This window comes from Varanus komodoensis, unplaced genomic scaffold (assembly GCF_004798865.1).
Source record: "Varanus komodoensis strain SLA01 unplaced genomic scaffold, ASM479886v1 scaffold6_4, whole genome shotgun sequence".
Lineage (NCBI taxonomy): Eukaryota > Metazoa > Chordata > Lepidosauria > Squamata > Varanidae > Varanus > Varanus komodoensis.
The window spans coordinates 21,265,549-21,335,399 of record NW_025336347.1 but is presented as its reverse complement, the minus strand read 5'-3'; the positions used below and the strand labels follow the sequence as shown (position 1 = coordinate 21,335,399).

Genomic DNA, 69,851 nt, shown 5'->3' with positions numbered 1-69,851 from the left:
GCCTTATATGCTGCTATTTTTACAGATGGTTGCATAAAAGAACTGCATTACTGTTGTCTGAGTTTCATTTTGTATTTTGCTTTACCGACTGGAAGCCACTTTGTGAGGGCATGGCTCCAAAAGGTGACCAAGGAGTCTCTTCAAGCAATTCATACATCTAAGTGACTGCTTGAAATAATAAGAAGAATGTCGGTGTGAACCAGTCGTGCATGGCTGCAAGTGACCGAAAGGGCTTCACTCGTACTATTTGTACGGCTCTCACATTGCTTCTTTCAGGTCTCCCTCGCAGGAACTTCTGCACGGTGAAATAGGAAGCTGCCCTTAAGCCCCGCTGTGGTTGTATTTTCTGTGTAACTCACTTGGACTGGTGTCAGTCGGCACCTGCCTTCCTTCCGATTCCTGAAGGTCTGGCACCCAGGGATCCTCTCCACGGTCCATCCAGGAAAGCAGGTCAGGCTTTGCAAGTGGAAATCCTGCCGATGGGAATAAGAAAGGCTGCACTTTGTTCCCATGAGCAGCGCCTGGTCCCTCTTCCAACCTGTGCTGCTCTCCTGTGCTTTGCTTGCACAAGGGACACTGCACGATCCTGCACCCAGGGTGCCGAAACCTCTTTCCGCCCAATGCCCAAATTCCACATCACGGACGCTCCAAGAGAGCTGCAGTGGTGAGCAAGGCAGAAGAGAAAGCAGTGGGGCCAGAAGAGCGGCCTTTTCCAGCCTAACGCTCTTGCTGCCAGTAGCCGAGTCTCAGGAGAGGCATTTCAAGCAGGGGGGTGGCCTTCTGTGGAACCCTGAAGGGCCAGATGTGGACACCACGAGGGCCGGATTTGGCCCCCAGGCCTGCGATTCGGCAGTGCTGCTCTATGGAGCCACGCAGAAGTCAGCCCCACTGGGATTACAGCTCAGCATAGAATTCACTAGATGGCCACCGACTTAAATGGCTTTACAGGGCAATTGGACACATTCGTGGAGAAGGCCATCCACGGCTACTGGCCATGATGGGCACCAAGCAACCTCCAGGGCGAGAGGCAGTGCGCTCCAATACACTAGTTACTGGGGAACATGAGCAGAAGGGGCTGTGGTGCTCCTATCTTGCTTGTAAGCATCTTTTTGACCACTGTGGGAAACAGGATGCTGGACTAGAACAGCCTCTGATCAGACCCAGCAGGGCTCTCCTTGTTCTGAGTCTGCGACCCTACAGAATTTCTCAACAGTATCACTGATGAATGCCGCTTATCTGGGATTTAAATAGAAACTCAGCGGGTTTTCAGTTAAATAGGCTTTCCCACCTATTTCCAACAGGGATTCCCTGTTTTAGTTACAGAGTTAAGACAACCAAATGCCTGCATCACTAAGCTGCCCTCTGCCTTCACGGTACCCCTTTTTTTTCTGCTTCTGCCAAAATATTCCCAAATATATGTGTAAGCAAATCTCTGATCTGCATTACCGGATGCCGGTTTGCAGATTTTATCCAGAGTGCAGAACAGGGGCTTCTTGGGCACAGCAAACAGGCCGAGAGGGGCAGCAGCCATTCTTCCCGTGTTTTGAGCAAATGACTCACCCGCTGCCAGTCCTCTCCGGTGGGAATCAGCCAGTGCGGTGATCCGAGGCAGGCTGATGGCCATCTCTTCTGCTAACGGAAAGGATTAAGGGGCAACACTGGCACACACACAGGGCGGGCGGGCTGGCTGGCTGGCTTGCTCAGTGGTGTGGCAAGGCCAGCTTTCTGTCACCACCCTGAGGTGCAATTCTGAGGTCTCCAACAGGGTGCCCCTGGACCCCAAGGCACCTGCAGGCACCTCTCATTTCCCACCAGGCTCCTCCCCCTTTCAGATCTTTATTTGCTCTCCTAAGCATCTTTCGAAGTAAAGCTTTTGTTTTTAGAAGATGGTGGTGGTGTGCTCCAGAGCAAAAGCCCTGCCTTTGCTTTGTGCTTACTCGGGCAAATTACTTTTTATTTTTACTCTGAGCCATTTGTATCTGGGCCCAAAGCAGAAATATCTCAGGACCATAGAATATAGGACTTGAGATACCTTTGGTTTAATCCAAGAAGGCGGTTCATAGGGTTAGCCCCTTTTTGCAGGCGAGATGGCTCCTTACCCAAAGAAATTAGCGTCTCATAATTCTCCTGCATGATATTCCAGCGCAGGCCGCTCCAGCAGGTCTCCCCAGCTCTTGCATGAAACACAGTTTTGACCTTGGAGGCCTCTGGCATCTGAAACAACAAAGCATCCTTTTGCCAAAATTGCCCTGGAGTGCCTTTAATGAAAGCGCATTTTCTTTAAAACATTTTTTCCTGATTCTAGCCATGTTTGTTTGTACATACAACAATCCCACATATGAATAGTAGTGGATTTAGATAAGTATAGAAGAAAAGAATATAAAAATACTGGATTTGACAAATGTGATATGCTTGGCTTAACCTTTTCATAACTTAAGTGTGTGTGTTGTAAGTCAAAAAGAGGTTGCCAAGCCAGAAGCAAAGCAGAAGTGTGAAGGGAGTGCCTCAAACAACAAGGCTTGCCAGACAACATGGTCTTGGCTCTTTCCCACTAATGCAGAGTAGCCCTCGAGGAAAGGAAATGCTGATCTTTTCCTGTATAAGATCACTAACAAGGCCTGAACTTGCCTGTTATAGCAATAGGAAACAGGGGAGGCAGAATCCATTTTCTTTCATTCCTGTTCATTATTCTTTCTTATTTGCAATCTGTAAATAAGTGTTCAGAAGTGAAACACGCTATTTCAATTGGCCTTGCTCCCAGGTAAGCGGGTACAGCACTGCTGCTTGAACTGCCTGACAGGAGGGGCACATGCTTGAATTTACTGGTTTTCCAAGGCCAGTAGGCAGCTAGGGAGGCAGTAAGACACCCTTTCCCAGCCCAGCATCCCCAGCTTCCCCTCCCCCTCCAGCTGTGCTGCACTAAGAATATGTGCTAGTTGGGGATGGTGGGAGTTGTATTCTGACACATCTGGGCACTGGCTGTACCTCTTTGAACCCTCAACCAACATCACTTACCTGAGTAGCAGGAAGTGGTTCTTTGTGGTACCTGGAGAAGCAGAGAGAGAGAGAGATTTGCCTGCAATTTACCGGGGCTGAAAAAATTGGAATTGGGGAACTGTAACAGAGATTGCATCTGCATCCCATACAGATGTGAAATCTTAATTCATCTTCTTTTCCTGCCTTTGTTGTCACCCTTTGTCAAATTTTAACCGAATGCTCCTCGAGGCAGGCACCCATCTCCACCCAGCACCATACACAACGAGGAATGACGATGACGATGATGACAATCAGGACTGCCATCAGTAACAATAGCTAAATTTATGCAAGAAAAACAAGGCACAGGGTGGCTGGAGCTGGCCTTGGAATGAGTGGAGCTGACCCGGTGTCGTCAGCAAAGCAGGACTTAATATTATTTATTTACTTACTTATTTATTAAAACATTTCTATGCCGCCCCTTGCCGAAGCCTCGGGGTTGCTCACAGCATAAAATAAAATACAATAAAATACAAAAATAACAATATAAAATTAACAATATAAAATAAATAACAATATAAAAGAAGTCACCCTGGCCAGATAAATAAGCAAATATTGTTAACAATTAAAATGACGTTTAAATAAAAAGGTCTTCGCTTGGCGCTGAAAAACAAATATTAATCAGTGCTCAAGTCTAGGACTCATTTCCAGTGCCAAGGGGCAGTCCTCTGCACCATACGTTCCCCCATCAAAGAAGCCCAGCCTATCATCCACTGTTCTAGGACAATGGGAAGTGTTTCATGGCCTGTGTGTGTGTCTTTCTGGCCAGCGTGAGCCACCAAACCTGCATTTCAGAATGAAGGACTGCTCCAGAGTTAGCTGGCCCCTCACACACCTCTTCCTAGCCTTAGTTAGGCTTACTAAAATTGTATGTTGAAACAGAGATTCCTGCACCCAATATTAACTTCAGAAGGTATAGTCTTTGCTCCTAATATCAGAAGTCTTTTCCGATTCTTTCAAGAGATGATATTTCACCACACTGCTTCAGTCTCACATATGCTAACCTGGGACATGAGCAGGCCCCACTGAACAGGCTGAGATTTACTTCTGAGGAGACACAGCTAAGACCGTGCCTTTAAATTGCCATCCTAGGCACTGAAGAGCACCTGCTGCAGTCACCTGTGGCGCTTTAAGCCTCTCCCACACATTGCCCACTCTCTCTGCTCCTTGCCCAGAAACTGCTTCTCGTAACGGTTGTGCTTTTCCCAACATAGCAGGTGGTGAAGAAAAGACAATCTGTGTCGGTATTGCTAGGATGTGTATGTGTTCCCCAACATCACATTGGCCCTGAAAAGCTTACGTATTGCATGAACCTCCCTGTCAGCAATGCAACCACTTTTGGGGAGTAAACATGCTAAGACCTGATTAGGATGCTCAGAGCTGGTAGCCAGCGATAATCTCCTAGTTCTACATTTGTGGACATGAGCAGCAATTGCTGCCAAAGCAAAAATAAACATCTGCTAGTCTGTGACAGCAAAAATAAGCATTGTGTGGCACCTGAAAAACTAACACAGAGATGCTGGCATCAGCTTGTGTGGACACTGTCTGCCCTTGGACTGGCAGGTTTGTGGGCAGAGGGAGAGAGATGTAAGCTGTGCTGTCTGAGCGCACTAAGGCCCAAAAAGTACAGACTGTGATGATAAATGCACAGTGCCTTTCACAAACAATTATTGGGTGGAAACACAGATATCAGTACAATGCTGAGCCAATTCATCTTCCCTTTGCCCATAAGTGTGCTTTGAAAGGATGGTAAAGATCCCCTTTTAAAAACTACCCTGCTTGGAAATCTAACATGGTGGTTAAAAGATATTAAGGCAAAGACTTGCAAGGATCTTCCTTAACTGCTTTATTCTGACTCGATCCCTCCATCAGAGTGCCACATTGGGCAGGGCCTTTTCAGCAGTGGCACCATCAAAGTCAAGGGGCTTCCTTCCTAGCAGACTCACTTCCTTTGGTACTGAGATGCCAGGTGAAAGAGATTCTCTTCCAGAGAGCCTGTGAAGCTTTGAACTGTTTATTTGGAACATTCATAAATTGTCTTTCATTTTACCTGTATGTTTAGTTATGGGATGGGCAATGTCAGGAGTCTGGGAACTATTTTTGTCCCCCCACCCGACATGCACACACACAGAGGGCCACACCTCCCCACCCCAAAACGTTTTTCTTTAATGGTATCCAGAGCAACAATGGAGCACCAGAGTGGTCAAAATTCGGTCAACTTTTTAGAATGGTGAAAAACTGGGACATCATTGATGGGGTAAAGAGGGTGGAGGTGGAAGAAGGGAGCGTGGCTTTCTGGGGAGCCCTAGAAGGCCAAGTTGAAATGTCTAGAAGTCAGGATTGAGGACCCAGACCTGGGGCTTCACATCCTCGGCCTCTGGCTTCCCTAAAATGTGGCACCCAGAACTGAACACAGCTCTGAAGCTAAGGACTGAGTAGTATACAACAAAGAGGAATTTCCATGACTTGGAAAGCAGCGTAAGATCACATTTGCCTTTTTTTGCACTTCTGCTGCTGCCTCATGTCCAATTTATGATTGACTACAGTCCCAAAATCCAAATATAATCTTCTTGGTGAGCTGTCTTACCCGTAGATTGAAAGACACTAGGTATTTTGAATGACAATAAAAATAAAGGAATAAAACCATACTTTTTGTTCTGGTAGTTAAGACAGGTTAAATAAGACTCGGAACCACACCTTGCAATCCCGAGGTCACTCAGAAATTTGTTTACCCTGGTTTTGCCAAGAGAAACCATGCAGTGTGCTCCTGGGCACTGCGAGTCTAAAGCAAGCAGCAGTGTAAAGATAGCCAGGTGGGGGGGGGGCACTCATTCATTACCCAAAAGGAGGACATGCCTCACCTAATAGACAAGGAAAGAGGGTTTGCAGGTGGGTTTGCAGAAAATTTGTAGGTGCTAATGCACTCAGAGAGATGCAAATTAAGAAATGGCCATCTAAGTAGGAATGCCCTACATCTCACCATAGGGTGGAAGGTGGCGAACAGGTGGCCTGCCTGCCTGCCTGCCTGCGATGGGCCACACGGCTTCCAGTTCTTTAAACCCGACTTCCTATTGAAGGTGGTCCTCTGGCAGCCCTCGAAAGAGAGGGCGGTCCTCCGTAAAGGGACACCTGGCCACGTACTGTCAGACACCCCCTGCCCATCCTTCCCCACAGCCAACCTTTGCCTTTAAATCTCCAGGCATCCCCCGCCAGGGACGCAGACCACGAATCCTCCTCGGGAGCGCCGCTCGCAAGCCGCAGGGCTCCTTCGCAAAGCCCGTCCGCGGGAAGGGCCCCCCGCACCCCCACCCCGGCGGGCACTGCGGGCGGGCCGGTCGCGGCGGCGGAGCAGGATTTGGCCCGAGTCTCTCTGCCGCTGCATCCGAGTCACCCAGGAAGCTCAAAGCACGACGCCCCGGGCGGAGGAAGCGCCGAGCCGAGAGGAGGGAAGCGCCGCGCTCCTCTTTCCCGAAGCGATAGCCGGAGCCCTCTGGTGGCTGCGAGGGACGCAGCCTCCTCTCCGGGCCTGGCGAGGCGGCCGGGAAGCGGCCGGGCGGGGGCCGAGCAGCGCCGCGTTCCTGCTCCCTCGTTCCGAGCGCGGGTAGCGGCAAGAACCAAGGATGCCTCGAGGGTCCGTGAGAGAAAAAGAGGGAAAAGCATGCACGTTGTTCTCATTAATTCCCATGCGTCCCGACTTTCCTCTTCTTCGGAGGAACCCCGGGCAGTTTGCACGGCCCTTTTATCCAGCGAGGCTGAGCATCAGCGGCTGGCCCAAGCAGCTCCGTGGCCCAGCGGGGACAAGAACTCGGCCCTCCCGCATCTTAGTCCGGTGCTCTAACCACTGGGCTGGCATCTGCATGGATGCTCTCTTCCCCCTGTTTCCCTCCGTGCATCCGCGTTTGGACAGGCCCAGGTTCCCGAGCGGAAGGGCCGAGGGTGAGCCCAAGGTGACAGCAGGAAGCGAGCGGAGAGAGCGTCAGGATGGCCGAGTGGTCGAAGGCGCCAGACTCAAGGCACTGACTTCCCTTTGGGGTGTTCTGGTCTCCGAATGGAGGCGTGGGTTCAAATCCCACTCCTGACACATCTGATTTTTGAAAGCCAGTGTGGTTCCCTGTAGGATTAGCCACCTGCTGCCCTCCAGATCTTGTTGGATTTTAGTTTATAATGTCCCTGGCCACTGGCCATACTGGCAGGAGTTGATGGGAGCTGAAGTCCAAAGTGCTGTGGTTACTGGGCAATATGGAAATTAATTAAAGATACAAAATCCAACATCTGGAAAGCACCTTCCCCTGAGAATATGGTGAAAAATCAGAGCAGCATTTTCACCACTGTTACTTATGTTTGTGTCTGTTTGCTTACTACATATCCTGTTTTTCCTCCAAAGATCTCAGGGGTCATCCCCCTCCATTTGATCTTCTCAAGTATCGTATGAGGGAGATCAAGCCCAGAATGGTGCAGATGCTCACTTAGCTGCAAAGCCAGACACATTGCCTGGACCCATCTATTTGCTTCTTCCCCAGGCAACTGCATTACTTCCCTAAGAAGCTAATTGGGAGTCAAATGATAACCAGAGTTGTGGCATTGTGGTGGATATCAACATGTAGTCACTCATCATGACTGTTCCCACAGAGATGCCCTTGAGGAGAGCACAAGATTCAGGTAGCCATACCACAAGCCAGTTGCAGTCGCGTACACCTCCATGTAGCAAGCCTGTTATTAATCAGATGGGGGCAGAATTCAAGATGAAGCCACCCCAAAATAATCTGCATTACAGCAGCTAACAATGCTAATGTTGCTGGAAAAATTCATTCCCCTAACCCTCCCCTCTCCAGTACTGTGTGCACTGCAGCTAAAGCCAGAGGGAACATGGAAGCATTTCATAAACAACATACACACATATATAAAGAGAGAGGGTCTGCATCCCTAATAGACTGACCTCTGCCTCACCATAGGTGTAGAGAGAAGGAAACACTCCCTTGCCCGATCAGTGCCCTACACAAGCCATTCCTGGGTTTTAAATGTCTGGATCTTTAATTCCCATATTAACTCTGCTTGAAATCTGACAAATTTCGGAACAAGCATGCAGGTTCTTGCAATTCCATACTTTGGCCACTAGGTGGCTCTTTCTGCCCACAGGCATGTCTCCTCTCCGGTGGCGCAGGAAGAGTGAGCCGGTCTACCTCCATGCTCAGAGTGCTGCCTTTGGAGATGATGTCCTGGTTGGAAAAGAATTACACCTACGTGTTTGTTGAGCCAAAACATTTTAACAAAATACATCACTATTTCAGTGTGTGTGTGAGAAAGAGAAAGAAAGAGAGAGACCATAGCTTTCTGGAATATAAGGTATGCCAGTTGTAATAACACCACTTTATAAAGTAAAATCTTTATTTTTGAAATGCTGTTCAAGAAGTTCTACTAAATATTAGTTCCCACATACATGTACAACCATTAACCTATTCAATGAGCTGAATGACTCTCAGTTCTGTGTGTGAAATAATCGAAAATTATTTTGCGTCATATGCAACCTTTGTTGGCATTAAATTGTAACAGTAAATAATAGTAATATAATAGTAAATGGTAATAGTTAATAATAATATTTATGATTTCCTTTCTATACTGCCCAATACTGAAGCTCTCTGGGCAGTTCACAACAATTCATAAAACAATGAAAATGACTCATTCACGCATACAAGGAACTGCTTGATGTGTCTCCTCATAGTTTCGTATATGTATGAACCTCACCCAAAGAAAGCCACATTTAAATTGAAAGTATATTCTCTGCCATGTAAGTTTGTAGCATATGCTGGAGACATGGAAAATAGAGAAAAAAATAATTCCTGAAGACGTCCTTCTGTTGGGCAGAAATCCCACAGGATCACACCCTAAGTCATGCAGTAGATAAAGCTTAACCTATAACATAGTTTTTATCAACAGGGTCAAGGACCATCAGCTTCCTCCCCTAGTGAGGTCTGCTTGGTACCAATATTGTCATCCTTTTGGTGCATGGTAAGACTTTTTGATATAAATGCAAGCTACATAAACTCTGATCGTCCCCACACCCCAAAAAAATTGGGTGTACTGCTGGCAGGAAGAGGTTAACAACACCTGTGGAGCAATTCACTGGCATAGTGGAGCCTCTGGGATTGAGGCAAGACTCCCACCTGTGCCATTCCTCTCTTTTGGTGCCTCCACCATCTCACCTGTTGCTATTAATTACAGTATTGGTTTTAATATGCGTATACATCTTGCTTTCTTTGAAAGATAAAAGTGTAATACAAATTGGCCTTTTCATGGATACTTTTTAGGTGGGCAAGTAATTCTTATTATTCTGCCATGCTTTCTTATTATTCTGCTTTAATACTCTAGTTTTATAGCTTTTAAAAAATATTATGTATATCTCAGAGAGGTAGAATTCAATCCTGTGAGATTTACTCTGGGTTTGTTTTTACTAGAAACCCAATTTCATGAAAGACAGACCCTTAGAAAGAGCTCACAATTCTTCCACCCCAAAATCTTATCCTGAGTCTTCTGTATTTCAGCAGCAGAAGCAAAGGGGTGTGAAGAAATACTTCCATTGCTTCTTTTGTTTGGGAGTCTAAAATCATTGCCTGCCTGTTGGAACGCTAGAGCAAGATCTCACTCATAGATAAAAACTATCCTTTGCTCATCCCTGTTACATCAATTTGGGAGCCTAAAGCTTGTATACCTATTAATTTACCAAACAAACCCAACAAATAATTGGAAAGTAAATGCACATAATAGAGAAGCAATAATTTCAGTACTCAGATATTGTGAAGGGTGGGATAACATGCATTTTTAAACTTACATTATGCTGCATCAGCCCAAGGGACCTCTAAGAGATCATAAATCCTAATAATGTAATAAACATTGGTCGAAATAAGAATCAGCATCATGCAGTTTGCACAGAGCAGTGGAAAATCATGTTAATTAGCCTTTGCACCACTACATGCAAACAGTCAGTGGAGAACTTCAGTAGCCAACTTTTTTTTACTGTATGCCATTAAGAGTTACAAAAGCCCTTCGCAACACCACGTGACTTCTTTGCTCACATTTTGCTCACACTTCCTGTATTCACTTATCCATTAGACCCAGTGGAAATCGATTCTGAATATACATCGATAGGATTGCAATTGTGGTTGCCTGCCTTGCCTTTTATAGAGGGCGGTCCTCTTTGGAAGGGCCTCCAGAGAACTGTCCTCTTCGTCGAATGCGCCCCTATTTAAAGGGCAGTCTAGTTTAAAGACAAGTCCTGTGAGGGCCTTCAAGTTGCCCCTCAAGAGCTCTCAGACAATGGGCCGTGCAAAGCAAAACTGTCAGTCACCTGTTGAAATCTTAATTATTTCTAAATGCTCACCTATACGCATAAATTAGCAGGTGCAGATATTACGCAAACTGATATCCGCTTTAATCCTCTTATATTACCTAAGTGGCCACCCTAATTCTACGACTAATACCCTTGTCGTGCCCCTCTGAGTTATTGCCTTCCTCGCTGTCTCGCCTGATTGTAAGCCCCCGAGTCAGACACCTCGCTTCCTGACGTTACTCTACCACGTGTCTACGTGTCTGGCACTTTATCAATAATAGACGCCAAAGGTGACAGTACCTAAAAACACAGAGCCGCGGCATCCCCTAATTTGGGAAGTCAGACGAGGGAGGGGAGAGCGCTTTTCCGCCAAGTTTAAAAAGAAAGGAAGCATTGCATACTGGGGCTTGTAGTCCTAAGAAAAATACGTCGAAAATATGCCGTGCTGAAGTTAGTTCTTTAGCTTAGTGGCGCTTTCGCTTGCTGGGAATTGTAGTCCTTGGTTTCTTAGGAAGCGGAAGATTCTCTCTTCTCCAGCTCCCTGGTCCTTAATCTTAAGGTGAGCGCTTGGAGGAGTAAATGTTGGGAGTAAGTCACAGGTAGAGTTTCTGCGCATGCTAATTTTGGACGGGCGCGCAAAATACGTGGCAGGGCGCTTACGCAGCTTCCATGCCTAGAACCCTAAAAAGGGCTGAGGTTTCAGTTCTGTTGGCAAAAGAGGTTGCAGGCACGCCTTCATGATTAGCTTCTTTTTTAAGAGGTAGACGAAAGACCCTTGAACCGCGAGGACAGCACTTCGGGCTGCTGTCGTTTGCGTGTTCAGACAGGGGAAAACCCCTACAGCTCCCAGTTTAAACGTGCATAGGATGCGCCTTTAGGCTCTTAGGAGTGGAGTATGCAACTCGGACTGAGGTTGCATGAAGAAGAGCAAAAGGGTAGCAGATTCTCTTTCCCAGCAGGTGCATGAGGAGGAAATGAAAGATTCCTGAGCATTTTAATAAGGGCAAGGACTCAGGAGATGTCATGTCACCAACTCCTCAGTCTGGGGTCGCTGTTGTTGTTTAGTTGCGAAGTCGCGTCCGACCCATCGCAACCCCATGGACAACACTCCTCCAGGCCTTCCTGTCCTCCACCATCCCCTGGAGTCCACTTAAGCTCACACTGACTGCTTCAGTGACTCCATCCAGCCACCTCATCCTCTGCCGTCCCCTTCATCTTTTGCCCTCACGGTCTTGGGTATGCCTATGCAAAAGAAAGCCCCACTGAGTTCAAATGGGACAGTACTCTCAGGAAATTGCGCATAGGGCATTTACCTGGGGAGCAAGTTGTCTTGAACTACATGGGACTTCTGAGTAAACTGTTAGGCTGCAAAGCGTCTACTTGTGAGTAAGCTTCATTGACTACAATAGCGTTCCCTTCTAAGCAATTATGCACAGGAAGCATTGAGTTGAAAGTAACCCCCCCCCACACACACACGCACACTGTCTTGCTTTGCTTTTTGGGGGGCGGGGATTGCATTTGTGACTGAAATGTAATACTGGCTAGTAGGCATATATATTAGAGTTTTCAAAAGTCTCTTCTCTGTCTGTTAGCTCATAATCTAAAAGTGGAATTCCATGTTTACATAGTTATAATGAACAGAATTTACTGCCAGCCCAGGGAAGTATGCATTGGTATTGTTGCTGAAGGAATTAACATCATAATAACTTGGTAAATAGAACTTGCTGAGGCCTGTCTCAACCCAGCTTAGCCCTAGAAGTCTGCCTCTGGCCACTTCCAAGCAGTGAATAAGGCATAAAAGAAGGGCATGAGGCAGAGCGGCTTCCCTGGCTGTTTGCCCCTAACATAATGATAGTCTGTCTGTCTGTCTGTCTATTTAAAGTTTTTATATCTCAGCCTTTACAGTGTCTCATGGTGGTGATAACATAAATAAGGCTGGGCATCTCCTTCCATTGGGTCCAACTATCGTAGCCAATTGGTTTCCTAGCTTGCAAGCACCTGCCTTCCCCAGTCTGGTGCCCCGGAGAATGTGGTTCTGATCATCCCCAAAAAACTAGTCCGGCACCTGGGAGGGGGGCACCAGGTTGGGGAAAATCCTTGCAAATTTCTGCCTGCTGCTTGCCTGTGCTTATACAGCAGTGGAAACATTTGTTAAAGGGCAAGTGATCCACTTCAAGAGATGTCTTAGGTGTTGGTTTGCATCTCCAATGTGCCAAGTACGAAACCTGCTTTCCCAAACATCTGTGGCAGGGGTCGGCAACCTTTAACACTCAAAGAGCCTTTTGGACCTGTTTCCCACACAAAAGAAAACACCGGGATCCACAAAACCCTTTTGACATCTAAAATGAAGATAACACTGCATATATCGTTTTAACCTTAATGCTATGTATAGCTTCATTATGATTTAGCTGCAGCTCTTGTTCAGTCACTAAAAACTGTTATTTTTAATCTTACATTATAAACTAGTAGGACTCCTTTCCTGTGTTTTGAATAGGAGAACAGCTCCCTGAAGAGTCAAAGTCAGTGCTAAAGGGCTGCATGCATTAAACAGCAAACCCCATAAGTTCGTCAGCAGTAAAAGCAAATGAATCTACCCAAGTATCATTAAACGTTTGATTTTCTTCAGAAACTTTTCTTCAATTTATCCAAGCGCTGTGCCGGCACGGGCTGTGGATCGGCGGCGGCTGTGACGCGAGTGACGGAGCCGCAGCAGAGGTATTCAAGAGCCACGTGCGGCTCCGGAGCCGCGGGTTGCCGACCCCTGGTCTACGGCAAGCTGGCTCTTATCCATTAAAACAGGGGTGGGCAACTCGCTGGACCACCAGATGTTTCAGCCCACAACTCCCACCATCCATTAGCACTGGCTATGCTAACTAGGGCAGATGGGATTTGTAGACCAAAACATGGAGGGCCACAGGTTGCCCATCCCTGCATTGATCAGAACAGACCCATAAAGTTTAGGACTGCTGATCCAATGAGTCGCCTTCTTTTGAGATTGGGTGGGGGAGGGGGATAACTTACAAGCTGCTGTTTCTCATATTACAATGCTATAGTGGCAAGATAAGTGTCATCCAGCCAAATTATCCCTTTTTGATACAGAAGTCCTATTTGGGTCTGAACCTGGCAGCTTTACAAATGTGTACTGTTATTTATAATTCATTTGCATGTACCTATGTTAGCTATTGTCATAATCAACTAACCACTGATTCAGTATGTCCTATACGACCACATTTAAGTGATATAAGCAGTTCTTTTCTATATTAATATTACATCATTATTAAAATTATTATAGTGAGAGCTGATGTAGGGTAGGATAAAAAACTGAGCCATGGATCCAGAAGGGCTTGCTTGGTTCAGACTGTCTCTGCGATGAACTAGGTAAAATTCAGTCCTCTGCACTTCCACACAGAAAAGGCCATGCAATTTGCAGCAAGCATTTTTCTGTCTGACCTTTCTCCTATTTCAACATGCGTAGGATTAGGCCCACAGTGGCCTTGTCTTTGTAACTTGAATCAATTAATAACTTTTTTTTAAACAGTGATTTTGTGACTGACTCCTGAGGACCGTAAGCGCTTAAGAGCCCTGCTAGAGCAAATGTTCACTAGCGTCTTCTCCCTGCCTCCGCGGCTGCTGTCTTACATAAGTACACAGCTTTTTTCCCAGCGTTGGAATAATGAGGATAAACCTCAGTAATTCACCTGCTCTCTTCCCAGGACTTATTGATCTTTATCCCCCCTTTTTCCTGATCTTATGCTTTTTGTTTGTCCGCAGAGTCCAGATGCGCAGGGCCATGTGATGTTTTCCATAGGCCAAAAGGCAACAGCAGTGAAAACAAGCGAACCTTTTGGCACCTGCCAATGAAAGCGAGGGTGTTGTGAGTCTCCGCCACACCTCTTGCATCTAGCAGGGCTCCAGCCGTGGGACCATGGCCAAGCCCAGTAAGTGTGCACAGTGGTAAAGCCTCAACAACTGATTTTGTGTAGTTTATAAGAAAAAAGCAAGTAAGGAGAGACACAATAGAGGTGTTCGAAATCATGCACAGTGTGGAGAAAGTGGAGAGGGAGACATTTTCCCCCAAACACTCAAATCCATGGTCTTCCCATGAGGCTGACTGGTAGGAGGTTTAGGATAGATAAAACATATAGCATAGTTACACCATGGAATTCACTGCCATAAGAAGTAGTGGTGGCCACCCATTTGGATGGCTTGAAAGGGGACTGGATGAATTCATGGAGGAGGAGGCTCTCCATGGCAACTCGCTTTGCTGGCTGCATCCTACCCTCGTTTCCAGAGGCAGCAGTCCTTCTGCACCAGTTTCTGGGGAGCTTGGGCAGGGGGAGGTTTCACGGCTCTCCTGCCTGAGGGATCCCACGGATAGCCGCTTTGCCGACACGTGAATGAAGCGCCGGATCGGATGGACCATTGATCTGATCCAGTGTGGTTTTTCTTACGCTCTTTGGAGACCACTTGCCACTTTTGGTGTCTGGCCAGCTTGCACAAGTGAAGGTGGAGGTGGCTTGGCAGATCTTAATTTTTGGAACTCTAGCCTGCCCTGTCATCGCAAGTAATTAAACTAGTTCCGTGCTGGCTTGGAGGATCCATTCTGGGGGCGTTTTGGTGGAACGGAGGGGCATTTGATCCATGGACTGTCCAACAGGATTGGGACTGCACTATGAAATATTTATTTTCATCAACAGGGGCTGAGCCTTAATTAAAGAACAAAATCCTTTTGGCAGCTTTTGGAAGGGGAGAGGCATAGATGAGAAAATAATGACCTTTGAGTATAGTCCAGCAAAATGCCGAGTGTGTTTGAGCTCCATTGATTTCTGTGACCCCAAATATGCTGAGGCCGAAGAGTACTGGGTAATATTTACAGAGGTTAATTAGGTTAGAATGGAGCTTACATTCTCATTAGATGTTCATGTGATAGGTCAGTTTAATTGCAGACTCATTCCAGAGCATCGCACGTGAAAATGCCTCCACTGAGCAATTTGTTCAAATGTTCTGGCAAAAAAAAAATCTGTCCTTCGAGCCGGAATCGAACCAGCGACCTAAGGATGACTTTGGTAGTGCTCTACAGTCCTCCGCTCTACCAGCTGAGCTATCGAAGGGACATGTCTGAGCTGCTGGGTTGCTCCTTCTAACTTTGGGTGTGGCACCTTTAGGTGTTGAACTGGATTTTCAGTTGGCAGTTTTGCTGGCCAGCAAATCTAAAAGCTAAATGGGGTGGGGCAGGGTAGGGTATCGGAGCACCTCATTTCCAAGCATGTGGGTAAGAGAGATCTGGTAGATGTTGGGCTGGATTCAAACGTCATGATATTTCAAGTTGGCCCATTAAAAGCACTGGATGGGTGACGGGTCTTCTCGAGAATCTGAATCCAGCCCATTAGGTGCCGTGGCTTTTGAAATGTTCCTCGGGCAAAGCTCAGCAGCTATGGAAAGGGACACTGGCGCATGTATGAATTAGCCACTAGCTTTTTTTCCAACAAAACCCCATGCATGGATATGAACTGGGTGGTGTTGCTCTTCCCCCATGGAGAGAAATACAGCATGGTGCCTTTAAAAAATGTGATGGGTTGTATAAGGCTGCATTTGCTTTTCAGCATCCTTTGGGTGTTTTGCTTTTACAAAGTCCTGGTCAAATGGTCCCCAACCTTTTTGGACCTGTGGACACATTTAGGGACCATGTATACCGACATAGAAGGCAACTTGCATATAAGATAAAGTCAACATTTTGGACTGTTTTTCTGGTGTTTCTCCTATGTTGAGCGTGTAAGATGACACCCAATTTTTGTGTTGCTATTTTTGGTTTCAAGGGTCATCTTATACACCGGGATATATGTCAGCCAGAAGCTTCTAGGGTCTCACGATGTAATCAAAGAGCACCTCAGTTTAGAAGACTAAGCAAATTATCCCGCATGGTTGGTCACTTTGGTGCTAGTCTATACCAGTAAGAAGTTTTTTTATGAGTATTAATAAAACAAGTTTGTCTTATTATCTATCTGATCTTTTTAAATGATGGATATAAAATGATGACAATTGTTCATCTGGCATATAAGACGACCTCCCCTCCCCGCAATTTTTGCTTCCTTGCTCTCAGTTCCAAGGGTCAACTTACATGCTGGGTGTATCTGGTATTCGAGAAACCACCACAAATTGGCCTCTCCCCGTTGCGCTCTCTCTCAGTCCCCACTCCCCATTCCAGCCTGGAGCCTCATTATGTCCTTTCCTCAACCCATTTCCTCACTATTTCTCTCCCTTCCCAGCCCCTGGCTTTGTTTTTCCTCTCCTTTCCCTTATTGCCTTCCTCTTCTTATCCACCATCTTTTCCTTTGATTTTGCTTCCTTCTGACTGAACAGTTTATCAGTGGCAGATTCAGGAACAGAAAAGGGACATGGGCTCCCCAACATTTCCCAGTATGTTCAATAAACAGCTTTTTAACAGAGCAAGGAGTGAAGAGCTCTGCAGGCGCCATCCCCGTGCCTGTCGGCTGCTCGCTGGAGTCCCTTTCCTAGATTGTATGGTATTGTATTGCTTGTAATTGACATTTTTATCCATTTGCTTTTCTTTTAACATGATTTGAATTTGATTAATACAAATTAATGATTTCCTTTATCGTCTCATGGTCCCTTGGCTGTATGTTTCTCCCGTTTCAGTGCAGGATATTACATTAAGGTCTGACAAATGCATCATCTGACGGTGGTCCGTAGCTCCGTGGAAGCACTTCTGCCTTGCATGCAGAAGGTTCTAAGTTCAGTCCCTGGTGTTTCCTGGGAGGGCTAGCAGAACTCTTAGCTGGGGACCCGCTGCAAGTCAGGTTCAAGGATCCTGACGTGGACGGACCTGTGGTTTGGATCAGTGTGTGGTAGTTTCCTGTGTCCCATTTTCTACTGAAATCCTAGACATTCATTTGCTTACTGTAGTCAGATATAACCAATCCTGCAACTCCAGCAGACGGAGGCAGTGGCTTCAGGCTGCAGATTTTGGAGATTGTGAAAGAACAGCAGATTCTTCTCCGTTTGCTGTAAATTTACTGCCTGGGATGGGAAAAGTGTTGGGGTGGGGTTGTTTTGGTGCTTGTCTGCCTGGCCGTGGGGCTGGGAGAGGATTGTTGGTCTGGCTTGAGCAGCAAAGTGCCACAAGGCAGATTTTACAGAATGAGAATGCACAAGCCCCCTGCAGATGTGTTGCTTCTGTTTGTCGGTTTTTGATTGTGAAATTGTTACCTTATGAAAAGCTTGTGTCCGCTTTTGAAACAGGTGCAGCTTCAATGCATGCACTTTCCTTTTGAGAACGAGGGGCGCAATTTGTATGCTAAGGTTGCCAGCTCTGCCCTGGCTGCAGCTGAAAGCATCTGAGAGCCAGTGTGGCCTAGTGGTTAAGACTGCGGACTGGGACGCGGGTGATCTTGGGTTTTAGTCCCTGCTCTTTGGGCCAGCCACAGACTCTCAGCCTAGCCTACCTCACAGGCTTGTTGTTGCAGGGGTAGGACTGAGAGCGGGAGGAGGAGAATGATGTGCTCTGAAAAGAAAAGGGCAGGATGGAACTCAAAGCAAGCGCCCAAGCTGAATGGGAGCGTCAGCTCCTCTACACGAGGCTTTTAATGTGCCATTTTCCCAGGAATCTTCTTCAGGATTCTTTCCCGAATTAAGATCAGCTCTTTATATGTGGTTTTCTCCTGGGGTTTTCCCATCTCTGCCTTTCTATATGTTCCGTTACACAACCATAAGACAGCACTGTGGTATAGCACAACTACAGAAATCTGTGAGTTTCCCATAGCATGGTTTCCAATTAATAGTGTACTTTGCTATTTTTAAAAAGCCACGGAAATGGCTGCAAAGCACAGGCGAGGCCTGGGGAAGAATGACCTCATGCCACACACCTGCCAACTGCCATGTGTGAGAGATCACAAACGCACAACCCATGTCTTGTGAAGGAAAGTATTCTGGCAAAGGTACGATAATGGCAATGTCTAGAACGTGATGCAAGACTTCTGAATAAAGACGTGGAAACTCAAACTGAAATTCCAGTCCTGCATCCTGGAGGCAAATGCTTACCTTACTTTAAAGGGACTCCAGATCCAACATGTAAAAAAACAGGACAAAGATTTGGATGTGTCCCTTCGATAGCTCAGCTGGTAGAGCGGAGGACTGTAGAGTGCTGCCAAGTCATCCTTAGGTCGCTGGTTCGATTCCGGCTCGAAGGACAGATGTTTTGCTTGAGAAAAATGGTCCAGGTTTCCCTACAAGCCACAAATTGTGGTTTCTCTTGTTACTGTAAAGCATATGGAGAAACCTGATGAGTCATGGTGAAGTTTCCAAAAACCTGACGAAATTTCTCAGGTCATTTTTTCAGCCAGGTATGCTTTCCGTACTTGGTCTTGAGGCTGCTGAGTTTCATCCTCTTTCTGTTGCCTGTTTCTGGACTGACTGCCGGCGTGGCAATGCAAGGGGGAAGCACTGTGTCCATTGGTCACTTTGCCAGCATCCCTTGCAAGAGCCACGGGCTCCTGCCGGGTGGGAGAAAGCACTTCCTCGACCCCCACGTCCGACTAGTGGAGTGCATGGAAAATGTCAACTCCTCAAAGACAAAATGCTCCTTGGGGGAACGTAACCGGCATCCTGCACGGTAGTTCTTGCCCTGTGAACATCTACAAGGCTTCTGCAAATGGGGAATGAAGGGTACTAGGATAGGGAAAGCTGATATATAAGATTTAGAAATATACCTGTTGAGCAGGTAAGCATCCAAGCAGACGATATTAAACTTTAAAGCACCAGCAGATCCCCCAAAGCTGGCAGGATCACTTCCTCTCAGCCAGCTGCAAGAAAGCCACCAATGTCTTGCCACCAGTGGTCCCTTTTCCAAATGGCAGACCTGTCTTTGCAGCTGTGACCCTGCTGGTGAGTTGTCAGCTGCATTCCTAGCTCTAGGAATGTCAGCTGCCTGTATCCGTCTCTGGGTAAGCAGTATCCCTTGGGCTAGCTGTCCACAGAAGTGCCAAAAGATATGCCGGTCACCTCACTGAACGCATCTTGACACTAAAGCTATCACCTTCATAGCAGCCGCTGACAGGGAGTTGCAGGTGCCATGTAAAAACTTCCATTTGGGGCATTACTGTGTATTTTTCATCAGATAAGCCTGAGGGTTCTTTGCATCTCTGTAATAGGAAGGACAGATCTTGTGTCTCCATTTTATCTGGGTAGTCCACATTCCATTTTTTAAAGCACCTTTGTACATTGATTTATTTAAGAATCCCTCTCATCTTCATCATCATAATCCAGCTGCTGTGTTGCAGATAAATCTTTGGCTATTTCAAGACTGACAGAACTCCCAGTAACTAACCTTGCTCAGTTCATAGTGTGGGAGAAGAGAAAGGTGAACTAGATACCTCTGAGCAATTATGCCACCATCTTTCACTGCTGAAAAAGCCCACCAGAGGGCAGCAAAGAGTGCAGTTTTCAGTGCGCACACATGCAGGTGTTCTTACTCTCTTGGATCCTGGCTGGTGGTTCTAGAAAGATCTTCAAAGGTGTCATGAGCTGAAGGCTCCCAAAGAGGCCAGTCTGTCCCCATCTTAAAAATCTGTCTGGATGGTCAAACACAAAAGAGATATAGCAAAAGAAGTATATGGGACTGATCTGCTTCTCGGGGTCTCTCTAGGACTGGTGTGCTATAGTGGTTAAAAGTGCCGAATGGGGACGTGGAAGATCCAAGTTGCTTGTCTTCCCTGTACGGCTGTGTCTTTCCAGTGCTTCTGGGCCTTGCTGCCCTGCTTGTCATGCAGAGCAGTCCTCGCCCCTTGGAGAGCTGCTTCGAAGACCCGGAGTACGGCCAGCTGCTGGAGATCGCTAAGGATGGGCTTGGGAAGGCTGAAAAGCCGAAACGGATTGTGATCGTAGGAGCCGGGATTGCTGGTCTTACAGCTGGGAAAGTGCTGCTGGATGCTGGACACCAGGTGAGGAGAGGAGAGGAGAGGAGAGGAGAGGGCGCATTGGCAGGGCTGGCTGGAAGTTGCTGCGAGTGGAGGAAGGCTGCCTTGCTGTGTAGCAGGGACTCCAGACCTTTGGTCTGGGGCCCAAATCCAACCTTCCTGCAGTCTCCTGGTGGCTTCGTCCCCTTTCTCCAGCTATGAATTGTTTGGTGGTTGTACAAAAAAATGTACAGGCCCTCCCGCCCCATTCTAAATGGTTGAAATCCCTCTCCTGTGGCCCTTACTGGCTCCTATGGCAGTAGGAGCTTTCCGCTGCCATGAGCGCCTTTGGGAAGGAGGGTCGCCCTCGTGCTGGAAGAGCTCTGCACTCCTGTTTCCTGCCAGATCCTTGCACATTTGGGAAAGCCAAAGGCTGGCAAAGCAGGTGTCAGTCTTGCTCTCTGCAAACCACAGCTTGCAATCTTGGGAATGTATTGGGTTATCCCAAGAGCTTATGCAGTGTCTGTACCGTGCTAACCCGTGGTTAGGGCCAAAAGCAGGATTCCTGCTAGAGACAAAGAGAGAAGAGGTTGACTTCTGATGTACAACCCTAATTTGAAAGAAGCCCCTTTGCATTTCAAGTAGCCAAGCCCAGCATCCACGCCCCTGTGGCAGGACTATCACTTATGCCAGCCCTGGGCCCCATTTAAAGAAATGCTTGTTCCAGGTGGCTGAGCCTGAGAGTCACCAAGGTCACTTCCCACCCTGCCTCTGACCTCACATCACTCCAGGGCCTCGTGGGAACTATGAACAGCTGCCCCAGATGCCAGTTCCACGAACACGGCTCCTGTTGCTATCACTGCCACCCCAGGTGAAGCCACCAGGGGGTGCTCTGATGTGGGGATGGCGCCACCTAGGTGGTGGAAGCTGGAGGCTCCGGAAACTAGCCCTCCCTGGTTGGGGGGTCGCATGTGGGCACAGCAGATGCAGCGCTGCGGAGGCAGCCAGCTGTTGACGACGTCACCTTGTGCAGCACAGATGGGCAGGTGGGGTTGGGTGGGTTACATAGCAGGAGGTGGGGCCCTTCTCTTCTTGGGCATGCTGGCTCCCGTTTACAGCCAGGTGCGGATAGAAAGGAGCCGCTCAGCAAAGGCCCCGTTCCCCGTCCCCTTCCCCCTGCAGGCCTGTCTTGGACCAGCGTGTTTGCTGTATTTCTGTCTCTTGTCAGCTGAACCAATCGGCATGACTTAAATGGGTGCTTCCTACAGCCAGGCAAGCCCCTGTAAACGACGTAGAAAGTTGGGCAAGCCATACAGTGTGGAGTCGTACACACTGACAGGCAGTGAAATATGTGAATTGCTCACATGTTCCCTTTCAGGTTTTGCAAATGTTGGTGAGCCTTGAATTATTTGTGACCTGGAGGCCATGGTGCAGAAGAGGACACAGAGTCTGGAAAATAGTTGGAGGGGACTTAAGAGGGCATCTAGTCCAACTCTTGGCTGAAAGTGGGATCTGGAATGTAATGAGGAAGGGAAGGATCCTGTCCTGCACCTGCTTAAATGCCTCCATGGAAAAGGAGGCTATTTATGAAGCAACTCAGTCCATGAGGCAGAATCACCTCCTATTTCGCTGAAAGCAGCTGTCCTGCAATTTCTGCCTAGCCATTCTAGTCCTGACTTTGGGAACGGCAGAGAGAGAAACATATTTAGGGAGGTCAAAGCAAAAAGCAACTTCAAAAGGATCTTTCCAAACTTGGGAATGAGCACTAAATGGCCAATGTGACTCTCTTTAAGCAACTGTAAAGTGATATATGTTGGGGTGGGAAAAATCCCAACTTCATCTCTATGTTGAAGGAGTCACCCATCACAAAAGATTCTGGGGTTGTGCTGAACAGCTCAATGAAAAAATTGACCCAGTGTTTGCCTGCTGTGAATAAGCACTTTCTGTGTTTGGGGATCGTTACAAAAGGAAGTTTCCTTTAAAAATGCCAGTATCCGTTGACTTTCTAAAAATACGTGGCGCAACCAAACTTGCAACACTTGCTAGGCTGCTAAATGTGTTAGGGTTCATGAGGACTGGCATGGTGTTGGCGTGTGCGTGGAAATGGGTGCTTCATGGTAAGAAGGGCACCCACAATCCTCAAGGCAGATAGGGGAAGCTTTTGGGGTACCTCTGCCAGCACTCCTTGCCATTGGAGAGAGCTGATGGGAGTTGCATCCAATAATATTCCTGGCTTGATGCTTACGTTTTATCAAGAGGTCAGAATTATCTGTACGGCAGGAGAATTTGGAGGAAGGACAGAATGGATTTGGCCTGCAGCCTCTGGGTCACATGGGTAACTTGTACCACAGCCATCCTTTCAGCCAGTGCCGTGATTAGAACTTGGATCGGTTGTCTGGAGCTCTGGGTTCTAGTTCCCCTTCAGCCATGGAGCTCGCAGGGTGACTTTGGGCCAGCCACAGACTCTTCGCCCAGCCTACCTCACAGGGTTGTTGTGAAGATAAAATGAAGATGAGGAAGAAGATCATGTGAGCCACTGTAGGCTTATTGGAGGAAAACAATGTGGTATATAAATTTAATAATAATAATCCCCCCAAATCAAAGAAAATTCTCAAAGAGTGACATCATATTAGGGATTTATTGCACTATATTTAGGAGTATGTGCAGGATTTTATGACTCTTTAGATTTCTGATAGCCAATGTCATAGTCCAGTGTTCCCACAGAAGCAGCCATGCTGGCAGATGGTTGAATATGCTTTCCTCTGTGTGGACTGTAATCTAGATCAGAGTCTTGATTGGCCTATCAGTAGAGTTGTGGGTGATTTGCAGTAGGTCAGGCAAGGGTCCTGACTCAAAAGGTTAAATCCTATGCACGTTTAGGCAGAAAAACATTCCTACAAGTCCCAGCATGCCCCAGTAAACCATGCTTGGTAACCATGTGACTTTGCATCACTCAGTCAGGCTGCTGAAAGGAAGAATGCTTGGACTAAGCCAGAATGGACTTTTCTGTAAGCTCAGTTTTGCTCTGTCCTGAAGACACATTCCTGGAGACCTGTCCTTTCATCCTCGGTGCATTTCTGTTTGTGCCTGGCTCTAATTGGGGCATCTTGGGTTTCCAGCAAGAAAGAAAGTGGATCTGACAAGCCTGAAGTCTGCCCAGTTGTGTTTCTGATACACACAGAGCTGGGGGCCTGTGCTGTGCAGCTTCTCACCCCAAACGGTTGCTCCTTGCAGTGACTCATTGGCATCAAACTGCGTAGTTTCCCATCAGAGCAATTGCTCATGAGATCAGGCAGCTTTATTTGCAGGTGCATCAGTACCTCTGAGGCTCCTAATCAACAGGCAAGGCTGTCCTTCCCCTCAGGGGCTCTTGGGTAATTGCTCCAAACAGCTGCTGACATGTGTGTCAATTACGAGTCAAGCTGTAGAATGAACCAAATTCTCCCACCTGTCTCTTGGCTGGCGCTTCTCTTCTCCTTTTTCTTTCTGAGCTTGTGGGGGAGGGGGGCGTCCTAACGCAGGGGCCTGATGGGCACTTGCCCCTGGGCCCCATACTAATCTGTGTCTGTTAACCCTTGGGAAATTGGAAAACTTCCAAAATTAACAGTCGTTGTAGTTGTCGTAGGGGCCCCAGGACACTGCTTTAATGCTGTTAAGACGGCCCTGGGATGGTGGGGACCGATTTGTCTTTTTGGCCCTCCCAGCCCAGTGCCTGCCAGGTTGTTTGTCCCACAGCAGGGAATGGAAGGATCCCTGCAGGCTGCATGTGTGCGTGCACGTCCCAAGACCTGTGGAGCAGGGCACTGGCATAACACTGATGCCGAGGGGAATATTGGGAAGGGAAAGGCGATATCACAGACCCCATATCACTCAGACGTAGGGAAGCTAAAGAAAAGCCATTACCCACAGAGCAGGGATCGTTCCCAAATCAATATGCAGGGATAAAGCCAGTTTGGGAGAAATTCCCCAGGTCCAGTGTGAAAAGGTCCAAATGGTTCTTGAGAGGATGTTCAGTGCACTCATCCCTGGCTGGCTAGGCAAGGGGGATTATGGGCTTGTTCTGCACATGTTGCACTGGTCTTCCACCTCGAATCCTCTTCCAAGGTAACCAGGGTAGTTGACATAACCCTCCACCTCTCCATTTTGGGCTCAAAACCTCTGAGAGAGCTTCGTGACTGGGTGGCCAAGTTGAGCTCGAGCTGCTCTGCCTACCCTATACAGCTGGCCAGTCCCCCTATCCCAAAGTCCCGTCCTCCCCTCAACATTTGGGCATGTGCCCTCCAAGTCTATTGTGCTCCTCAAGGGAATTTTGCCCCCCGCCCCCCATGTGAGAAGCACTGCTGGATGTCAACCTGATGTCCTCTAGGTGGTTTGGACTACAGTTCCCATAAACCCCAACCAGCATAGCCACTGAGAAGTTGAATTCTGAAACAGTTTGAGGGCAGCAGCTTTCTTCTCCTTTCTCTTTTGGACAGGATAATAAACGTCAGCAGCTCTGAAATGAGCGAACAGTCGCTCACATGAAGAACAGACCTTAACTGGTCCTGTGCTGCAGGACGATGGACCAGGGCTTATAAGCCGCCGGGCACCCATGGCGTGTGCAACTGGAACAGGATTGTCAGGACGGCTTAATTTTGGCTTGTAAGCCACCCTGACAACCCACGCCTTGTCGCTGGGGTTGTTGGGTGCATGACGGATGGTTGTGTTGTCTGAACCCCGTCTGCGAGACTCACCTGGACAAAGTCCATGCTAGGCATAATTAGGAATGGAATAGGAAATAGAACTGCCAAGATCTGGCTTCCCTGATCCAGATCTTTGGTGCAACTACACTTGGAATGTTGTGTTCCGTTCTGGTCACCTTCCCTGAAAAAGGACATTATTCAGTTGGAAAAGGTACCCAGAAGGGCAGCAAAAAGGGCAGGGGACTGGGAGAGCACCCCGAAGAGGAGCAGCTACAAAAACTGGGACTGTTCAGGTTAGAAAAAAGCCGAGTAAGGGCAGACCTGGTAGAGGTGCTTAAAATAATGCATGGTGTGGAGAAAGTGGAGAGGGAGGCATTTTTCTCCCTCTTCCATGATACTTAAACCCCGGGTCATCCCATGAAGCTGAGTGAGAGAGAAGGTTTGAGAGAGAGAGAAGGAAGCGCCTCACAGTTCCTGAGTCCTGAACATCTGAGTCCTTAACTTGTATAGAGGAGACATTTTGTGATTATCCTTAAATCTCACAGCAACTCTTCTGATCCTTTGTGCTCCCAGGTGACAATCCTGGAGGCCCGCAGTCATGTGGGAGGCCGAATGGAGACATATCGGGATCCTGCAGGGAACTGGTATGTGGATTTGGGGCCGAGGCGCTTGCCCTACAGTCACCGGTAAGAACTGATTAGTGTCACCCCGTGGGAATGTGCTTAATGAACTTAGTTGCTGTGTCCCCCCACTCCAAACAGTTGGATTGCTCAGTTACTGAAAGCAACAGCTTTAAGCTAAAATATGTCAGCGGTTTTGGCCCTGCCACTTTTGCTTCATCATCACCGGAATAAGACCCCCGAGAACTATGGTGAAATGGAGTTCAGTCCTCAGGCTGAAAGAAGTTCAAGGTCCAGGGTTCGAGTTTGACAGAATGTCCAGCGAGTGGGTGGAATGCTTAGAACTGGAGAATGATCCCAGCACAGGCTGGGGGGCTGCCAGGTTACAACCCAGAGATCCCCCTTACGCCTTTGAACCATTCTAAACGGAGGGGAAGGCAGCAGTGGTTTCCCCAGCCTTGTCAGTCACACCCTTTCCCCAGTTCATTACAGCAGGCTGGGGGAAGAAGGAACTGTGCCAAAATGGGTGGGAAGAGCCCCACCTGCTTCGGCTCCTCATTCTGCAGTTACATGAAAGGGAGTATCTTTGGGCTGCACTCTGGCAACCTTGGCAATAAAGTAGAAGGTACTACAAAACTTTGTTTTTGTGCTACAACCCTGAGATCTGCCAAGCACAGCCTTACGGGTAGGATTAAAGAGTGTTGGGCCTAGGAGCTTGTTCCGAGTGCTGTCGCAGCCCTTCCACACCCAAATCCCTGCCTAGTTGCACCAGACTTTCTTAACTGCAGCAGTATCCACAGGGCACAGAAAAGGGACTTTGTCGTTGCCATTGTTTGCAAGCAAATCCTTGCTGAGCGACCTTCCACCCCTGCTGTGAGACTATAAATTATGCAGGAAAATTAACACGTAAAAGAAAAGAGCATAATAATAAATGAGAACATGGTGTCTTGTATCTTTTTAGCGCCTCTGCTGCCGTCTCTCTTCTTACTTCTGCTCTGTGATCTGTCCACTATTCCCATCCTGCTATACAGAATTGTCCGGGAATTCGTTAAAAAGTTTGGCTTGAAATTACACCGTTATTCAGATGGCAATGGCAATGGCAATACTTAGTGAACAACATCCGAGCTCGAGTCAAAGACGTGGAGAAAAATCCAGACATCCTGGGATATCCCGTGGACCCCTCAGAACGAGGCAAGTCTGCTGTGGAGCTCTATTACCAAGCACTGAGAGCGGTGAGTGTCAGCTTGCGAGCTCGTGACTCTTGTGGACGCAGTTGCCAGGGGATTAGCAGAGAACTATCCTGGCTTGCTTGTGCAGGAAAGTCCCTGAAGGCCATCCTGCGGGTATCCTTGTGCGGCATCTTCGGAGGAGGCCTTCTTGGTGGTAGCACCCTGTCTGTGGAACTCTCTGCCTCAGGAGGCTTGCCTGGTGCCCGCTTGGCCGTCTTTGCCGCATTAAGCAAATGCCTTTCCATTCTCCCTGAGTTTCTCTTCCTCAGCTCTCCCTGCCTTGGATATATGAATGGAAGGCATATGGACACCACATTGAAATGGAAACTTATCTGGATATTTGGTCCACTTTTACTGAAGCATTTATATAATCGGTAGACAGTTGTATGCATTTCATATGAATCTGTGCCATATGCTTTTCAAGTGCCGGCAGGTATCACATTTGGGGTCCTTTCTCAGGTACCACTGAAGGAGGCCAGGGGTGCTGCACTGGTGACCCTGGCTTTAAAATAAAGCCAGGTTAAATGCCAAACTGGTTTTGAGCAGTACTCATTTCCTGGGGAATGGCTCATGCAATTGCTTCCATGCATGTGGCCATAAGCATCCTTTAAGTAGCTTCCACATTTATGAGTGGTTATAAGGCCCCCCAAAAGTGACAAAACAAACAGGATTTCTGTGTCGATGCTTTTATTCTACGATTAGGAATCTGAAGTACTATCAGGTAAACATGGTCTGCGGTTGTTTATTTTTTCAGCATGGCTAAGAGTCATGGTGTGCCTGGGGGCGGGGGTGACTTCCAGGTCACAAAGAGGGAGCCCAAATATATCTCTTGCTCCAAATGTTGGCAGACACAGTGAGCTAGGCATGATGGGGAAAAGGCCCTGCTCCCATCCCACCCAGAGACAGACAGGCACATCAGGTTGCCGTGCACAATTAATGACTCGGGACCATGCAGGAAAATGCCTGTCTCTTCTGTGTTGCAAAATGAATGGAAGATGCAGCTCTCTCCATGCAGTGCCGTGCAGATGGGGAACACACCCAAAATAGATGCAGATATGCAGCACTGCGCCTCCAGATGTGCATGATTACGTGGAGGTGCATCACGGACCTGATCTGTACACCACCCCCAAATCTAGCAAGTCTCGATCTAGCCTCCCTTCCTGGCTGGATCAGCCCTGCTCACCCCACCCACTTCCTGTTTTTGGCCTGCTGTTTATCACAACCGGAGGTTGATGGGTTGGTTGTTCCTTGAAAGAACAGGGCACAGTATGCTGCAACAAGGATCCTCCGCAAATAACCTGCCTTTGTTTTGCTTGCATCCGCCAGATTGAAGAAGACTTAGAGAGATCAAATTGTACCCATGTGGTTGAAAAATACGATGCCTTTTCTTTGAAGGTACGGAAGGTTTCCCTTCCAGTTTTACTACTATAACTGGAAGATAGAGAGCAACCTGTTTATGGCCTTTCGCTGCAGGAGGTGAAAGACAATTCAGCATCTCTTCCCGGTCCATGTAAAGAACTCAGCTGGAATGGCAACTGAGCCTTACCCGGTGTCGGAGGGGTGGCAGACAGCATCCTCCATCCGCCTGAAGGCAGCAGGCTCGCTTAGGGGGCACCAGCCAGGTCACATCACACACAGAGCGTTCTGTGCTGCAGCACTGTGCAACCGTTCCTCAGCCCCGGCATCTTCCACCTGGGGCTGCTGACTCCCTCCGCCTCCTGGTAGGGCCACCACTGATGATGGATGAGACTGAACTGCCACTGTGCAGCATCTCAGATTCCGACATCAGATTCTGAGATTCAGCCCTCCAGATTCCAGTTCGTCAGCCCTGCACTGGTACAAACTCGCTGTAGTGCGAATCAAACCCACTCGCGAACGTCCATCTCAAAGAAAGGCCCAGATCTGTGCAAATTAGAAGTGGAGAAGTACAGCATTCTAGTATGATTTGCACGAATTTGTTGTATGATTGTTGTTACAGGCTTCAGATGTGCCCAAATCACACTAGACTAATTTTTGCAAACCTTGTCTGCTTTTGTTTAAAATCACAGCGTGTCTCAGAGATGGAAGGCCGTGAAAAATCTGATTCACAAGACTGGAAGTGGGCAGACAAACCATCAGGCCCAAATGAACTGGATTGCCTAGTGTTGCTTTGCGATGTGACGCCACTGAGATCTGCTTCCCTCTGCAGCTGTCTCACGTCACGGGCTGATGGGGCAGGGTGGGCAGACCGACGGGGAGTTCTTTGTCTTGCCGTGTCTCTTTCGGCACTCTTACTTACACATGCACGGCCCAAGTTCTTGTAGCTTTATAAAGGCTTGCCTTTCCGCCACCAGGGGGCAACCTTGTTGTGTCTATATGATGCCCAAAATAAAAATCAACGGAGGGCACGATCCCAGGCATGTTGTGACAGAAAAAAAGGCTTACAATGCCCAGCCATCATGAGAGTCATGCCACTTCTTTCTCTCTAAATATGCAGGCATTGCCCCCTTGAGTGCTTTTCAAAATGCAGCTCAACATTTAAATGAGCTTATTTTATAATGTGAGTTTTAATTAAGATTATTTTATATGGATTTTAACTTGTTTTATCTATGTTGTAAGCCGCCCCGAGGCTTCGGCGAATGGGGCGGCATAAAAATGTTTTAATAAATAAATAAATGTTCTTATGCGCCATCAAGTCGTCTTTGACCCATGGTGATCCCATGCACGAAAGCCCTCCAGAGTCCTGTCCTTCACAGCCCTGCTCAGTTCTTGCAAACTCAAGGCTGTGGGTTCCTGTATGGATCTCATCTTTGGTCTTTCCCTCCTGCTCCTGCCTTCAGCTTTCCCTAGCATGATTGTCTTCTCCAGTAAGTCTTGCCTTCTCATGGTGTGCATGAAGTACAACAGGTTCTGTTTCACTGTTCTTGCTTCCAGGGAGAATTCTGCCTCAAGCTGGAATTTAAACACTCAAAATGTGCCAAGGTGTCAAAGCCTGGAGCCTACATTTTAGTCCAAATGCAACGTTCCAGTTTGGAAAGGGATCCAGGGTATAGCCAAGGAGATCAGTTTTTGAGACACTGATCGTACAAGTTTAAACTTCCAAAAGCAAACCTCAGCTTTTGGGTCTCCACATTAAAATGTGTATAGTGAAATTTGGAATGTAGTTTTTAAAAGCTGTTAATGCAAAACTTTTAACATTTAGTGGGTATGTCAGCCTTTCAGATGAGGCAAAACATTGTTTAAGCTTCAGCAGTATTTTAAATGAATGATCATTTTGGCTTTAACCTGTGTAATGCCACTACAATGGAAAAACCAAAAGTACTTCCACTTTCCAACCACTAGAGAAGTAGAAAATTCTGAGTGCAATTCCACATAGTTGCATATAGAATTTCATTCCCATTCAAAACTCAGAGGATCATGTCCCATATACAGAGTGAGCAGGATCTGAAGTCTCAGATATTTTTTGCAATTTAAAAAGTCTTCAAATACACACTTTTCACAAAATTCACATTTTCAAACCTTACCCTGTGGGTGGAAGTGTCCTTTCTAAAAATGCCTGTTTTCCCAGTTGAAGAATGCATGGCTTTTCTGATTTAAAAAGAAAGAAAAGATGCTCCTGTTTGAGAATGCAAACAAGATAAAACAAGCTTCGAGGAAGAATCTAGAGCACCTCAGCAACGCAAACATTCCAAGAGAATGAAATCTCTTCTTTTGAGTGCCATGACGTGATATCTTTATGTCCTTTGCTAACTTCGCAGGAATATCTGATTGAAAAGGGGAACCTGAGCCGTGCAGCAGTACAAATGATTGGAGATCTCATGAACTTGAGTGCAGAGTTTTCTTGCAGTTTCATTGAGTTTCTCCGTGAAGTTTTTCTGTTTACTCGGGAAAAGAGGTAACGAAGCAGAAAACCAAGGGGGAAAACCAGTCTCTCTGAATGGTTCCAAGTACTTCATGTTGCTTGGGTTGAACCAAGAGTATTTCATTGAACAAGCTCCATTCATTTGACCATTGATTAGAACATTTGAGAATTTTTAACCTATCAAGCATGCATAGGAACTGTAGGCAAAAGAGCAGAATTGTGCCGACAAGCTTCCTTGAACACAGTGTCATTTCTCCCACATTCCATTTTTTTAAAATCTCAAGTTCTCCCTGTCCTTTTTATATAGAAGTCTGTGCATCTTTGCAACACCTTATAAAAAATCAACTGTTCCCACCTATTTTAAGCCCAGGGTTGCTTTGGAAGCAACCACCTGTTTATGAAATACATATAGTTGTGAAATATGGATGCAGATTTTCATTAAACAAGTAAGAAGCAAAAAACTTAGCTGCCCCTTTCTGTGGTCATGTAGAGGGCAGAGGATGCACTGCAGGCCTCCAAGTTGTCTTAGCGAGTGACACATCACTTCCTCTTCCTTGACCAAGAATGCATTTTGCCAAGGGGCTTTTGTGAAGTTCCCCTCTCCTCCTGTTCACTAACCCCTCCTTCCTGAGAGATTGAGATGGGGGCAAAGCCGCTTCAGTAAGTCAAACAGTTTTCTTGTTGCAGCAAAAGCAGCCCTTGTCTACAAGATGACTGGGGAAGGCCGCTTCAAGCCAACTGTCTCTGGTGCTCTACTTAACAAGCTGAAAGCTGTGAGATTTTGGCTTGCCTGTAAGAAACAATCCTAGCTGTCAGATCTATATGAATCATACAAAGAGGGGAGGGGAGGGGAGGGGAGGGGCATGTCCTCACATATGCTAATTTTCATATTGATTTATATATAGAGATGCAAATTTAGAAATATCGATGCAAATCGACATGTAGCCTTCCCACAGTGTGAGAGATGGTGACAAGCCTGTCTGTTCAGCCGGCTGTCCGGAATCGATCTGCTAATGGGTCTTGTTCATGGGTCTCAAACTACGGCCCGCGGGACGGATCCAGCCCACCATGGCCATCCATCCAGCGCTTGCTGCACGGGCGGGGAGACGGAGGCTTGTTCACTTGGAGGCGGTCTCTGAGCGAGCCACCAGCACCACCGCTTGCCTCCCGTACGTGCTCGGGGTGGAGGAGGTGGTGGCTCGCTTGATTGGAGATGGAGACCTCTGAGCGAGTGAGCCACCGCCGCGCGTGCCTGATGCCGCCTCGCATGCGCCCGACAGCACCTCAGCGGCCCACACCCCCAGGCCCCCCCCACTGGCCCGCGGCAGTCACCGCATCCTTTCAACTGGCCCCCTATTGAAAAAGTTTGAGGACCCCTGGCCTTGTTCCTCTCTCTTCTTACGGTTCTGCAGCTTAAACCAGGATTGCACAGGACAGCTCTGAAAAGAAAGGGCTGCCTTCTGGAAAGAGGACACTCAGTTCTCTTATTCTGTGGTCCCTCGCTTGCTGCACTGTCTCAGGTTTAGGGTTGCAGAAGATGGGACCTTTTAGGAAGGGACCCTCGGTTCCCGGCTACTTCTTGGGCAGGTACATCCAAAATGAGCCCTCTCTCCTTTCTTTACTCTCCAGGTTCGATGAGCTTGCTGGCGGCTTTGACACGTTGCCACGCGCCTTCCACCAGTCCCTCCCCGCTGCTACGGTGCTGCTCAACAGCACAGTGGTGCAGGTCCTCAGGGAAAGAGATGTGGTGTCCGTACTTCACCGCCCTTCCAACTCCCGGGCCCCACCAAGCACCCTCCAGGCGGACTATGTCATTGTCACCTCCACCGCGGAGGCCACACGTCTCATTCAGTTCCACCCAGCCCTGTCGACCGCCAAGACCCAGGCACTACGCTCTCTGCACTCCACGGGGGCCACCAAGGTAGCCTTGGCCTGTACCAAGAAATTCTGGGAAGAAGAAGGGGAGGAGGTCTATGGTGGAACATCCATCAGTGACCTCCCCTCAAGGATCACCACCTATTCCAACCAAAACTTCTCCAACGGCCTGGGAGTCATCATAGGCTCCCAAACCTACGGGGAAGACTCCGAGTTTTTTGCCCCCCTCAGCCCTCAAAGGACAGTCGAGGTGGTCCTGAGGGATTTAGCGGCCATCCACCAGCGCCCCCTGGAGGAGCTGAGGCAGCTTTGCAGCCAGTGGGTGGTGAAGAAGTGGAATCTGGACCCTCATGCGATGGGGGCCTTCACCCTCTTCAGGCCTTACCAGCTGAGTGAGCATGCTGCAGCCCTGGCCGGCAGTGAGGGGCGAGTCTATTTTGCTGGGGAGTACACAGCTTTGCCACATGGGTGGGTCGATACGGCAATGAAATCAGCCTTGAGGGCAGCCAGGGAGGTCCATCGGCACTGCAGTCACAACACGGGAGACCACATTTCGGATACAGGGAGTTGCAGGGAAGCTCAAAACCTCATTGATCACTTGGTAGGAGTGATTGGTTTTATCTGAAATTTACCATGGATGAAAAATTGACTGGCTGGTTTTGCCTGCTGTGAAATCCTCCTAGTTATATATAAGTTTGCATATATAGATATAAAGTAGGATATGCACATTTTGTGCAGATGTGCTTCTTGTGAGCCTGCTCACTAAAAGCCCTTCTCCAAAGTCAGTTTTCCAATGTTGGAGGTCCACTTGGTGTAGTTCTTTCTGCAGCAGCTAGAAAGCAGGGAGGCAATCCAAGTCCAGAGCTCCAGCTCTGTGGTTGGAGCTCGAAGGAAGGAAGAAATTCGAGGAATGCTATGACACATTAGATGCTGCCTTGGGGCTGTAGGAATATTCTCCCTGTTGTGTTAAGTGATCCTCAGCTCCCACTCTGAATTAAAAGCTTGTCATGCTGGCTCAGACCAAGCCCCGCTTGGCTAGTATTCTTTGTGGGAATCCCTACAAGCACGACTTGGAGGTCCACTGGAAATACTTCATGGATTCTTTGCCCCACCTAGAAAGAGATTTTGCCTGGCATTTTCTCAATTTGTGGCCTCCAAATTGAAACAGATGAAAATAAAAGGTTTATCACATCATAGTATATGATGCAATGTCACATGTTATCAGATGACGGAGTTGGTCTGTGGATTTTCATTCTTTTGTAATTTCTCAGCAGACATCCAGTGATACCTTTTTCCTCTCCTCTCCTCTCCTCTCCTCTCCTCTCTTTTTTGGGGGTTGAAAATGTGTCTGGACAGAGAATGCTTGGAGGGCCAGCTGATCTTGACGGTTCCATCAGTGGGCAGAGAGGGTTCCCCTGACATGTACTGGCCTGTGGTGCTGGTCACATGATCTTGCAAAGCTCAGCCCCACTGTTTCCTGGCCCAGACTGAGCAATGTTCCCATAAGCCCTTCATAGCACTGCAGCTCAGATCTCAGGGGGTGGGGCTGCCCAGCCCCTCTCACTGTCTTGTAAAGGATTCAGTTGACATCAGTTTCACCAGGGCTATCAAAAATGGGGAAGTGAAATTGATGGCAAACTGTAGACTTCAATACATTGCTGTTGGTGCGGTAAGCAGCTTTCAGCAGATGGTAATCACCTTTGGGGTATGATTTTTGAGGCAAAAGGTATTATTATTATTATTATTATTATTATTATTATATAATTAATAATAATCATCAGCATCCATAGTGGACAACTGTGACTTGCTGGTGATGCCGAATAACAAGTTTCATTGCCCATATGAGGCGGGGCAGATGGGAAGTGTTCCCAAGAACATCTAGAAAGAACAGCCATTCTGTAGTTTTCTCAGCCCTGCTGGCTTATGGTCTAAAATTCATCAGTGGGAAGACAATGGAAGAGGAGAATGGGGAAGACATGGGCAGACTTGGAATTCAAGGTGCCACCACCAGTCACGCAACCAAAACTAGAAACATGCAGCTGTTTCCGATACGGTATAGGAGGGGTGGGTAGGAAGCAGACCTCCAGATCTTTTGGGCCAACCCCCAGCTTTCCTGACCGATGGCCATGCTGGCAGGGCTTCCGGGGGTTGGTATCCAATACATCTGGAGACCTTCCTTCTGCTCCTCTTTCAGCAGGGTATGGGGACTAGTGTGTTGAAGTCACACTATACACGCTTACGCTTACGCAGGATGGGTGGAGAACACATCCTTTCTAAAGCAGTGCATGCTTTGTTTACAAATCTTAGGGCTGGGAGAAGGAAGAGCTGTTTTGTTCAGCACAGGTGACATCAGGTATAATACAGGTGCCAACACCAGTTACGCAACCAAATTCTACACAGCACTAAAGCTTGCTGATCAATTTCCTGTGTACAGATCCCTTCACACTGAGTGCCCAGAGAATGCACTTCTCCCATGACAAGCATTTCCTGGAAGAAAGGCATTTAGATCCCCGATACGTCTTCCCTGACCTCACACCCTCCCAAGATGTCAGGTGCATTCTGTGCTAGCATGGCTGGAGCAAATGGGAGTTGTAGTCGAACGCTACTGAAGGGCAACAGGTTGTGGAAAGCTATCCTACAACTGTGTAGCAACCGTGCATTTGAAAACCATCACCAAGAAAGGCTTTGTATATCATGATCTTTCTTGAGTAAGACAAAGTCCTCAGTGGTGGGTCTGAAAAATGAAGATTTCCTTGCACAGAGATGCTGCAATGTGGGGAAACTTGCATTTGCTGCATCGCAAACTACAATTAAGCCTGTGCCTCGTATTCCAGGATACCTATGGCAGGCTGCATGACCCAGCGCTCACCCACGAAGAGGGCCAGTCCAGCTGCCATGAGGCTGTTGGAGCCTGCAGACCTAAATTGGTTTTTAACAAGTGTTAGATCTCCCTCTGGAAGATCTAATGATAGAAAGGGAGTGGCTGCCCAGGTTGCTCAGAGAATTAGCATGATTAGTGTTCATGCTAATCACTCGCCAAAGACGCAGGTGCACAGTTTCCAAAGCCTCAGCCCTATTACCTCACTCTATCAGAAATCAAATACGCAGAGGTAAGCTGTGACTGGAGATAGCATTTTTGTACCTTTAATTGTGTTCCATCATTACATAACTACATTCCAAAAGCTCGGCTTTTCTGGTTCTGCCTGAATGACAGAGACTACACAGGCCACCTTACCTAAGATCTTGTGAAGGTTTGCCAATCATTCAACGAGGAGGCCAGGGTTAAGATGAAACTGTGCGTATTTGTTCAGCTGATATGCTGCCATGTAACAAAATGTTCTCAAGGTAACTCACAGAAGAAAATTGAGAAAAGAAAGCCTCGTGCCACTTAGAAGAGTAACCGACTTATTTTGGCATCAACTTCCATGGACACTTCCCACTTCATCAGATTCAAGAAGCGTTGTTAACCTCAGACTAGCAAATTGGTAACTGCGTGCTAGGGGCAAAGTTGCAAGGTGACGTCAGAATTGGCATGCTAAAAATACAGATAGTGATGTTTCCTTTAATGGTTGCTATTCTCCAAATAAATACGTTAATATTTACAATTTCCTTGGTAATCTCTAAGGTACAGCATGGATGTTTGCTGTTTTTGCCACAACAGACTAATCTGGCTCTGGAAATTCTTGTAGTAAAACAGATACAAAATAGGTTTGTTGTTGTTATTTGTGAAGTCGTGTCCGACCCATCGCGACCCCATGGACAACACTCCTCCAGGCCTTCCTGTCCTCCTTCATCCCCCGGAGTCCACTTAAGCTCACACCAACTGCTTCAGGGACTCAATCCAGCCACCTCATCCTCTGCCGTCCCCTTCTTCTTTTGCCATCTATTGTTCCCAGCATTAGGCTCATCTCCAGGGAGTCCTTCCTTCTCATTAGGTGGCCAATGTACTTGAGTTTCATCTTCACTATCTAGCCTTCTAAAGAGCAGTCAGGGTTGATCTCCTCTAGGACCTACCGGTTTGATTGCCTTGCGGTCCAGGGGACTCGCAGGAGTCTCCTCCAGCACCACAGTTCAAAGGCCTCAATTCTTTGGCACTCAGCCTTCCTTATGGTCCAACTTTCACAGCCATACATTGCAACTGGGAAAACCACAGCCTTGACTATACAAACGCTCTGCAAAAACTGGTTAAAAGGCTGTGTCAGGGCAGCTGTCAGAAGGGAGGGAAGGAATCAGATGATCAGAATCAGCCGTTCAGAGACGAAGAACAGAGTAGAACACGCTGACTTTCAGCTCAGCCAGGAAACCACTCTTGTGTCCTGGGAGAACTGCCCAGAAGGACACTCAGGGCTTCATTCCATCTCATGGGGCAGCTGCACACAGAAGCAAAGAGTTCAGGTCTGAGTCCTGGTGTGCCCCTGAGACCAGCTCAAGTGTTGATGGGGAAATGGGCATTTCATTCATTCATTCATTCATTCATTCATTCATTCATGTTTTTAAAATCTCTAACCCACCATTGAGGGCATATTGCTCTCATAAATTGGCTTACAAGACGATAAAACACCAGCAAATACCGTTACAATTAAAAGTCATACCCAGAAATGGTACAAGGAAAGGTTTTTAAAATAGCAAATACAGACAGGGTTCAATGTTTCTTCAGTGAGGGTTGGTTGCTTGGTTTTAATAAGTATCTTCCTGGGGAGGGAATTTCAAAGGTGTGTGGCTACTGTCGCTCGTAACCATAAGCATAATGGTTTTTGCTGATGGATCAGAAAGTGAGGCTGTTTCCAGTGCTTCGGCAGCCTCCTGCCGGTGTTGACCAAATGGTCCGTGTCCTGTGGTGTGTGTGCCAAAAATATGCAACAGGGGAAGGTTTTCTTTTACAAGACTTATTTCCAAGAATAACTGGCTACCGATATATTGTTCCAGATGGCACACCTGAGCAACCCTTTATACATTGATCCTTCCAATGGGGTACAGAAGTGAAAAGTGGCAATGGCTGATTATTCCCACTTGCAGACCAAAGGAGATGCTCAGGGAGGACAGGGTGGTGTTACATAGAAGAGGAAGAGGATGGGCTGGGCTGGTGTGAATTGACCTTTGTCTGAACTGCTATCTGTGATTTGTGCATCACTGGAATAGGCAGTTCTTTGGCTAATGTGGCCCTACCATTTCAGGCTTTAAAGGCCAAAGCTAGCAATCTAAATTGGACCCAGAAACAGCCAATTTCAGTACAAAAGGATTTGAATAATTGAATAGTACCATAACTGCTAAATGTGGGTTCCAGTAGGAAGGGACTGTTCATGGCCTGAGACATTCTTAGACCTGTGTGGTGTGACACCCCTTATTCTAAGTCAGAAATGCCCCTTGAGGCCTGTCAGCACCTTGTCAGGCAACTTAAACAGTCTTATCTTCACTCTCCCTCCAATATAAAATTATCTCCCTCCCTCCCTCCCTCCCTCTGTGTGTGTGTGTGTGTGTGTGTGTGTGTGTGTGTAGAGGGGGGGAGTCTAATTGGTTGGCCCTTTTGAACAGTAAATTTAGAGCTGTCAGGAAGGCTGGTGGGGCTGCAAAGATCTGATTTCTGTGCTAGACTTCTGGCTTCCAAAAGAAGCTCTTGCAGATGAGCAGACAAAACAGGGCTCCATCTGTTAAGCGATCAGCTTCTGCTGAACTTGGATTCCTATAAAAAAATAGAATTTGCTTGCTCCTTGTGAAACCTCCCATATACTATCATCTTCTGTGCAAGGAACTCTGTGTGTACCTGAACCTCACGTAAGTAACTTGTCACTATCTCAGTCGGACTTTATACAGAACTGCGCATCAGCAGGCGAGGCCTTCCCTTCTTATTCCTCCCCGGCCCCCCCTTGTCCCATTAGATCAACTCCTTGTTATATTTGGACATTTGTCTGCATTGTTTTAAAAGAGAATTCCCATGCGAAGAGGTTCGTGGTTGCAAAATTACCCCTTGCGCTAGCAGGGTTCCTCCCATCCCCCAAAAGTTTTCCTTGGGGGTAACAGAATGCAAAGCATTCCCCTCTGCCCCATGGACTGAAGAGAGGAGCTGTTGGTCGTTATTATAATTATCATTACCATTATTGTTATTCCGTTACATTTCTATGCAGCCCATAGCCAAACCTTTCTGAGCAGCTCTCAACATTTAAGTCTCCCATCCAGCTTCCAACCAGGCACAACCCTGCTTAGCTTCCAAGATTGGGCAGGATCCAGCACTTCAGGCTGCACAGAAGCAATAACAGGTTGTAGGGTTGTAGGGCTCAGACACTCCTCCAGCAGCCGGGCAGAGCAGTGTGTGCTGGAGGTTCTTCCTAACTGGAGGCGCCCAGCCCAGCCCAGCCCAGCCCAGCCCCCAGAGGCTTCTTCCTAAATGTTGCTCCCATCTCAAGATCATGTTGGGAGAAAGTCTTGTTTCATCCACTGGAAGTGACTTCCAAGTAAAACAGGCACAGGCAGAATTGGGCTGCATGTGGGCAGAGCAGAGCTCCTCTCTGCCCATACCCCAAGGCCCTTCCGGCTTGGCCCTGCTGAGAGCCAAGCCCCCGGCAGGGTTGCAAACGTGAGGCAGCTGTGCTGATCTCTCCCTTCCGGCAGTTTTGCCTCCGCCTGGAGCAGGGCTTTGCGAACCACTGATCTCCCCTAATCCCAGGCGGGCTGTGTGTGAGGGGAGCGGGTGGCAGGCAGCCCTCAAAATAGTTCCAGCGCCTTGTCTGCGTTACGAGTCGTTCTGGCTCTGCTACACTGTTGGGCCGTCCAGCAGGCTCCCCACAACCTGGCGCCCCAGGATGTGTTGGAGAACAGCTCCCATCATCCCCTGATCCGACTGGCTGGGGAGGATGGGAGCCACCACCCAGCGCTGAATGGAGAATGCCCTGTTGGAATTGTCTTCCTGACCACAGCTCTCTCTCTCCATTTTTACCATGTTGTTGCTCGCCTGAAGTTACACGGGAAGGATGTCATTTTCCCATGAAGAAGGTGCCCTTTTGGACTCTCCATGGAGCAGTGCTGTCAGTTTTCACCTCATGGTAGTACTTCCTCCTCTCAGATCTGTTGCCTCCTTTTCCTGAGTCAATATCCAAAATTCTGGGCTGGTGACTTTTGAGCCTCAGTGGTGAATGGACCTAAAGCAATTGCCTGTGCATGCCACAGAGGTTAATGAGCTGGCATGCACGCTGAACCAAAATAGCTCAGGGTTATAATGAGCTGGCACACCAAGGGACTAATCCTTTAGTGACATTCCACAGATATGATATACAGGACAAGCATTTCCGTGCTGGAAGCAAATAAAAACTTCATGGAAATTAAAAAGCCTGCCCCTTAACAGGTCAGGTTCCTTTTAAGACAAGCCAAACAAAATGCATTGTCCTACAGCCAACATAGTGTCAATTATTTTGATGGGTAATAGCTGTGAAGCAAAGAAAAATCAAGGATCTGCACAGTGAGACACAAGACTTCCATTTCCCTTCCATCAGCTGTGTCTTGCAGGAAGAAATATCAAGATGCCAACTATAGGAGCAATTAATAATGCCTTCTATTACCAATTCGAGTTAATCCAGGAATGTGGAGCTAGAGAGAAGGAAAAACAGCCACATGATAACTCAGTGGTGTAAAATGTTACCTGAATGAGAGGAGAAAAAACCTTGTGACCAGTTAGGAGGGCCAATCAGAATGGAGTGGCTGAAATGGAGGAGGAGGAGGAGGAGGAGGAGGCACATAGATATACAAAAAGGGTGGAAACACGCATTTGCTTGTCTAGTTAGATCTGTTCTTGGTTGACATAAACAGGCTATTTTAAAATGTCAGAGAGCTGCCCACAAGCATCCGTGGGGAAACCCAAATAATACATTGTTGCTGGGATTAGACACAGGAATCAACCTCCTCCCTCAAGAAGCCCCCCAAAATGGGGTGGGGGAGCAGAATTGACACAGGGTAATGAAAGGAGGCCAAGAATGACTGGGCGTGGACAGTGACCAGGGAATGCCGTGGACTATGGGGGGGGGGCGTGGGGAGAGCCAGTGAGGGGGGCCTGGAAAAGAAGCACTTCCTAGCTTTAGAACGCTCCTTTCCATAATTGTTTGCTTGTTTATTCCTATATTGTCCAATAGCCAAAGCTCTCTGGGCGGTTCACAGGAATCAAATGCAAAAGGGACTACAAAAAGATAAATGCATTAAAAGACAGTGTAAAATTCCAATGTGCAAATTAAAACAGCTAAAAATTCCAATATGCAAAAATGGAGGACAGTTTAACATCTAAAGCATTTCCATTGAAAAATAGACCTAATGGTGATGGTGATGATATAAAAATAATGCTAATGCAGATGCCTCCCCAAGGAACTCAGTCTAACATTAGTTGCTTAACCCTGTGGCTGCCCTCTTTGCAGAATCCGAAAGACTCACCATTTTTGCTCTTGTGATGTAACTAAAACCCTTGTTCGTTCCTCACTGACTGGGTTCACACAACACATTAGGCCATGGTGGTTTGCAAGCATTTCAGAAAGTTGTCTGAACCTAGCACTTTTTCCACAGGCTGGTTTATAGATCACCCAACCAGCCATGGCTTTGTTGCAGGGACGACTAAACTTACTGTGCCTTATTGTGTTGTCCAAAGCCAGGCAAACTCCGGAGAGTCCCTTGGCAGAAAGCTTGCTGCTGCAACCAAGGAGCCAGCAGGCAAATGCCTTTCCCAGGCACCCCAAAATGCCAAAGCAGCACCTGGGGACATTTGGGAAAGGCTCCCCCACTTCTTTTCTCCAATCTCTTTGCTTCAAACTTTCCTTTCTTTATTTTTAAAGGGAAACCACCTTTTAACAACAGCAAAATTTAAGCATGCAAAAGATGATGTCTGTAATCAGCACAAATCGCTTGGTCCTTAGACTGCAAGCCTGTGTTATTTTCATTTTATATAAATCATCTAATCTTTGCACTAGAAATAATACAAACCATCATATAAATATACCTCCTAAACAACAGCCAGCCAACCAACCCCCCTGCCAAAAACGGTCTAATGAAGCTAGTGAGGAACTCAAGGAGGGTAATTATATGGATGCTCATCTCCACTTTGTCCCATCCTATTTATTGGCCAAGCCAACTGCAATAGGACAAAGAGAAGAGATGACTTGGCCAGAACAGTCTCATTGTTGCGGTGGGCGAGATTTCTGTGGAGGTGCTGTCTCTTTAAAGGGCACACAGTGTCCACACATGCATGTGTACTGTAACCCCATCTTAATCTGCAATTGCATGTGTATCCCACCTATTTGCCATTGTGAGCTCATGGTGCTTATGTCAGTCTCCAGGCCATCTCCCCTCCAAGCCTTGACCAGTTCCAGCCCCGCTTAGCTTCAGCAATGTGGCTGCTTCATGTGCCTTCAGAAGATACCCACACCCATCTTGGGTGCAAAGCAAACTACAATCAGGTCTTAATGGGAGATTCTCCAGCTCTCTCAGTAGCATCTTTTCTTCCCTCAAAGCAAGAATAATAAGCATCCAGCCTGAAGTAGAAACTAATATCCTACACTGTGAGCCTTGATTGCACCTATTAATAGCATTCTTTTACTGTCCTTGGAGATTTTCCAGGACATCCAGATTTGTTCCAGCTACAAGATTCTGCACTTCCATAACTGGCACAACTAAAATATATACCTCCCTGTTGGCAGTTTCTCTGCAGATGGCTCCTTGTGAGTCCTCTAGTACCAACCTTGCCTAACTCATATGCCACAAAGGTTGTATATGCCTGTACTATCATGCTGCATTTGTCCCAAGAAGGAAAATATTCTTCCTTCGAGCCGGAATCGAACCAGCGACCTAAGGATGACTCAGATAGCACTCTACAGTCCTCCGCTCTACCAGCTGAGCTATCGAAGGGCTGAGAGAACCTTCTGAGTCACACCTTTTCACTTGCAATCTGTGGTTTGCCTGGCACTGACAGCTCATGTGACTCCTTATTTTCCAAGTCTGGTTTTAACTCATTTCCTAACGAAATCAGTGTTATGCAGCAGGTTCCACCAGAAACAAGAGACACAACCAAGAACTGGAAACAATGTGCGTGGGACTTTATGCATTCCCAGAATTTATGGGAATAAATATGGTTACGTGTCAAAGGCCGCAGGAATCAGCAGAGTTTGTAGAAAGTAGGTTGGTGGTTTTCAAATGTGCTTCAAGAGGGCCCTCAGAAGTCTCAGCAAGGTCAGAAATTGTAATACATTATAATGATTTTATTGCAATTTTATAAAATTAATAACTGTGGAGCTGCTTGCATGAAAAGTAGCTGCCCAAGGCAATTGTTTTTCTTCTTCAGTGGATAATCTCAAAGTAAGTTCTTGGCTACCTTCTTGGTACATTTATTTATTTATTTAAAACATTTCTGTGCCACCCCCATCGCAACAAAGCCTTGGGGCGGCTCACAAAGGATACATAAATACATAAATAATAACAATACAACATTTAAAAAAATGTTTACATGCAGGGAAATGGTGAAGACCAACCAGAAGGCATCTCTTTTCTGGTGAACTGAGTATGTCCCTTTGGAATATCCACCAAAACTCTTTACCAGACTGTAAGATACAAGGTCTTCTTGGCAGAAAAGCTGGTATTTTTATGTTTCAGCATTTCAACATTAAACCATAATCTTCCTTCCTGTAATTTTAGCTTATCATTTATTGTCCGGTTCTCAAAGAAGAGTCCAGTTTTCATTCTCAAAATCAAGCCCTGCAAATATTTGGCACAGCTAAATCTACGTAAAGCATGTAACTCTTAAGTTGGGCTCATAGCCATATGTAAAGTGTGCCCAACATACGATCTGGAAAAAATGAGGTTAAAATCTCTTACCTTTCATCACATGCAAATTCAGAGTGATGACAGATAAACTGCACCTTTGGGATAGGGAGGCCCATACATAGCAATTAATGATGACAGTATGCACTCATTTTGAGCAAAGTGCTTAATTGTTGCTAATCCACTGGAATGGAAGATTTTCTAGACTCAATCATGGAGTTCAGTAATATGGGACTCTGCCCTTATGCCCTATCCTGCTTTGTTAGAAGGTCATGTGTAGCATTTCGCTTCCTCCCCAGTGTAGACAGCAGTTCCTGCTACATTTGGGGGGCCCTCCTGCTCACTCTGCTGCGTGGAGCCCCAGACTTCTGCCTCAAAGTCCTGCCCTGATAGCATCTCGACCTAAGATTGAATCAATTTGAAATGAAGTGTGGTTATGCTGAGAACAAGAAACATTTCTCTGTTGATTGTTTTATGAGCTCTTTGGGAACATAATGCCAATAACTCTGGGCAAAAAGCTTTCCAAACACTATCATCCTATCATGGTAATAACTGTCTGTCTGTCCTCTTTATATACCGAGTAAACTAGTATTCCACTTATGTGAACAGTCTCTCTGGTCTGTTGTATTACTGTTTTTCAGTGCAGACTTTGAGGCTGGCTCTGTTCACATAAACCTCAGAGCAGTTGCAGTGTAACTCGGCATTTTAATTTTTGCCCTGGCAGTAGCTTTACAAAAAGGGGATGGGGTAGGGGCGGTAGATATTTAGTCTTAATATCTCTATAATCTGCTTTGGGAAGGTCCTTAAACCAAAAAAGTGTGGTGTCGATGTTTGAAAAAGGAAGAGGTGCTACTAGTGCCCATGGGTGGGGAACAGTGAATTGCCCCTGCCTGGGACAATAACTGCATTAGTGCTTTGGTAGTAGGGGCAATATCCCCAGTTGTGGCTAGACTTAGAACAGACCCATGGAAATCAATAGATCTCACACGAGCCTTGACTAGCTTGATTCCTGTTGGTCTCAATGGGTCTACTCTGGCTGGGTCTGGCCCCACAACTCCAAAGAGCCCAGCTGTTGAGCACACCTTCTTCTCAAGACTTGCTGGCCACACCAGGGACTCCTGCAGTGGTGAGCCCTCAAGAACAGGTGGCCCTAAATTAGCACTTTTCTGAGCAAGCCTGAATTCTTCCATTGCACACGAAAGGTCTTGCGCCGGCACCTCGGACACGCATACTGATGCACCGTGGTCTGGAGGAAAGGGATGCCGCCTGCTGCTCTGGCTTATGCAGCAAACCACCTTGAGCTGGTCCTACGGCCTTCCAGCCAAGCAGTGGCAGCTTTGCCCCACAGAGCGGCATCTGCTTCCACGTTCTCTCTTCTGTAGCAACCTGCATTCTCTATGCCGTGTACTGCAAGCCATTCTCAAAGGCCTGGGAAATAAAGAGGTCTTCACCTGGCGGCAGAAGAGCATCACAAAGCACCAGGTGAGCCGTTCTCGGAAGGGCACTTCACAGGATGATGCCGCCACTGAAAAAGTTTTTCTGTACATAAGCTGAAAGATCGAAGGAGGATTCTTTCTAAGGCCTTTTCCAGAACAGAGTGCAATAGAAGAAGCTGCCTGAAACTGAATCAGACCCTTGGTACACGGGTGCTTGTTTGCTTTTGAGTGCTGCCCAGAGGGTTGCCCTCCACTTTGAAGACATCCTCTATTTGGAGGGCTGTCCAGATGAAGCCTGCATTACAGAACCTTAAAGAACGGTCAGAAAAAGAACAAAAAGGCTCCAAAAGTGTCCATTAATACTTGGCACCTAGGCAATGGGGAAATGTATTCCCCTTTAAAATATAATAGGTAAATCTTATGCAAACAGACATTCCCTTTTTTTTTTTTTTTTGGTGATGCATATCCTCTTTTTTCCCTTTGGCAGTTCACAAGTGGCCACCCTAGTCTAGGAGCATAGAAGTGAAAAAGAAAAAAAACCAGAAGTGAAACATAGGACTGAAACAACAGACCACAAACATGAGCCTTCTTGAAAGGTCAGCCATGTCCAAATTGCTACTTCCCTGACAGATTTGAAAGCAGAACTGAAATATCCTGCCATCCTGAGCAGAGAAATGAAAACTTGCTCTCCTAGTCCCGTATGATTCAAAATCCACACTTCTTCTTGCCTTTTATTTTTAAATGAAATACAAATGGAAATAATTAAGCCCAAGATTCCTAACAATATTCTATTGTTACTATTACTTGATCTTACTAGCAAATGGATCCAGCTATTCCAATCTGTGCAAAAAGAAAAAAAGATGATATGCATCACCAAAAAATATGTTTATTTGCATAAAATTTCAGATTCAGGGATAATTATCATATTTTAAGCAGGAATACATCTCACCATTGTGAGGAAAGTCTGTGGGTGTGAGCTGTCAGAGGTGGATGAATCATATGTGCCCTGTCGGAGCGAGGCCATGCCTGCTGGCACCCCCAGCCCCCCCCAGGAAGGGGGGGTCTACTACTGTCTACTCCCTTCCACCCCCTCCCCCAGGTAGGCTGCCTCACAGTTGGGAAGAGGAAGAAGCCTTAATCTCTCTCCCAGCCCCACTAGGCTCTCATGGCTTCTGACTGCAAGGACTGCAAAGCTGCGCTCTGAACAGGGTGGTCTGCTGTGAGTGTCTGAAGATATTACGGCGGGCTTCGACCACATGGAAATAATGTGCATGAAAATTAATGAGTTTAAAGCTAAAGTCATCCCATGGGGCCCACTCCTAGGGTCCCCTTAGTATGTTTACTGAATCTCAGATATCTAGATTTCACAGTCTTGGTACTATCGTGCATTCTACCATCATCATCATCAATAATTGATCATCATCATCATCAATAATTATCATCATAATTGATGATGATGATGATACAGGCCGATATCATATGCAAGGAGCTTTCAAGCTAAGGTTGACAGAGGAAGTGGAAGGGATGGAGAAGCAAGTGCAGGAACCATACAGATGGGGGAGGAAAGAGAAGTGCCCAGGATGTGGATGGGCCTCCACGGGGGGGCGGTTGAGGCCCCATCAGTGCGGGTGTTCAGGATAGGCTAGACATGCACATGATGGGCATGTCATGAACAGAGCCGGCTGGAGCCAGGGGTCAGACTAGACGGCCCAGGAGGTCCCTTCTGACTCGCTCTGTTTCTCTGTTTCTGTGTCTTACATAAAGTGCTTCAGTTAGTGGGGAAGTTAGATGAGCAGCTCAGCCAAAGGCGGCCAGGGGAAAGGTAGTTTGGGCGGCAAAGGATGCAGATGTGAGCATTGTATAGAGCGTGGTTTCAGGCACAGGGGGGAAAGAGTGATTGTTCGTTTGTTTAATTTATAGACTGTACCTATAGCCCTGTTAGGGTTCTCTGAGCAGTGTACATTTCATGGAATCAGATTCTGTCCAGCCGACATGTTTTATCCCCTGCAAGAAGGGCATCCAAGCCTGTAACAACTTTGCAAAGGCCAGACATTCAGCAGATTTAAAATGTATGCTGGGAAACACAAAACCTGCAACTTCCCTTCCCTGGTGCCCCGCAGGTGTGTTGCACTGCAGCTTCTGAAATTCCCAGCTAGCATGGCCATGTGGTCATGGGAAGAGGGAGATTTCGGGGGGTGGGAGAGCAGAAGGCTGGCAGATGTGCAGGAGCGAGTGTCGGTTGGGTGGGGTATATGTAGCAAAGCCGGACAGACAGGGTGGGCTCTTGTTTCCTGTAGAAAATGACATTCTGTTGAATTCAGAACATACCATTGGCAAAACAAACAGTACAGCGCCTGCCAAAAAGCTGGGAGAAATGCCAAGCCCTTGACAAGAGGCAGGTAACAAGGCGCACCTTGGGTGGGGTTTGTTTCTCTTATTCCCATCAAATATCTCTAAAGTGTTGTCGGGTCACGAGGAACCTCGCAGGTGGTGGCCTCAGCAGCCACTGCTTTCCTTTCCTGACTAGGCAGGTCAGTTTTGCCTTTGCTGCGCATTTGCAAGAGTTCTGCCCAGAGGTCTAGGACCACCTGCACAAGATGGCAGCTTTGAATTGTGGATCCACTAATCTGAAATAGCTGCTGCCCCGTTCTAATCTACATCACCGCCTCCACCAAATGAAAATGGAGATGTTCTTGCGACACCTTTATTTTCTCCTGCCAGTGATCAGTTTATGACCTTCAACTGCTGCATGTTGCACACTGCTGCAGCCATCCCCAACCTGACACCTTCCAGGTGGGTGATCCATCATCTCCAGCCACCCTCCTGGATTACTTTATTCTGCAATAGCCTCTGGATCACACCAGATCGACTGATTCTACAATAGTCCTTAGATTATAGTAGAGCAATCGATTCTGCAATGCAGGGCATTGATTGATTCTGCCATAGCTGCTGTCCTCTATAAAAAAACCTCAGAGTTTGGGGACAAAATTATCTACGGAAAATACAGTAACTCGAAGATAGCTGTAGAATATGTTACCAGCAGCTGCATTTTCTGGAAGGCAAGGGCGTGCTCTGCACGCCGCACATGCCTTTGTTTACCAGAGGTCCTTGGATCCACTTCCAGTTTGGGGCAGAGCTGCAAAGCCCAAGGAGGCAGGTGGAGATGGCAATCAGGATCCTGCCCTCGTGCTGCAGATTAAAACCTCCGCTGCAGCCTTGGCCCCATTCCTGCTCCCCTGTGGCGCTGACAGGTAGGAACGAAGAGAGCCCAACGTCTGCGCAAAACAAACGAGAAACCCGTCCTTTCTCCCGGAGGCTGTTCCTGCCGCATCCACACCGGCGCAGGAAGCCAAGCCGCAGAGTGGCGGGACGGGCCGCTTACGCAAGGCTTGTTTACCTGCCGCGGAGGCGCCGCTCCCCGGCCTGGGCCCCGCCCCCCCCATAAAGCGCGGCCCCGCGCGCCGGGGCGGCTTGTTCCGCGCGCGCCATGGAGGGCAAAGGGCTGGTGGCCGAGCTGCAGAGAGCGGCCATCTGCCCCGCCTGCAGGGGTCACTTCAAGGACCCGGTGATCCTGGACTGCGACCACAGCTACTGCCGGGCCTGCATCACCCGCCACTGGGAGGCGGCGGCGGCGGCGGCCGCGGGGAAGGGCCCCCAGGCGCTGTCCTGCCCCCAGTGCAAGGCGGTCTTTGAAAGGAAGAACCTCCGGACCAACGTCAAGCTGGCCGTGGAGGTCAAGATCACCCAGCACCTCAATGCCAAGACGGCCCAGGTGCCCCTTGTGCCCAAGTCCCGGAGGCGCCGCGGCGGGTGGAAGCCCGTGGTCAGCATCCAGGAGAAGAAGGTATGACCTGGCGGCCAGCGGAGTTGGGGAGGCTCAGTTGCCTTGGTCAAAGCCAGGGTTCAGTCCGGGAGCATGGCAAGCAATAGTAAAAGTTCTCTGAGCATGTGCAAAGTGGCAAGCCTCTAAGTAGCTGGGCTTTGTCATTGAGAGAAGGGCATTCAAGGCAGAAGGTGTGATTTCCAGTCAAGCATTTGCTCAGCACCTTTTCTTTTAGAAATGAAAGCACCAGGATATTTTGTTAAAGAAGTGACCTAAATTTGCCAGCATTCAAATGTGTGTGCATGTTGCTTTTGTTTGCTATGAAAGCCGCTTGGCGTGTCCCCATTTAATCTCTGCTTTAGTTCTTATCCTTTTTTAAATGTCAAAGCATAAAGAGCAGAAAACTCTGGAGAGAAAATTGGTGGGAAGGTTCCTAGCACTGCTGCCTTTCTTGTTCCTTTACTAGTTGTTGAACCAGCTGAAATTCAACAGGTGAAACTTTCCCCCAGCACCAGATATGGAGATGGGAGAAAAATGCCTCATGTTAAATTTCTGCCTGTTACCCCTACTCTTAAAAGCAAAGGATCTCTGTCAGAACGGGAAAATGACAATTGTAAAGGGACTATCATTATTTTATTTCTGCTGAAGCCTGTGTGTGGTCACCAGTTAAAATCAGAGACTTGTGGCGAACATCATTATGTTCACGTCCTACCTGTGGCCTTCCCAGAAACCACCTGGTTGGCCACTGTGTGAGCAGAAGGCTGGCTCAGCTGGACCGTGGGCCTGATCCTGCGGGGCTTCTCTTCTGTTCCCATGCATGGAAAGGCACTGATGGGGCCACCCAGCAGGGGCTGGACGGGGTGACCCCGAAGGTGCCTTCCCACTTAAGATTCTGCCATTCTGTGACAGGAGACCGGGTGTGCGAGGGGGGCTATTGGCTGCAGCTTCACTCCAAGACGGCTTGATGAGATGACAAGAATATGTGATTGGCTCCTGCTCAGTTTGGACAGATGGCAAGCCCATAGAGCCAGGAGCATGTAATCAGTGCCAGTGGAGGGAGGTAACCCTTTGGCCCTGTTTTTCGGGTGAAATCATCCCCAGGATGCCATTTGTGCCTGAGATTCCTCAAAGGAGGCCGATCTGTTTCTGCTGAGCGAGGGACGGGGCTGCTCCTCCTGCTCGGGGTGCTCGCTCCTCCTGCAAAAGGGCCCAGACAAAATGCCTGGGATCTCCTGCCTGAAATGCTGCTGCCTGTCAGCGTACAGCAGAGGTGGGCAGCCTTCCAGGCTGTTTGTCCTACAGCCCCCGTCATCCTTGCGCATGTGGGCAAGCTGCCTGGAACCGATGGGGAGTGTAGTTCAAAACTTTTGGTAAGCACCCGTTACCTACTGCTGGTACAAAGAATATGGAACCAGCTGTTTATTTATTTATTAGATTTATATGCCACTGTTCTCTTTTTGAAAGAACTCAAAGCGGCTGACACCATTCTCCTCCTTCAGTCTTATCCTCACAACAACAACCCTGCGAGGTGGGTTGAGTTGAGAGTCTGTGACTGGCCCAAAGTCATTCAGTGGGCTCCATGGCTGAGCAGGGACTAGAACTGGGTTGCTTAAGTCCCAATCCCGTGCGCCTAACCACTACACCACACAGCCTGACTCGGCAAAGAGCACTTCAAGGGCAAGCCAAGGTTGCCTCTGCCTGGTGCACTGAGGCAGCTTCTCCTGCCTGAGTTGCCCCCACAGGAGGGCCCCTCCCAGGATAGGCAGCCATAGCAAAAGGGGAGCAGTGGCATCCCAGTCATGTGGAAAACCTGGAATGCCCCAAACCGATAGACAAAGTGAGGACAGAGTGTCCAAGAAAAACTGCCACTACTTATATGGCAGCACGAGGGAGGCTGGGTCCACACGGTGACTGACGTGGAGGCATCAGAGGGGGGAGATCTCTGCAGAACTGGAAGAAACTTCCTGCCCCAGCCTCCCACAACCCTTCGCATTGCTTGGAATACAGCCCCATCATGTTGGCTCAGGGTGATGGGAACTGTAGGGGAGGTCAGAGAAATCTGCAATGTATTCACACAAGGTTGGATTCACTTGAATCTGACCTGTGGATTCTGCAGTGGACTGGCTCTTGTCAATTGCATAGACTCTCTGACCCATGTTTTGCTTTGTAGCTATGGTGTATTTGCGTTAATGCACTTCAGTGCAAGAGGAACACAATTCTTGAACATCCTTAAAAGAAAAAGAAAAAGAGGGAGGGAGGGAAAGAAAGCCAGCGAGAGCAGATTCTGTCAATGAGTGGTTGGCAGAATGAAAGTCATCCTACCGTGAGGAAACACCAATGGAATAGACTGAATGCAATCTGAGCTCACATATTCTGAGCTGTAGCCCAGCACATCTCAAGGGCTCCGACTTGCAACAAGTCAATCAAAGCAGGAGTTTAGAGCATCACTTAGATGCACCACCATCCTGTCTTTAGACAGCCCACCCCTGATGTCTACATGTAAAATGCACAATTACCCCAAATACTTTGGAATGCCCCATCCCCATTTGCCAAACCAAACCACAGTCACAGACCAGCATAAAGCAAAACTACTGGAGTCACTTCACAAACACCATAAACAATGTAGGATTTAAGTTTATTAAATACTATGGTCATTAACCCAACAATGACATGATGGTAAAGTTAGAGATAAAACCAAGACATAAAATGTCAATAGAGTAAAATCTCACATGTAAAATGCACAATTACCCCAATTACTCTGGAATGCCCCATTCCCATTTGCCTGAGACAGTAGCACGGAGAAAAGCAGAAACGTAAAGGGACCATAAACAATACAGTCTGGCTTAGTTGACTGGGAAAGACACCTTGTAAAAATAGCCAAATAATAGCCCCTGACCTTTGGCCAGTAGTTTTCCGTCAGCCTAACCTAGGGCTATTTTGAAGATAAAAGGGAGGGATGGACCATGGAATAGTAGAGCTGGAAGGGCCAGGAGCCATCATAAAAGAAGGGCAAGAAAACGATGAAATACAGATATTGGCCTGGTCTGCACTTAACACCCGAGAGTATGGGTTGCTATTATATGTGAACTCAGTGCAATAGTTTAACTATGAAGAGTTAACCACAAACAACCCAGGAAGAGAATCTATGGTTTGAACTCCGAGGTGTTAATGTTTAAGAACTCACAGTTAAGCTATGATGTAGTTAGTGTTCACGTGAAATGCCAGCACATTCTCAAGTGCTATTACATGTGAACCAGTCCCTGTTAAAGACATATGTGCAGGGCCAGAAAAGTGGGGGGAACGCCACACTGCACACGGGATTATCATGATACAGGTGCTCTAAAGACAATGGCCTTTGCTGAAGTGCTTTAATGAGAGTATTCCTCCTGGGGGCAGGCAACCTGGTACCTTCCCAATGGTTCTGACTACAACTCCCATCAGGCTCAGCTAGCACAGGCAATGGTAAGGGGTTATGGGATTTGAAGACAAAGCATCTGGAGGTCCCTAGTTACCTACCCATAACCAGTTTCTAGTGTTGCCTACTGTAATTCAGAAACACTTTCAGTAAATGTGCTGGATTTTTATCAGCTACAGGTGCATCCAACTTTGTAGGGTTACAAATGTAATCAAAGGACTTCAGCTCCAACTTAAGTGCGCTTTCTAGGGTAACCAGCCGTCCAGTATCCAGTCTGGTCCTGTTCTTTTCGTGAATGGAAACAAGCATAGTCCCCAGCCAGGCTGCTATAGGAGCAAGGTCAAGAACAACCAAGGGTGGAGAGGTGACTATGCAAGCCAGGTGCAAGAGAAATGGGTAGAATGGACATTTATGGAGCAGAGATCTCGACATTTGAAACAGGCTCTGTGTTCTTACTGGAGTTTGAACTGAATAAATCAGCGGGTGTTTTTTTTCAAGATGTGGAAATAAGCATTCTCACTGGCTCATGTCTGCAGATCAAGCTGCTGTATTAAAGGCACAGCTGCATGAGCTGGTAAAGAAGTTGGCAACCCTAACCAGAATCCTCAGGGTAGGAGACGGTTAGGGAGAAAACTTCCTACAGCACAAAAAACAGCGAAAAGTATGAAGAAAGATCAGAACAAAATGGCAACATCCAACAAAGCTGATATTTGCATATAATATCAATGTAGACATTAGTAGCTTTACTTCAAATTACCATTTCCCAGTGCCAACTCTATGGAATACTCTCTGCCTAGAAATAAAGCATGTGACGACTATATGGCCATTTAGGCACATGCTGGAAACATTTTTATTCACGTTGGCATGTACTGATTAATTGATCTTGTTTTAGCATTTAAAAATACAAAATAGCTTCTCCTCTTGCATGTGTACCTATGTGGATCCCAAGCAAGTTGTGTGTATACAAAGCTTGCTGTTATCAGGATTGGTTTCCCTGGTGCAAAGGACCTATTTGCACTGGAAGTGCACTTGATTCCATTGCCAGTTCAGATACAAGTTTCTATTTGCATTGGAAGTGCACTTGGTTCAATTGCCAGCTCAGATACAAGTTTCGATTTCCAGACTCCTCTTTTTTTACTTTGAATGGTTTATCTTCCCAGACGGGAAGCCTTGCCTGTCTCAATATACATATAACATTGCCCCAGGAGCGTGAGTGTGTGTGCGCGAGAGAGAGAAATGATCTGATAAAATACACCTTCCTCAGCTTGTGCCTACTAAAAGTAGAATACGATAAGAAAGAACGCTGCATCTAGGTTGCCCACCGCTGCATCTGGGTTGCCCACCGGCCATCCCATCCCCTGGAGTCTGAATGGGAGAATCTCAGGCTGTGGGAATTCAATTATCGGATCCACCGCCCTCAGATTGCACTAGCCATCATTTATCTGTTGCATCCACAAATACTTTCCCTTTGGTTGCTTCACCTTCTCCTACACAGTGAAAAAGAAGTGTTGCCTTGCAGTTCAAGACAGACAAGGTGTATAAAGCAACAGCTGTGCAGGGACTGCCAGGAACTGTGTGTGAGCTGTGGTGACCTGTCCCTGAAACTCAGACGCTTTGAGCCTTGTTGGTCCTGGGGCTGGAAAGGTCCTATTCGGCCTTGTTGATTAGCCGTGCTATTTGCAGGCTACCTTTGCTAGAAGCAGGGCTGGCTTCAGGTAGGCCCTGAACAGGATCTGATGGAGTAGGAGTGACCCCATTGCTTTCAATAGGAGTAAGCCCTGTCTGCAGACTTTGTAGCAGTTAGAGCTGAGATGGCGATCCTTCGGCCCATGGGCCAGTTACAGCCAGCCAGCATCTCTGCCTGGCCCACCACCTTTCTGCTGGGACTGTCCCCCTTGCTTCTCAGCTCAGGACATCTCCTATCAGAGGTTTTCCTTGCTTTCCCTGCTTCCTCAACTGCACTTAGCATTATAGCAGCACTGGTGGGGGTTTTGCATCTTTCCTTCCCCAGTGATGTGTCAAGAGGGGAAAAAAACACCCCAAGAGAGTCTGCTGGGGATGTACAATCAAAAGAACATATACAGTTTATTCAGGCATACAGGAAATACATGAGTGTGTAGGCAGTTCCCAAAGGGACTACAAAGGTTGAGTCTGTACAAGATGCTTTTATAACCCATCAATTGCATACACAGTTGGGAGGAGGGGTGGGGGATGTTTGCTAGAAGCACATGAGAATAAAACAAAAGGGATTGAATGGGACTGAGACAACACAATACAAAGAGAATCTTCAGGACAAACATTAGCATATCTAAGAGTGTACCTCCAAAAGCATTAGCATTTCTAAAGTGTACATGGGAAACAAGACTTTCAACATGGATTCCAGATCCTTAATATCCCTTAATAATAATAATAATCCTTAATATTGCAAAGACTGTTTGAGGCAGGACAAAATGAGCAAAAGTTTATATGACTGCTAAAATCCTGACAATGTTAGAACAACTTCAGATTTAAGATGAGATTCCTGGTCTGCATTCTGGGAGAGCATTGAGAACAGCTGCGTGGGGAGTGTGTCGGTCTGAGCATGTGGGCCAACCACAGCCCTGGCATCTGCCTGGCCCTCCCGGTCCCGGCGCTCCTCTCCCCCATTTTGCACCCCTTTTGCATTTTTAAGCATGTTGCACTCCGCTGTATGAAGGCTTTATCCCCTGAAAAGCAGGCCATAAATTGGTCAAATTAATAAATGGATGAAATAAAAGCTTCCAGTAGACAACATCACTCATGAAACCATGCTAGCCAGCAAAATCCAAGTAGCCCATCCCACCTGGCTCGTCCCCGTCCCCCAAACCTGGAAGGAAGAGCCATATTAGTGGAAGAGCAGCCGTGGGGTGCACAGCGCCTGCACTGCATACAGAAGGTCCCCAGTTCAGTCCCAGCATCTCCTGCCTGAAGCCCTGCAGAGCTGCTGCCTGCCAGAGCTGACAGTCCTGGGGTCAACGGCCAGCAGGTTTTGCTCTGTTTCAGGCTCCTGGGTTCCTAAGCAATGTCTGCTGAAAGCTTGCAGGGCCGTCGGACAAAGCAGCTTTGATGAAAGCTGCCATGGCCACTCACCCGCTTTCACTTGCCACCAGTGGCCAGCGGCATCTCCTGCTTCTCACTGCCTCCCTCGTCTGGGCTGGAGCGAGGCAGGTGAGCGAGCAGTGGTGTGGGGAGCAACTCCAGGGCGCTCATTTGCGGGGGAGGCTGCGAGGCCTTGGCGGGTGCCCAGTCACGCCGACCCTCAACCCCGGCTCTGTTCCTCAGGAAGAGGCAAAGGATGAGGAGAAGAGAAGCGGGGTGGGGATGCGCCTGAAATACAGGAAGTAGGTCAGCAGCAGAAGAGAACCCTTTAAGAAGGCCATGGCTGTGTTTTATGCCTCGTAACAACCGCAGCAGTATGATTATCTCCTCTCAGCCCAAGCCAGGTTGCTTATGCTTTGGCACCTGTGCCTGACCTAATGCCCACTGTCATTGCCAGTAATGAATAGCCACCCGGTCCCTAGAGCCTCAGAGGTGAACGTCCCTTCAGAGTGCTCAGGATCAGATACGGCCTGAAGCACAGGATGTGCGTGCCGCTCGCCCCGTCCCCCACCCACAGCTGCTTGCTCATGGCTTGGCCAGCCACCTACCTATCATCACGCTCAACAGCGTTGTGTTAATTGCCCACAGTTACATAGCTGAGAAGCAGCAGCTGCTAGCCACCCTGCTTGTGGGACCTCTGGGGCAATTACGGCCGGCACTGGTAGGACCTGCCATTATGGCTCCTATGAAAGGAGGGGTGTGTTATTATTCTACCCGCGTGCATGCTTTTTCGTTTTTTATGGCCCTGTTGTTGATCATTCACCCCAAGAACATAGGCACGCTTCTTCTTCAGACCCCTGCCTTCCTCCAAGAAACAGCTGTAATAGAAGCACTCTGCACATGAGCAGTTACATAGAAAGGGGAGTGCAGAGCTACATTGTCTATCTTGGCAAGGGACTATGCTGTTCCAGCTTTTCCACCATCCGTGTGAAGAATGTAGCTCCCCAGATGTTCTGGACTTCAACTCCCAGCATTCCTAGCCCTGAGTGACACTTTAAGAGTTTCTGGGAACTGAAGTCCAGCGATCTACTGTCTGCCCCCTCTATCTGCATGTTGTTTCACCTGATAATAGTGCAATCCGTGTCTAGTCAGAAGCAGGCTCTACAGATTTCATTACTTCCAGAGAATTGGGTTTAGGCTTGCAGCCTTCCTTATTTTTTTCCAAGGGATTTGGTTTGGTGCCTTGCAGAGTCCTCACCCCTGAGGACCAAGTCTGAAAGGTTAGAAGAATGCACACAAGAGAGGAGAGCAAAAGGGAAGAGGAGAGTCAGCTGATGGAAAATTTGTCTGGCAGAGTGGCAGATCAGTAGGAAGCTGTGATTAGGGGCCCTGTAATGAAGGCTTATGCCTTGATCTGGCTGAGCCTGCCCAGAGGTGTTCTGCAGATCTAATGATCACTGGTCCCTTGAGAACGGAAGCATTTTGAAAGCAATATCATCACCCGAGGACAGGTTGAACAGCCCTGGGCCCTTTTGTTGCAAAAGAGTCAGAATATATGAGCAGCGTCTTTAGTAAAATAATAAAGTGGTAGATGGAATCTAAGTTGTGGCAGATGGACTCACAGTTCTGCACCAACAGGGGATTGGGATTTCAATAATGAATGAGAACAGATGGCACACCCACTTTGAACTGGAGCACAAGGATCGCTGGCAAAATGGAATGGTGGAAAACTGTACCTTGGACACAGCACATTAAAAAAAAAAAGCTTCACAAAAGATGTGGAAATTGTCGTTTTAAGTTGCACTGGAGTGTCAGATTTCAACCGCTGCCACCTGCAATAGAGGGCGAACCACCATCCGTAGCAAGAAGCCCAGATGCTTGATTTGCAGCCAGTGGCGCTAGTGTCTCCCTTAGAGGAATCAACATGTGAAATGCAAACTGACCACCACCAAAACCTTTTAATGAATCTAAAATGAATCTCTACCCTCAAGCTGGGTTCTCCAGATGTGTTGGACTGCAAGTCCCAGAATCCCCCAGACAGAATTCCAGGAGCTGCAAGCACACATGGATGCAGGACTTGAGGCTGGGGGAGTCTACTCTAGCCCTCCAAATACCACATTGCTGGCATCTGTAGGGGCCCGACAGAAAGCTGGAAAGTATTCTTACTTCTGTTTATGAAAATGCCATCAGACCAGTTGACCAAGCACTATAAACTCTCCAAATGGTGTGAGGCAGAGCTGTCGAGCCCTCAACTTGCAACCCAAATCAACCCCATCTGGGGGCCCCCGACGACCACCCCCTTCCCCAACCACTGATCATTTGTGGTTTCCCAGTGTTTGCAATGTCCCCCCACCCCCTAAAAGGTTGAAATGCATTGTCCAAGTCTTGAGCTTTAAGCTAAATTAGGCAAGTAGTTTTGCTATCTGGGCCTTCTGTCCTGCCTGTGTCCCTGCCCATCACTGGAGTGCAGCCCTGGAGAGCTTCTCTGAAACTGAATTTGGCCCTCGGGCTGAGAGAGGTTCAGCAGTTCAGCAGTCCTGCTCTGACTGTGAGCAGCATAAGCTGCAGTCCTTGTTCTGCTAAACCGATGAGGCTGCCGAAACTGTTTTCTTCACCCTGCTTATCCTAGGCCAGGCTTCCGAATCCTCCCCAGTTCTGTCATCGGGCCCCTCCCTCACTTGCAGCTGTGGAGAAAGAGTTCAGGTGCGTTGCACAGCAAGGCAGTGGGTGGATGCCGGAACGGCTGCCCTCTCTCCCGCTGCGGGGGGGGGGGGGGCGGGGGCAGCTAAAGGCCCGTGTCCTGGGTCTAGGTCATCACGGGACACCTTGCCAGGGATCAACACCAGTAACTGGGGTGCTACCGGTAGGGGTATGACCTGAAGCCTCAAACTCAGGGTGGGCAAAAAGATCTCCAGAGGTTTGGGACTTCAGCTCTAGCATGGCAAGACATGTCTCCCAACCCTGAATTGTGCAGCCTCGTTCCTTCAAGATGCCTGCAGTCCAGCTGGGAGAACTGAGATCAGAAACTGGGACCCTGCGTGGCTCTGACATACGCAAGCGACCTAGCAGACCGGAGGCGTCTCGTGTTTCAAACATGCGGAAGTGCTAGAAAAAGACTTCTGCTAATTAGTCCCGTGTGACATCATTGCAAACAATCAGGACTGGCATCCGATATTCCTGGGGGAAAGTATACCTGGCATCCGCCCAGCAGTGACCTCATGGCACATGGAGTGCCCGCTTGCTGCTTGGAATCTGTCTTTAAATTTGGTGATCCAATGGCTCACAAAGTAGCCCAGCTTCACTTGCCTGTTCCAGGAATGGGTAACTAGTGGCCCTCCAGATGGTGTTAGACTACAAGTCCCACCATTCCTCCCTGCTGGCCATACTTGCAGGGAGGGATGGGAGCTGTAGTCCAACAGCATCTGGAGGGCCACCAGTCGCCCATCCCTGGTTTACATCAGTCTTCTGCAATGTGTTAGCTTCCAGATGTTTTGGGTTACAACCCCAGCCTGGGCCCAACCACCGTGGCTGATGGGAAGCTGTGTTAGGAGCTGTAGTCCAAAAAGAATCTGGGTGGCACCTTATTGGAGAAGGCTGCTTCAGAACTTCCCCAGCCTGTTTCACGATGCCCTGTGGGCCTGAGGCTGGCTGGGGAATGCGAGGGACATCAGTGATGGGAGCTGCTGGCCTTTTTCTCTCTCTAGACGTGGAAGGGGTTGGCGGGTGTGTCCTGGAATCTCTCACTGAAATGAAGAGCTCCTGCCCATTCCTTCTCCATTCCGGCATCACCACTACTCCAGTTATCCCACAGCATAGGCTGGATGACTGGCACCACAAGGCACATGGGCAGTACAGTCGCCAAATGACCAAAGCCAGCCTGGCCAGCTCTTGTGCCTTTATCAACAGCTGGATCTTCAGAACTAGCTGGCAAAAAGTTTCACTGCCTGGTCACAAATATTCATCATCACTGCTTGCGGCTTAAGGCACAGCCACGGGGACTAAAAGCTTACAAAACTGACAATCCTCTCTTACACCCTATAGAACGGAGGGTCTTTCTCTGGAATAGAATGACTGGAGTGTCAAGAGAGTAGTTCTTTATGCTATGCATACTTAAGCTGTGGAATTCACTTTTTAAAGAAGTAGACGTGGCCAGCATTTGGGGTATTTTAAATAGGTTAGCCAAATTCACGGAGGCTATCAAGCTCCACTAGGAAGTTCAACCCCCACTCAGCCAGAGAGTGGTTTTGGCCTAATTCTGTCTAACTGACCTTAGAGGGTTGACATGAGAATAAAAATCTCAGGACAGGGGAAGGGAAAGAACTGTGTGCATTGCTCCAAGAGTGGAGGACAGGTGGGGTATAAAATGGAAAGCTGTGGTAGAGTTTCTAGCAAGAGTCCTACTAGAGAAAAGTTGGCAGTCCTATGATTTGTTTATCCTTAATCCGAGTTAATTAATTTGAGTTAAAACTAGGTCTTTAAAATGTCAGAGGAGTCTAACAGATTTAGGGCACAGTCCTATGGTCACTAGACACTGTCTAGGCAGCCATGGGATAATCTGAGAAGTACTGCTAGGTTGGAGCTGGGCCTGAAGCTCTTGCACCTTTGGTTCTGGCTGCAGTTCCGAGGTTGCAAGTCCAACCGCGGAGCTGGCACTGAGCAGGAGGCATTCCAGCAGGTGGGGGGGAGGGGGGATGGGCAAGACATTGTCGCCCTGTGAGGGATCTTGGGAGTAGCCCTGGCTCCTCTCCTCATGAGCCAGTGTAAAACACTCGGATCGCCAAAATAGGCTGAGTGTTGTGAAGACGTCTTAGCTCCTATACTGCTCCCACACTCCACGGAAAGCATGCTTGCAACCCTCGGAATGCAGCGGGTGCCAAGCAACCCCGCTGGACGTCGCCCCGTCGTACCCTTTTCTTGCAAGGATTAGATGAATCCGATGAAGTGAACGCAGCTGCTGCGATGAAGCTGTGGCGATGCGAGGCTCCGTACCCCATCCGACAGCAACGTTCATTGTTTCTGCTGCAGCCGCCTCGTGTACGTCCCTGCACTGAAATTATTAAGAGGCCCGAGGCCCGGCCGCGGTGCAGGAGCAAAGCTCATGGCATGGCCAGCCACCTCTGCGCCATGCGACGTCATTAAAGCAGGCAGCTTGTAAATTCCTAGAGGTGGAGCTGGCTGCACTTCATGACCTCATGCGGCAGGGAATCCGGCCGCAGCTCGTCAGGCAGAGGAGGGTGATTGGGCGATCCCTGGCGTGGCACGTGGGGACGGGAAGGAAATCGGGGCGCCGCCCTCCCCGTGACTGATCACCGGCAGGCCAGCAATTAGGTAAGGTGGCCTGGGGCGGTGCGGGCTCACGTTGCCTTGGCCTGGACTGAAGCCAGCCCCTCCTGGTTCTCGGGAATAAACAGCACCCAGGATCCAGGTGAGCCAGTGGCAGGTGCAGCGACACGTGTCTGTGGACATGTACGTGGAAGGGCGCCACCTGCTTTTTACCTGATCCTCCACTCTGGGGAGATGTATTCAATTTCTATTTAAATTACAGGAGTTTTTTCTCGATATGCACATGTACCTATACATTAGTCAATCCAATTTTTACCTTGTTTCCTCCCCTTTTCTAGCAGCTCATGCCCTCCTTTTTCATTGTACTGCCTCCTTCCCCAACTTCTCTGCTCTTTCTGGGTTTAATTGCAATTGTTGCAGAGGCCCAGTTCCCATGTAATGGCAGCAAATTATTAACCCACAATTCGCTGTAGTGTGTGCCACCACCATTGTAAATATGCAGCCTCTGACCAGAGCTTACTCCATGATGAGTTAACCCAGCCACTATGAGATAATCATGGCTTAAACACCCCAAAATTAACCTATCAATGAGAGCTGAATTTGTGAGTTAATCCACAATTAACTCTGTCCAGGTTCACACCACACAGAGCAACTTCAATCGAGCCAATTGGAGGTGGCATAGTTAGAATGGTGCACTGCAATAACCCTGCAATTTGTGGATTAATTTACTCTTTGCTGTTGCTTATTGATTAGATTTATATCCCACTTTTTTCTTACAAAGAACTCAGAGTGACTTAGATAATTCTCCTCCTGCTGCTCTCAATCTTATCCCCACAACAACAACCCTGTGAGGTAGGTTGGGTTGAGAGTCAGTAACTGGCCCAAGGTCACTCAGCTGACTCCGTGGCTAAGCAGGGACTAGAACCCAGATTGCTCACGTCTCAGTCCCACACTCTTAGCCACTGCACCACAGTTGTTCCATGTGAGAGGTGCGTAATTGACCCATGATTTGCTGCCATTATGTGTGCGCTGTGTCTACAACTCAGGAGGGATAAGGAAAGGTTTTCCCGGGAATGATAGATTACTGCAAGCTATCCGTGGCAGAATGCAAAGCATTTTTGATATGACTGTGCTGAATGGACATTTGTGACCCATTAGTTTTATGGCAGACCTGCTTCTGTGGGTGTGAAAAGTACTGGACCTGGCAGCAACACACTGCCAGAACGTTTTGATTTTCCAGGCAGGTGTGGCTTTGGGGAATGCACTTCAGAATTCACCACCACAACACTGCAGACAAGATAACCCTTCTGACCTATCCGTCTCATGTCATCTTTTCTCTCTTTCTCTAGGAAAGCGTCAGAGAGGTCTGCAGATGGTGAGTACACGAAAGTTCTCTTTTTAGGATATTTTGCCCCTGAAGTGGCCTGGGAACTGGCCCGAGAGCTTCATGTGCACCAATCATGTACCTTACAAGGGATAAGACATGGGTGGACAACTGGGGTCCCTCCAGAGTTTGGACTGCAATTCCCAGCAGCCCAGGAAGCTGAGCTCTGCTTGGGCATCTCTGGATAGTAGGCTGGAGAGGTTTTAGATCAGCTTTCTCCACCCTGATGCTGTCCAGAGCTGTTGGGAGTACAATGCCCTTCATCCCCGATCATTAGCCATACTTGCTGGGTTTTAGGGAAGTTGAAGGCCAAAACATCCAGAGGATACATGATTAGAGAAGGCTGTTTTAGAATCTCCTTACCTGAAAACCCTTAAAACTGCCATCTTATTCCCCTTTACTTGGGAGTAAGCCCAGTGAACTTAGTGGGACTTATTTCTGAGCAGAAATAAATAGAATTGCACTGAAAATAGGTATACATCAGGGATAAATGGTTATCAGTTCTGGAAAGCTGAGTTCTGGCATATCATTGCAATAAAGCTATGATGTTTCTTCTAACATATGAACTTTAGAAGGAGCTCTTGCCTCGTTCAATTTGCTATCTGAATATACATCCTACACTGAATGTAAATCCTACCAGAAGTCTTCTTTCCCATTACAAATGCCCATCTTCCTCTTCTCCCCAAACAGTAATAACTTTAAATCTGCATTTCTCAAACATCTAATGGCTAGTTTACATTTAAAAAAAAAATGGAAACACTTTCTAGAAAAAGGACTACTTATTATATACAGTGGGAATGTAAGATCTGACCCCCCCCCCCTTGGTAGAGTCCACACCTGAGCTTTTGCAGGAGTTGCTGCTTTGGAGGTGCTTCCTGAAGGGAAGATGGCATACTCGATACAGTAACTCATGCAGAGATGCACTGGTCACCCTCTCCCAAGGGCAAGCAATTTTTGCTATCTCTGGAGTACTGACTGACTTCTGATATAATCACAGCTGCAGAGACACAACACAATCCCCCCTTCCCCTTGAGAATGATGACTGGAAAGAAGCAAGGCCAGAGTAAATGATCATACAGAGACAACAGGAACAGATGAGGCTACCCTACACCAGGTCGGGCTGTTTCTCCATCCTTCTGAGTGTTCTGTGCTCTCATTGGCAGAGGGTCTCAGGCTGAGAAGGCTCTTTCTCTTGCTAATTCCCCGTGGTCCTTCTAACATTTAAATTTAAGTTAGAAACTAACTGGAGATAGCAGGGATTGAGCTTGGGTCCTTCTGAAGGCAACGTAGATGCTCTGCCAGACTGAGCTATGGCCCCTTCATGATCGCTGAGTGATGCAGAAACACATGAGTGGGCTTCTCTGCAGGTACCATCCATCTAGAAGCACATCTTCACAGCTGTTAAAAGGGAGGCAGATGTTGGGTTTTCATTCAGTGTAACATGAGAAGCTGCCTTTGTCCAGGCCAGGTTGTATGCCCACCTAGCTTAGTCTCTCTTCGCCACAGGGGCCTTAATGTAATGATCTCCAGCCACCAGGTGGCATGGTCAGGGATGATGGGAATTGTTCAACAACCCATGGGGACCTGAGGCTGGGAAAGGGCACTGCCTGTTATGCTTGTCAGTGGCACTTCTGGGGGTTGGCATGAAGATAATGGCCTCGGACATTCTGCACATGCTCTGCTGATGAGATATCCACCCCCACCCGGCCTCCTCATCCTCACTGCATGGATGCATTGGTAAATGCAATGTATGTACCCCATCATACTACTCAGCTCCCATATTGGTGGCAACGCTGGCCTAGATAGACCCAGGGCCAGACTTCTTTCTTGAAAGAACATGCCACTGGCTCAAAGGCCATCTAGCAGGTGGGATACTTCCACTTGTCCCCCCAGGATTCTCTGTTGAGCAACTGGCACACAGAAATGCAGGCTTCCCCAGCAGCTGTGATCTTTATTATTTCCTTTTCCCCCTTTCTCTCCACAGCTAATGCAGTACAATCGTTCCCCAGCCACCCGTTTTCACCGAACATGCTGGAATTTCACCTGGCAGCCCCTCCAAGGGGCAATTCCAGCTTGGCCGCACCTGGGAAGCATCAGCCAAATGACTCCACCAAGGTTTCTCCTGCTCAAGTTGCAGCATGGAAGCAGCTGGATTTTGGGGAGAAGTGGAGTGGAGAAGTTTGAGGTTGTGGCCAGGCCTGAGGCTTTGGCTAGTGAGACCGACAACAGTGCAGAAGAATCCCATCCTGCAGAGTTTAACTAAAACTAAACCAGAAATCCATGCTATCATGTCTTGATTGGAAAGAGCATGTACACTGCTCTTGCTGAGCAGAACACTGACATTTCTTCATACCTTCTGCGAAAGAACCCTGACCTTGGAATTGGATGTCACTCGCCCCTGGTTCTGATTAAGCCCCACCCAGAGTGGAACAGACTGTAGTCAGATCAAATCAAGAAAAGACTGGTTTTGCTTCAGGCCACACCTTCAGATCCACTGCTTGGCATGCTGGAAAGATGTTACCTCAGCTGCTGGATCTGGAAGAGAAACGGCTGATTTTCTGTACCATCACATTATTGCATCCTGATTATAATGGATCTTTCATATGCTGGGTGTGTGGATGCAGTTTATCCAGTAGCATCATCTTCTGCTGGAAGTGCAATCCCATTGGTCCTGCTCAGGATCCAGGGAGGTGGCAATGGCCCCTGTGAGATGTGACTCTTGCCTGCTCATCCGTGTGATGATGCCTTTTATCCATCTCTGGGTTCTTCCCTCTGACACTTGGCCAGATGAAACTACACACCCTTTAAACCAGCACCATATCGCTTCTATGTTCTTTATAAGCAAGGGTGGAAAGACAGTGAGTGAGTTAGCATCTGCTGGTAGTTTGCAACTGATCTCCAAGAGGTTCTGATTTCCATTGGCTGAGCAACAGCAGCAACAAGTCTCTTAGAGAAACCAGAGATGTACCAGCAGAAGGATACATGGGCAAGCTTCAGCTCTGGTACTGAAAACTGATTCCTGGCCTGAGCTCGTGCTCAGAAGCACACCGAGTGCATTTTTCAGTGGTCGGGAGGCAGCAATTTAAATCAAATAAGGAACAGCGATGATCATGCTGCAATTCTTGAGTCACTGCATTGCATCTGGATCCAGCTGGTGGTTATAGGAAAAAGCAGCACCAGTCATACAAGCCTCAAGTCGTCGTCTGCTGCTGCTGTTGAATCGCAAAGTCACGCCCGACCCATTGCGACCCCACAGACAACATTCCCCCAGGCTCTCCTGCCCTCCATCCCGCAGCGTCCACCCAAGCCCACACCCACTGCCCCAGTGGCTCCATCCAGCCACCTCATCCTCTGCCACCCCCTTCTCCTTTTGCTGTCAATCCTTCCCAGCCTAAAGCCTACTCACTGTTATCTTACTGTATCTAATCTATTGCTGATGCTGTTTTAAATGTTAGATGGCAGCCGGAATAGCCCACTGTCTTAATGCTGGCTGTACAATACTGAAATGCACAGCATCACTACTTCTATAACAATTGGTAAGCTGTGCTATTTGATCCCTGATCTGGCTAATTTAGACTGTGGTCCTATGCAGTCTGGCAGAAAAAAAATCCTTTGCATGCCCTGAGCAGTATGGAACTGTACCTTTAGGAACTTTGGGTTAAGAAGGTGGCTAAGATCACAAAGAAATGGAGAACCAGAATCTACACCCGAGCCAGGTCTTGCTTTGAGGGTAGTGATAGAGCCAATGCAAAGTTACTGACTCTGGCTCTCCCATCTATGTAAACTTTAACCCTGGAAATAAATGGAACTTTTTTCCCCCTTTCTCAATGCCCCACTTCCCTTCCTACAATATAATGTACAGTTTGCTGGCATGCATGCAAAAGCAAGAAATGAAATCACAACCTAGTTAACACTGTTTTGTTTTTGTTATGTAATAATTTTAATTTGTGTGGGTGTAGATGTAAGTCCTTCAGTAGAATGAAGCTTTGATTGTAAACCATGGGTAAATAAACAGCATAACTATAAATGAAGGCAGATCTTTTTCTTTGAGGGAGAGTTGGCTTGCCAGTCAGAATAACAGAGAGATTTAGTGAGTGAGCCAATCTGCAAAGGAAGTATGACCAGAGGCAAATGCAAAATAGAGTGTTAATACTTTTAATAGTTGTGTAGAAGCTGCAGATGGTGCTTTTCTTAACCAACTACCAACCAACCTCCTGTCCCCACATTGCTGAATTTCAGGAGCCTAACTTAATTTACACACAGTATGCAGCAGTTAAAAGTCCATCGAAGCTAGTAGGAAAAATGTTGGCAAACCATACTAGTCACACTTTACAACAAGGGAGCAGAAAATGGTTGAAAAATATTCTTCTGGCATTATGTTTGGATGTGGGAAACCAAGTGAAATAATTCACCACATCTCCTAAACTATATTTTTCCCACTATCAAAGTATGAGGTTTCATGCAAAGACCCTTCAAGCCAGATCTTGCCAAGGTAATTAACAGCTTTCCCTTATAAGAACTGCTGAAAATCCAGCTTTAAATGCATCCCAGAGGCTGTTGTCTATTCAGAAACCCCACCTGGATTTTTTCTACATTAACACAGTCAACTCTGTCTCAGCATGTCTGCAGGGGAAAACGCATGTGCATTGAGTATTACTCAGTGGGTTTCCTGCAGATGTATGGGACTGCAACTCCCATCATGTTCCAGCCAGCAAAGGGCAGCTATGGATCCTCGTTTACACAGGACGCTTCCCTGTGGGAGGCACTGCCCTGACCAATTCTAGTTTTAAGATGAACAAGCATACGCATGGCTGTTCCTCAACAGCAGGCATTTAGACCACAGGCAGAAGAGGCAGGAACATGGGCGAGCTGGTCGCAACCTTCCACAACATGGCGAGATGTACACTATTTCAACTATCTCTGTGTGCATGCCATGCATGTGCACACATGCAATCTATATGCAAATCCTTTAAACTTTTTTTAGCAGTTCATGTAAGGCTACCTTAGATTCACCTTTGGGGCCTAGCAAGGACGCTCCTTTTGTCAGATATTTTCATGCAGGCTGCCAGAAGAATGTGTAAGAACCAGTTGTGCATATCAAGACAGGGCTGTCTTAAAAGGAAGGCTACCTCTTCTTCCTGCCAAGGCTGGCCAAGACATTTTGTTTCCTGCAGTGTGAAACAAGATGCCAAGAGCCAACTGGACTGACAGCTGATCTACCTTCAACAAGAGAAGAGCGTCCCCGCTGCGCCTTAAGAGCGAACTTGGAGGCGCTAGCCTGGCCGTGCTGCCACTTCTGGTGTCCCCAGCCCACCTGGTGCATGGAGGATGCTGCGAGCCCAACGCACCTGGCGGGCACCAGGTGAGGAAGGCTGGTATATTTATGTCCCGCCTTTTCATAGACCTGAGGACAGCAGGCACAAGTCTCCTATCCCAGTACCGACCAGACCTTCAGCAAGACTGTTATAGTACATGCCTCCAACCACAGCTCGGGACACATGCACAGCCATGCAGTTCTGAAGGTACAAGCAAGCTTACCTTTCTGGTTAAGCCCCACGCCAAAAGCATCAACAAACAATTGTGTTGTTCTCCCCCTCACACACATACATTTAGTGCACAGCAATATTGCACTATGAACTATGCTTGCAATACAGCTGTTCATACAGGCAGTCTCCGAATTACAAACGTCTGAGTTACGAAGAACTCCTACAAACACAAACTGCCATAAAGCCTTTCTGAAAATCACTGCAGAAAACAATAGTCACCATGGAAAAGCAGCAAAGGGGAGAGAGGGCGGGCCGCCAAAGCATCGCCACAGAGAGGAAGTGAAAGCGGGGAGAGGGCAGTCTCCAAAGCAGCCCTTCCTGCTCCCCTGCATCTGGAGTGCAAAATCTTTTTGCAGTTGCTTTGCTGCAAAACAGATGCACTGGCACGTTTGGGTGGCGATGGGGAGTGGGTGGGGTAGTGCTAGATATTCACAGGTTTTCCACTTTCACAGGGATCCTGCACCCCAACCCACTCAGAAGTGGAGAATTGACTATATTTATTTTTATTTTATTTTTCGATTTATATCCTGCCTTTTTCCTACAAAGGGCTCAAGGCAGCTTACATTATTCTCCTCCTCCATCTTATCCCCACAACAACAACCCTGTGGGGTAGGTTGGGCTGAGTGTCTGTGACTGGCCCTAAGTCAACCAGTTGGCTCCATGGCTGATCGACTTACATATAAACTTGACTTAAAGACAAACTTGTTTTCTCAGGAATGGAACTTGTTTGTAAACTAGAGACTGCCTGTATATTTGCCAGATGCAGAAGATCTAGCTCTGATTGTTTAAAAGCGTGTACTTAGGCCTCAAAGGTGCAAGGCTAAGATTTAAAAATTAGGCTGAAGCAGGAGCAGGTACAGATGGAATTACAAGTGACTCAATGGAAGGCCTTCCTTTATCCTGTCCCTTAAGTCCCACATGTTCTGTTATGGCTCTGCTGGGTAACCAGAGCATCACTCCCAGCATGATACCGGCAGCACCATCATGATTCATTCAGCTGCTAATCAGGGCTTGTGTTTAAACAAACCAAAATTTAATTGGTGTATCAAACAATCACAACACTTGCATAATGTAACAACATTTGGCATTTCAAGTTTCAGTACAGAGAATTTATATATATATGTGTGTGTGTGTGTGTGCATATATATATATGTGTGTGTGTGTGTCTGTGTGTGTGTGTGTATATATATATTGTAAGTTAAGCAAGGTTTAAGCTGCTGTAGAGACATCAGAAACTGAGACTTCTGTATGAATGCACCAACATCTGCATTTTAATTCTCGGGCATTTTTAAAGGTGCTCACAAGTGTTCTTTTAGGACAGGGCAAGAGAAAAAGTGACAGCGTTTTACCCATTATGTTCGTGCGTGTAAATACAGTATTAATAACCCCTGTGTGTTGCAAGCCAGAGCGGGCTCGCTGGTCCCTCTTGCTCAGCAACTTCCCTTCCGCCAAGTGGCATCGCTGACAATACCCCAGAAAAAACCCACACCAGACCTTGTCCCCCTATGGTCCAACATGTGCAAGCTGAGGACACCACCCCACTTTCTTGGTTCACAGGACAGGTTGACAGCAGCCACTGAGCCCTGGCAGGGTTCTCCTGCCTCTGGCCACATTTGGGGATCTGTGACTTGCCCTCGAACACAAACTCTCAGACTGTGTTCACATTAGAGGAGGACAGGCAGGGAAGCTCATGACTCTGCCACCCCAATTTTTGGCCAAAGCACGCTATCCCACCTGTAAACTAAGAATAGTAGCCAAAGAAGGCTATCAGAAATCATAGGGTAGCAGCCCGCTTTGACCACCCCAAAATTCAGGCACTCTGTGGCAGGAACACAAGTGCGCTGTGCAAGACAAATGGAAAGGCTTCTCTGAACCCCAAGCCCTTGGGCACAGAGGAGGCTGTCCACTGCACCCTGCCCGCCCGCCTGCCTGCCCTCCAATCAGGAGTGGAAGGAGTGACTGATGCAGAAACATTCTGGGGTAGGCTGCAGTCATGACTAGGTTTTGTAAGGTGATTGTAAGGTACAGAGGGCACCGTACAACCTGTAAGGGTACAAAGAGCGCTTTCTTGCAGTTACGCATACCTTCTCCTTTGACTCGGACAAGAAGTGCAGCACAGTCACCAGAGTCTGGTGAATGTGGCCCTTAAGGGGCTTGCTGAACTAGCCAGTGGGCCACACGCTCACCCAGTGCATTATGGACACCCTCCACTGCTCCTCTTATTGCACGTTATGTGCAAGTAGAAGCGTGCTGACCCTGGCACACAGAAACTAAGGTTCCAAGGACACACAATTGCCTGTGCTCCAACATCAAGCCACAGGTAGCGAGAGCAACGGAATGATCCGGGGGTCATGCAATGGAAGAAAGCCCCCCTCCACCCCACACTGTAATGCCAGGGTCCTCTTGTGTCATTTCGGGGTCGGGGGCTCATTCAGTGTGAATCCCAGCCAAAGTGTGGAACAGGAACAGAGGTGGGTTTCCCTCGCACTGCGCAAGAAGTTCAGGCATGGCTTTTGTTTGAGCAAGCACAGGACTTCCTCCAAATGAGTCCAGCCTCATTTACTCTTGCCCAGAGTCAGCTGCCACATTCAATCCTAACATGCAGTTTTC

At 47.7% G+C, this 69,851-nt stretch overlaps 4 protein-coding genes and 4 non-coding genes across 8 annotated transcripts in view; 4 read left to right on the top strand and 4 right to left on the bottom strand.

Annotated features, from left to right (window-relative positions):
• LOC123034452 (zinc finger protein 345-like) overlaps positions 1-6,431 on the bottom strand; it is an 11,286-nt gene extending 4,855 nt beyond the window's left edge. Inside the window, exons 1-6 of the mRNA XM_044451801.1 lie at positions 6,213-6,431; positions 3,016-3,046; positions 2,629-2,706; positions 2,100-2,214; positions 1,561-1,632; positions 360-473 (exon numbers count right to left, since the gene is read on the bottom strand). Coding sequence (XP_044307736.1) covers positions 360-473; positions 1,561-1,632; positions 2,100-2,214 — 301 coding nt within the window. The 5' untranslated portion in view covers positions 2,629-2,706; positions 3,016-3,046; positions 6,213-6,431. The remainder of the gene's footprint in view (positions 1-359; positions 474-1,560; positions 1,633-2,099; positions 2,215-2,628; positions 2,707-3,015; positions 3,047-6,212) is intronic.
• Positions 6,432-7,008: 577 nt separating this feature from the next.
• Positions 7,009-7,114, top strand: TRNAL-CAA. Its single transcript has 2 exons — positions 7,009-7,046; positions 7,069-7,114. It is a non-coding gene; the product is annotated as a tRNA-Leu (tRNA).
• A 5,887-nt stretch (positions 7,115-13,001) lies between these two features.
• Positions 13,002-33,141, top strand: LOC123034607 (L-amino acid oxidase-like). Its single transcript, XM_044452100.1, is given in 9 exon segments — positions 13,002-13,072; positions 14,129-14,295; positions 20,108-20,313; positions 25,524-25,636; positions 26,602-26,669; positions 26,672-26,802; positions 28,126-28,194; positions 30,537-30,673; positions 32,270-33,141. Coding segments are annotated over 8 exon segments (1,608 nt in total). The 5' UTR covers positions 13,002-13,072; positions 14,129-14,282; the 3' UTR covers position 33,141.
• On the bottom strand, positions 15,381-15,468 carry TRNAY-GUA. Its single transcript is given in 2 exon segments — positions 15,381-15,416; positions 15,432-15,468. It is a non-coding gene; the product is annotated as a tRNA-Tyr (tRNA).
• Positions 18,478-18,564, top strand: TRNAY-GUA. The gene is given in 2 exon segments: positions 18,478-18,514; positions 18,529-18,564. It is a non-coding gene; the product is annotated as a tRNA-Tyr (tRNA).
• A 9,159-nt stretch (positions 33,142-42,300) lies between the features above and the next one.
• Positions 42,301-42,388, bottom strand: TRNAY-GUA. The gene is given in 2 exon segments: positions 42,301-42,336; positions 42,352-42,388. It is a non-coding gene; the product is annotated as a tRNA-Tyr (tRNA).
• Positions 42,389-48,220: 5,832 nt separating this feature from the next.
• On the top strand, positions 48,221-65,726 carry RNF39 (ring finger protein 39). Its single transcript, XM_044451741.1, has 4 exons — positions 48,221-48,577; positions 61,661-61,686; positions 62,693-62,809; positions 63,680-65,726. The coding sequence occupies exons 1-3, from the start codon at positions 48,221-48,223 to the stop codon at positions 62,760-62,762; spliced, it is 453 nt and encodes a 150-aa protein (XP_044307676.1). The 3' UTR covers positions 62,763-62,809; positions 63,680-65,726.
• A 2,762-nt stretch (positions 65,727-68,488) lies between these two features.
• The window catches only part of PPP1R11 (protein phosphatase 1 regulatory inhibitor subunit 11), a 9,643-nt gene continuing 8,280 nt past the window's right edge, over positions 68,489-69,851 (bottom strand). Inside the window, exon 3 of the mRNA XM_044451861.1 lies at positions 68,489-69,851. This exon is cut by the window's right edge and continues 1,202 nt beyond it. The gene's annotated coding sequence lies outside the window, so the exon portion shown is untranslated.

Bases quoted from the DNA above. Each gene is read 5' to 3' on its own strand.
- RNF39 (XM_044451741.1), top strand. From the start codon at position 48,221: ATGGAGGGCAAAGGGCTGGTGGCCGAGCTGCAGAGAGCGGCCATCTGC. The intron at 48,578-61,660 runs GTATGACCTGGC...CTCTTTCTCTAG, and splicing joins TCAGCATCCAGGAGAAGAAG to GAAAGCGTCAGAGAGGTCTG. The intron at 61,687-62,692 runs GTGAGTACACGA...ATATAATCACAG, and splicing joins GTCAGAGAGGTCTGCAGATG to CTGCAGAGACACAACACAAT.